The 50,786-nt window shown below is 35.6% G+C and overlaps 5 protein-coding genes and 1 non-coding gene across 6 annotated transcripts; 3 read left to right on the top strand and 3 right to left on the bottom strand.

Annotated features, from left to right (window-relative positions):
• The first annotated feature begins 5,999 nt into the window (after positions 1-5,999).
• On the top strand, positions 6,000-7,655 carry LOC133863786 (transcription factor bHLH94-like). The gene is made up of 3 exons (XM_062299880.1): positions 6,000-6,599; positions 6,855-7,238; positions 7,361-7,655. Exons 1-3 carry the CDS (start codon positions 6,153-6,155, stop codon positions 7,454-7,456), a joined length of 927 nt encoding a protein of 308 aa, XP_062155864.1. The 5' UTR covers positions 6,000-6,152; the 3' UTR covers positions 7,457-7,655.
• A 2,398-nt stretch (positions 7,656-10,053) lies between these two features.
• LOC133862325 (uncharacterized) lies at positions 10,054-19,300 on the bottom strand. The gene is made up of 2 exons (XM_062298112.1): positions 18,246-19,300; positions 10,054-10,748 (listed from the first exon to the last, which is right to left on the bottom strand). Exons 1-2 carry the CDS (start codon positions 18,529-18,531, stop codon positions 10,378-10,380), a joined length of 657 nt encoding a protein of 218 aa, XP_062154096.1. The 5' UTR covers positions 18,532-19,300; the 3' UTR covers positions 10,054-10,377.
• Positions 19,301-26,735: 7,435 nt separating this feature from the next.
• LOC133865001 (uncharacterized) lies at positions 26,736-31,371 on the bottom strand. Its single transcript, XM_062301458.1, has 7 exons — positions 31,219-31,371; positions 30,669-30,800; positions 30,530-30,556; positions 30,360-30,422; positions 27,276-27,354; positions 27,148-27,193; positions 26,736-27,059 (listed from the first exon to the last, which is right to left on the bottom strand). The coding sequence occupies exons 2-7, from the start codon at positions 30,708-30,710 to the stop codon at positions 27,050-27,052; spliced, it is 267 nt and encodes an 88-aa protein (XP_062157442.1). The 5' UTR covers positions 30,711-30,800; positions 31,219-31,371; the 3' UTR covers positions 26,736-27,049.
• LOC133865142 (small nucleolar RNA SNOR75) lies at positions 30,952-31,040 on the bottom strand. The gene has a single exon (XR_009899665.1). It is a non-coding gene; the product is annotated as a small nucleolar RNA SNOR75 (small nucleolar RNA).
• Positions 31,372-41,657: 10,286 nt separating the features above from the next.
• LOC133863602 (RPM1-interacting protein 4) lies at positions 41,658-46,058 on the top strand. Its single transcript, XM_062299626.1, has 4 exons — positions 41,658-41,817; positions 44,589-45,143; positions 45,477-45,665; positions 45,763-46,058. The coding sequence occupies exons 1-4, from the start codon at positions 41,812-41,814 to the stop codon at positions 45,790-45,792; spliced, it is 780 nt and encodes a 259-aa protein (XP_062155610.1). The 5' UTR covers positions 41,658-41,811; the 3' UTR covers positions 45,793-46,058.
• Positions 46,059-47,242: 1,184 nt separating this feature from the next.
• Positions 47,243-50,221, top strand: LOC133864140 (uncharacterized). Its single transcript, XM_062300376.1, has one exon. The coding sequence runs from the start codon at positions 48,215-48,217 to the stop codon at positions 49,994-49,996; it is 1,782 nt and encodes a 593-aa protein (XP_062156360.1). The 5' UTR covers positions 47,243-48,214; the 3' UTR covers positions 49,997-50,221.
• Positions 50,222-50,786: the final 565 nt, after the last annotated feature.

The following is a 50,786-nucleotide window of genomic DNA, read 5'->3' as shown; positions in this document are numbered from 1 at the left end:
AAATACAATATATCGATTAATAGGTACCCAGAATCTAAGGTTAAAGCTCTACTACTACTTGCTAAAACCAGCTTAATCAGCAATTATGTATTAGACAAGATCTTCGAACCACCACAGTTTTGACGTCAATATATATCCTTCGTATTATTCTCCCTCAACGATTGTCAGGATCCTACGTGGCAGGTGCCATATATACGAATTAGAAGTATAAAATCAATAGTACGTATATATACTCGTTGCACATAACCCTACTTACCCTACTTACCAGAATTTCTTTAATTTTTCTAATGCAAGCGTATGTTTAGTTTACTCGATCTATATGAATTGAGCGCGAAGGTGTGATAATTCCACAACAATAGAAAATGTATGTACGTAAATCCTTGACGACAAAATCCACATGAAATAGTACGTTGACAATGATATATTGATATCTATATATCTATGATCATGTGCATTTGTTGCATTGAAAATGGTTGGTGCATGAGGCGTGGAAGCGTGTGGCAAAACCTTAATTTCTATAATTCTATGGGCCGTGACTCATGGTTTTGTAAAGCTAGGGTTCACGCGCTCTACCAGTAAGTAATTAAGACCAGTATAATTAAATGTTTGGTTCCGATGAACTTGTCCAATGTCTATAGAGATCAGCAGTGGTACTTCTTAAGGCCGGACCCTCTCAGGGTGCAAACTATTAATAGTCGGGGAAGAGACAAAGTCCGACATAGACTTTTAGGGGTCGGGGTCAGTGTTCCAGAGTCCACGTTAACGGACGCCTAAACTAGTAGCAATCAATACAACTTTTTGGTTCCAAAGCGTATTTTTTAAGGACCCTCCCAAGGGTGAGAAACAGTCGATCGGGGAAGAGACGTCCAAGCAGGCTGACACAGACGTTAGGGGTCTGTGTTCGTGCTCCCATCAACAAGAACAATTAATGTTTAGATCGCCTAATAATAATAATAATAATATATATATATATGACAATACTCCCTCTTCAACATTCACGTTAACCATCAAGCACCACTTGAAAATTAAGGCCTTCCATGATATAGTCTAAGAAGTAGAGGCCTGGAAGATCTTATGGGTTGGTGGCCATGGCAGTGGGGCCGTCGGCCGGGCATCTCATTTTTGCAGCCTCCCTTTGTTACCCTCGATCTCCAATGAACAAGTTTTGTAATACATAGTCAAGTGCCGGCTCGATATATTTCGATATATTTTGAGGTTTTAGGAGAAAAGTTTAAGTAAAACATTTTATTTAAAATTAAATATTATTTAATTTAAAAAATAGAACGGTAAAACTTGATTTGTCAAAGATTGAATTCTCTTTAATCTTTATGATAGAATTATTTAACACTTTTAACCTGCCCAAAGAAAGGCAAATTAGTATAAAAATATTTTTTAAAATCGAATAAAAAAAAATTAATGCTATTGATTGATTGAGTTTTTAGTAACTAACTTCGATCTTCTTTTTTTCTTTTTCTTTTTTTAATCACTAATCAGATATGGAATGATTTTAAGGACTTGAATGATAAGTTCTTGGGAAATAATGAAAATGGAGAAGAAGAGAAAAATTCAAATTCGAATAAGACTTGAATAGGGAAATTGAGAAAAAAAAAAATGGAAACTTAGAGACTTTTTATCTTCTTAGTATTTTTTATTTTTTTTTCATTGGATTTTTATTCTTGGACGTTGGACTTAATGCCTTCAATTTTGAAACGTTGGTAATTAAGGCCTTCAATTTAGAGACTTTCATATCTTATTCTATTTTAAACGTTGGAAATTAACTAACTCTAACGTTCAAAAAATTGAAGGCCTTCAATTTAGAGACTTCTCATATCTCACAAGTCGTTGGTAATTAAACATTCAAAAAATTGAAGGCCTTCAATTTAGACTTTAATTTCCATATCTAACAAGTAGTTGGTAATTAATTAAGGCCTTCAATTTTTTTTTTTACCTGCAGTCTTTTGACGGGAGAGGGTCCTGTAGGCAACATATTTGTCATTTTAAGGCATTGACTGTGGGCATTGCCGGAAACAACGCTTTGATGATACGTCTTTTTGTAAGCACCTTCTTTTCTTTTCTTTTTTTTCTTTTTTTTTTTTGAAATAAATCTCCTTTAATTGGGGGCCTTATTAAATCGAGACCCTTGCATTATATTAATGTCTTTCTTAATTTTCTTTTTATCATAATTTGGGACATTATTAAAGTGTATTGATGATAATTAAGGCTTTATTTATTTATTTATTTTTTAGAAATAAATCTTTATTAATATTTTTTTAATTAGGAGCCTTATTAAATTGGAGGCCTTAGGCGGCCGCCTAATCCGCCTAAGGCTCTAGCCAGCCCTAATCGTAGTCGCATAGTCAATATTTGTTCACCAAAATTAATTAATTAGCTTCAAGTACAATACAAAAAACAATTCTTTAAACTTCATCAATTAAACATGAGTGAGAAATATAATATACATTTGATAGTCCAGCAAATCAAAATACTAAAGGAATATTCTAAATAATATTATATATATATATATATATATATATATAGGAATGCTACATATCATCCCATTGTCCTCCTTTTGTCCTCCCAAAATTGATGTGGCTCTTAAAATCACCATTGGATCAAAATCCAACAATGATCTATCATAAATTCAATGGTGATTTTAAGAGTTACATCAATTTTGGGATGACAAGAGGATGATATGTAGCATTCCTCATATATATATACTTCGTATATCATACCACAGTCGGCTGAAATTAATCGATCTAAACCTTTTACTTAATTGATCAGGTTCTTGGAAAAGTTCCCGTGACACCCAACTTGTAGATCGAGTACATTACATCGATACAAGATTTAAGATGAGAGAATATAACAATTAATTATATATACATGCACTCAAAGGCAATAGAAGAAGGTGATGATTAAAAAAAAAATGGCCAAAACATGTTCACATCGTATGCTGGCGTAGCATCTGATCTGCTACAGTAACTTTGATTAGAATCTTGTTTAGGAGATAAATTAATCACTTAAAATATAGGGAAAGATGGTATATATGAGCCGCTTCCCCAAGAAACGTCTTGGGTGGGGGTGGGGGTGGGGGCAAAAATATGAAATCTACAAAAATCAACTCGTGAGTAAAAGTTGAGAGTAGGCGGGAATTAGTAAAAAAGAACTGCTCCCCTTTTCCATTTAATCACTGACAAAACAGCCTTTACCTTTCAAGTTTCAATCTACTCAACGAAGCAAAGAGTTTTGATGATGAATTCATGTCTCATATGATAGGTACAATTAATGTTTTTTTATGAATAAACATTCTTTTGAATATATAAACATTAATAAACAATAAAGAGTAGTAGTTAATTAGGTGCAATGTTCTTATTTCCACGGTCTACCTACCGTCTCATTATTACCTTCAATTAATGTCCATATTATTTGCAAATCAATCCAAAATCAAACAAACTTTTACATGGTCCGATCCTCACACTCAGATGATCTTCCTCTTTTTATCCAAAGACTGTGTAAACGCAAGCAGACACACACACTGACACAGAGAGAGACAGCGAGAGAGAGAGAGAGAGAGAGAGAGAGGAATGTTTTATCGATCGGAATGGGAGTTGGCTTGGGAATCCAGGTTAAAGTATAATAAAAAGTGATAAAAAAGAGGAGATGTTTTTGGGGGTTGAACACAAATCAGTGAAATCACAGAAGAGTACGCATATTTATTCAGTCATCGGAGAGGGCGTTGCTTTCCATGATTGCAGAATCTGCCCCCCTTTGTTTGTGCGGTCACTCACATGGATTCCTCTACTGACTCATGTTCCTTTCTCTCTCTCTCTCTCTCTCTCTCTGCGCCACGTGCTCTCATACAAACGTAGACATTGCTCTTTGTGTCTCCCCCAGAGTCCTCCGTCATGCATTATGACCCAATGAAATAGTGATGCTCCTCGTAAACAAGAATAATCTCGTTGGTATTAAGGTTTTTTAGTTGGAATTTAGTTTTTGAACAGTAATAAGCTAGAGTGATTGATTTATATAAATCAGAAATAAATTGTATAGAAAAGTGAAAAAAAAATTATTTTGTAGTGTGTATTTTCATTTGAATAGTAATAAAAAAAATTATTGATATGATATAAAGAATGAATAAAAAAAAAAAGTTAGAATGTTTTAAAATTAATTTTTTTTAGAGAAGTGAAAATAAAGGGAGTATAGTTACCAAACAGAGCCAATAACTCAAATTAACGAGGAGCCACAAGCGGCCGGGTAGGTAAAACACTTTCAAAAGTTTTTTACGCCGGACAGAACTAAGATTGTTCTGATAAGATATGATAGCAGCAGGAACTATGAATTAAAGATAGAAAAATGAATTCAGGAAGAGAGAAAATAACAAATGGGGAAGAGATAACTCTTAATTACCCCAAATAAGCAAACAAATAAATAACCCTAAAAGATTTAAAATTTTATTGATACTTCAAAACTTATTCCAAAATAATACAAACCGACATGCCTTTATATAGACAAAGTTGGAATATTTTTCAAGCAAAATACTTGAAGAAAAAGAAATAAATAAAAATACAAAATATAACCGTAAACTTGGAGACAAACTAAAATTCTTATACAAAAAGTAAAATATATTATTTTAAAAATAATCTTCAAATATTTTATACGATTATTTCCATTCTCGAGCTGATCTTATTCAATAAATAATCTTCAAATCTTATACCAGATTTATTTTATTCATCAACATCATGATAATTAAGTTGTTTTTTGTACTAAAGACTACTGTTATCACAGTTCTTCTATATATCTTATATGTTTCTCTTCTTTTTAGCATTACTTTTAAAAAGTTAATGAATATTGTATTAGAAAAAACTTCACTTACTATTCGATGTATCACGAGTTTTGTAATATTAATTTCGAATTATCAAAGTTACAATGTAGGTACTTTTAATTTCATCTATCCGTTAAAAATCCTAATGGATGATGCCAAAATAACTAAAATATCCCCATTTTTAAAATTTAAAAAATGAAAATTATTGTGACCTACGGTTATGCCGTGGGTCTGGTTTAGGTTTTCTTTCTTTTATGTTGTTTTACTTTCTTTTTTTCGGTGTTCTAAATTTTTTTAACAAAATTATATTTTTATAAATTTGACATAAATATAAGAGACATTTCATATATATGCCGTTTGAGTTAACGCAAAATCCAAACGATAGGGGTGAAATTAAAAGAGACTAAAAAATAGGATACCTACATTATAACTTTTGATAATTCGAAATTTACATTGCAAAATCCGTAATACATTTAGGGGTAATTGAAGTTTTCCCTTAAAAACACAACTATCATATGTGACAGGGAGTCATAGGATAGTTGTGATTTTTTTTTTTTTCTTTTTTTTTAAAGAGTCTAGCTATAATTTCCTGCCACATAGGATAGTTATACGAAAAGTTGACATGAAATCATATCTTATTTTCTAATGAAGAATAACTCTTTCTAGAGAAGAATACTTAATTTCTTAATTTACACGCTAATAATTGGGCATACTCCACAATCATAGTTTTCTTATGAATTTATAATAAAAAGGAGAATCCCCGTTTCTCCCCCTCACCCACACAAGTACAATCCCCTATTTGAATTGAATGAGTTAAATCATTAGTTATCTCAAAATTTAAGCAAATAAAAAAATAATTAATTTAATCATTTAAGTTAGATTTTAATATTTTTTCTTATGTTGGGTTCAAACTCTCCCTCCCTCAACCAGTCATCTTCCTAACATGTGATATTTTTTTAACTGAATTATTGGGAGTAAATTGTGAAGTCAAAAGCGCTTTGAAAACATATTAAATTATCAGTTATCCTAAGACGACAAAAGATTGTCATTTTAATAATTTAAATTATATTCCGACAACTTAATTGTCTTTAAAATACGTGGCTACAGCAACTTGCTCTTGTTTATAAATTATTAGATTGAATGAGGCCTTTAAAATTGAAGAGAGGTTGGGAGTTTGGTTTAATATATATAGTACTACTCGAAACACTTCTAGCTAGCTAGCTCCTCCTGGCCTGTTTAAGAGATTTTAAAAAAACCCTCTTGATTTTGTATTTCAGCGGTAGTCTGCTGTACTGCTCTGAGAGAGAGAGAGAGAGAGAGAGAGAGAGAGGTAATGGCTCTCGAAGCTTTGGTGTACCAACAGGGCTCGTACAGTCATGGCTTCAGCGATACCTATGTATTAGGAGGAGGTGGACCTGGGAGCTATTGCCTTGGTCTTGAAGAAGACAAACTATGCTTTGAAACATCTGACAATAATTATTTAGAATATTCTCCTTCTTCAATGGTGCAAGCTAGTGTGAAGGAGCCGGGCACCAACACTTCCTTCCCGGAGAATGGCACCGCTAATATTGGGTTCTTGGCTCAAGGGCTTTCTTCGCTGAAAGCTCCAGCAGCGACCATGGGCAGGCTAAAAAGACGGCGCACCAGAAGCACCAAGAACAAGGAAGAAAAGGAGAATCAGAGAATGATTCACATTGCTGTGGAACGCAATAGAAGGAAGCAAATGAACGACTATCTCGCCGTGCTTAGGTCTATGATGCCTCCTTCTTATGTGCAAAAGGTACTCTTGATCTATTTCCTTCGTTAAATAATTGATTGGCTACCATTTTGATACTACTTTTTTGGTATACTTTTTTATTCAAATATCATGTTAAAGATCAAAAAAGCCTTTTGAAATTACTAATCCTAAGAGAATGCTTGTCTTAGCTTCTATTGTGTGTATATATATATATATATATATATATATATATATATTGATCTCTCTGACCTCTCTCTCTCTCTCTCACACACACACACACATCTGATCGATCACTAGGGGGACCAAGCATCAATCATAGGGGGAGCCCTTAATTATGTGAAGGAGCTTGAGCAGCTCCTCCAATCCCTGGAAGCCCAGAAGAGAATAAGCAAGCAACCACCAGACGGCAGTTTGTCCTCCGTCTTCTCGGGTTTCTTTACCTTCCCTCAGTACTCCGCCTTTTCCACTGAATCCAGTGAGTCAATGGCCGAGAAGCATTCAGCCATTGCAGACATTGAAGTGACAATGGTGGAACGCCATGCCAATATCAAAGTACAATCAAGAAAACATCCAAAACAGCTCTTGAAAATGGTTGCCGGGTTGCACTCCTTGCACCTTATTGTTCTTCACCTCAATGTCACTACCGTTGAGAATATGGTCCTTTACTCTTTCTGTGTTAAGGTAAAAAAAAGAAAAAAGAAAAAAAAAAAGAGTTAATAGAATTAAACTGCATGTCACATATTTATATTTGTCGAAAATTGAAAACCCAATATGAATATGGAATTGTTCTTGCTTTGAGACAGGTTGAAGATGAGTCTCAGCTAACCTCAGTGAATGAGATTGCAGCTGCTGTGAAGGAGATGGTTGGCAGGATCCAAGTGGAAGTTCAATTTACTTGAATGCTTTTATGTACTTGGTGAAGTGCTTTCTGCTTCATGCAAATTAATCTGAGCAAGCAACGTACGTACGTTCAAATCTGAGCAAATTTGTTGCCCCTGAGAACTAATTAAACCATATTGTGCAAGCTAGCAGTGTTCAATTGCCAATACTCTGTAAATGTAATTAATGTAGCGTATTCGAGCCTTATTATACTGTTAATTAATGACTCACTCAATTAACAATTCTTTTTCTCTTATTTTTGGTGGGTATCGAACGACGACCCACTCTCGCTAGACAACTATCCAGCCCATCAATCATCAGCGTGGGTCAGCTCTTGATTGAGAAATTAAAAGGACTATTAATTAAATAGATGAGTGAAAAGAAAAAAGATTTCCTGATTTAGAAACGTACAATTATGTTTGGAGATCGAGGCCGAGCTTATATGCTTTGAACATGGAAGTAATCGATCACATGATGATCACTCGCAATTATTATTGTAGGGAAGGAATAAAACCTATCCATTTTTGGGTTGAAGTGCTGTATTTGATGAAATTTCAGTTGTTGTTTTTAAATTCAATTAAATGATTGGCTTTATTATATTAATTTTTTGAGAATGAAAAGTGTAGGCCAGGGTGATACTAATTACTTATTGGGATTGGAATTGTGAAATAAACATGAAACTTTTCGGGACGGACTCCTACCATCCCTCAACGGTCGGTAATCTCTCCATGATTGCCTTTTAGAACTACGTAGATGACATATAGATTGAACTTTCCCGATTGCGTGTTGCGTTTGGCATTCTTGTACTGCCTTCTGCAGAAACTTCCAAGAAACTTCAATAAATTAAATCAAAATCTATTCCCTAATTTGATCTACTTTCGATCTACAAAGTACGTTCGTATTTCTTTATCTTCCTTTAACATGGATTAATGCCCAAATGCCAATGAATAAAAGAAGATCGATGAAAAAACATGATACAAAATATATATTTCAAATTAGAAGCTGCTAATTAACTTATTAAGTAAACATTTCAATTGTTTTAATAAAAATCTAGCAGCAGGATCGGATCAAGTGTACGTAACCTTCACAAGGAGGAGGGATTAATATATATATATAAGGAAGGGATTGAAAGCAAGTGACCCAAATGACCTCTAATATATATATATATATATATATGAGAAGATAAAGGGTAACATTATTAGCTTCTACCATAGTTTTTGCAGAAGGCTAGGAAGCTTTATACATAAAATATAGGACAATGGCATCGTCTTTATAAAAGTTCAGACGCACCTGAAAAAGCCAAATATCAAGGAGATTCGGTTTTCACAAGAAGTCCGAAGCACGTTGATCCAGGAAGTGACAATAATAATTAGGTCTTTAATTTATTTAAATTATGAGTTTTATTTGAATTAAATTATGGAGCTTGACCCAAAGATTTAAGTTATTTGTAATTTAATAATGGGCTAAGACCAAATTCAATCACATTAGCTTAAATTATTTGTTATTTAATAATGGGCTTAGCCTTTAGATCAAAGTGAGTCACATTAAGGTTTGGGTTTAGTCTATGAGCCTATTTAAGTATAATATTATATTGTAATAGACAAATTATGATTAAATAAAAATATATTTATTTCTTGGAGGCATGATTCTTTTTTTCTTTTGGTGGTGAGAAGTCACAAAGGCCAATGAAACGCTGTCAAAACCAATAAAACGCTAATTTGTTCTTCCATATTGTTAATTTGGTGAGGTTCCAAGTTAACAAAGATTTTATTTTTAATTTTCTTGTCAGTTTTAATTTCTGCAGAGTCACAAGTACAACGAAGAGCTATAATGTTCAAAAAAGAAAATCTATAAAGGCAGGCATAAAGCTACCCTATTGGGTGAAGTACAAGGCACGGCTGCCATGAACAGCCTTGGAAGATTTAAAAGCTTTCCAAGTTTCAGTTGACACACAGGGCATAGATATCTGCACCAAAGCACTTGGAAATTGGAATGGATATCAATAATAGATGGATATGGCGATAGCGCACACGTGTTATTTTGTCCGGACTATAACCAGCCCTTGACCATGGTCAATGACTTTCTCTGAGAATGACATCTAACTTTTATGCGAGTATTCCAGTGCAACTTCTAATTGGGATATGAATGACTTTCAGTTAAAACTATGTTAAGACTAAAGTATGGTTGATCCTTGATTAATCACAAAAAAAAAATATATGTTTAAGGGTGATAAACAAAAAAATATATAGACACAGAGATTCACCGAACTAGGGACATATTCTGGATGACAGCTTCGGACGAATAAAGCCATCAATGAGCTATATAGAGGATCCCTACTTGATACGAAATAATAGAACATGAACTTCACCCCCAACAAGCAACAGCTTTCATGCGTTGCAGCTCAATCCGTTGCTCGTTCTAATACGCAAGGACTTTCTAAAGCTCAATCCGTTTTTTCTTAGACTAGTTAAATCGATCTCTTTAAAAGATTTGTTTTCCTGATGAAGCAGAATTATCCAAAGCTAGTCAATCTAGCATATCTCAACAATGAACAGAGTGTTTAAGAGATGAGGGTGCGTGATCAATACCACATTCCGAGGCCAAAGGGGTACACAAGTTGTCTGCATATATAGCAGATGGCTGGAGATCAGATTTTCATTAATAATCTAAATTGAGTTACAATATATCTATTCCAGAAAAACAGAAATGGAAGAATAGTTGGTATCAACTAACACAGCATCGAGGTGGACTAACCAAAATTTTAAAAAAAGTTAACAAAAATTTCGATAGTATTGGCCCCCAAGAAAAAACCTATCCCATCCCCTTTTCCGCTTGGAAGGCCCAAACAAAGACGATTTCCCTGCAGTATGGAGACGTATCATCAACATCACCAACGACCATAATTAACTCCCAAAACTTGATTCCTTGGAGTCTTTCAACATTAACTTCTATATCCCATAGCTTGAGTCTGAAGATTTTGGTTGTCTTCTAATAGACGGTCATATTCAAGAAGTAGATCTGCAGCTTGTTTTTGTAGGGCAGCAACATGGCTTTCAGCAGTTTCAACCCTCTTATCTTTCTCTTCAGATTCTAGCTTCAGCTTTTTCAAATTCTCCGATAGAGTCGCAATTTCCTCTTGCAGCAGCTTTAACTCCTTGGAAGACTTCTCCTCTTTTTCTTTCAGCTGCATCTTTTCTTTCTCAAGCCTTTCAACTTCCTCTTTTGAAGCTCCCACGCTACTCCTCAACCCAATAAGCTTTTGTAGATAATGGTGCAAACGGTCAATAATGAATCCAAGAAATAGGGTAAAACCTGCAAAATCAAATGCGGGCTTTCAGAAAACAAAGGTGAGACTGATCTGAAAGGAAATTAACGCAGACTATATAATGAGAAATTAGCTGCTGGTTCAGATATCTCCATTGCCCTGCCAACAATCAAAATGCACCACATCAATATAAGACAAGCATTGCTTGATAGTTGATGAAGGAAAACCTCAACCTAAATGTTTGCTGTATTTTGGTAAACTAAGAGCAGAGTGCTCCGAAACATGATGTGCCACTCCCTAATTGGTAAGTGGACACTACCAGAGAAACTCAAATTGGAGAACAGCATTCAAAACTATGAGCAGTGACTTCTAACCAAAATTTACTACTCTTACGAAATTACATTAAAACATGTAATGAAGCTGCATTATTCGTTCACATAGTCTAGGGATAAAGTATTCTGCATCATACAACCAAGATAAGCAAAAGGTATTTAAAACTCATGTTACTTGAGGTGGCCAATCAAGTTAAAAGTAAGCAGTAGATAAAGTCACTTCACAGAAGCTGGTAGTCTCATAAAGCCAACCAATATTTAGCATGAACAGAAGCCACCAACATTCAATATGTCGTCTATATAACCATATCCTCGTATAGGTGGACACCTGATTTAAGTCCTCGCATGAGTAGTGAGACTAGTACCTCCCTATCTAGCTTACATAATATCAGAATGTCAATCAAAAAGTCCCAACAAGCTCCTACTTTTTCACTATACATATATTTGAGATCATTAAGATTGTAAATGTAGAGTACCATATTCACTACCAAATGATTTTGTACTCAATGACTTTTTTAAGTTATATACACACGGATATTTTATAGTTTCACACTATATACAAACATGCAGATAATAGAATAGCATCTAAGTGGGTGTGGGTGTGACTAGCCAATGAAAAAAATATGGTTGAATCTCTTAGTGGGTGTGGCCATCTTGCTAAGAAGTTAGGAGAACAATGGATTAACATGTATTTAGAGTTTCAACTTCAGCCATATATGATCAATGTTATGAGCCCTTTCAACCAATTAATTTAACATTCTGGCTGTCAGGCACCATGACTAGAATGCATTTTAACAGAATACATGCAACTTAAAGTTCTGCAATAAACTTATCAACAAAAATGTTTATGACTCGTTTGGGTGTGCGATTTTTTTTGGTATTATATTCTACTATTTTGTATTATATTCAAAATTGCGAATACCGAGAGAACTTGTTTTTTGAAATTATGTTTTGATGGTTTAGAAAATCTGAGATAAAATTAGAAAAAGTTGAATAAAATCTTAGTAGAATTTGAAGTATAAAAAACAACACAAACATGTTTTTGAAAAATAATAAAATATAATAAAAAAGCAATTGTTACCCAAACATTCCCTTACAAACTCATGATTTCATGTAGACAAATCCAGGCTTCACAGTAGCTTCTAACCATTACGGTTAGACTTCCTTTGACATGGTTAGACATGGGTGAAAGAAAATGTCAATGGAGGTCATATCATGTGGGATGCAATCATAACATCCAACATTCAATTCAAGATTGGGTTTGGGTTTGGGTTGGTTGCCATTCTTTCGTGCACATTAGAGCATACCCAACAAGCTCTCTATTCCAAAGTTTTCACTAAATTTTGGTGAATATCTCAAAAAAAAAAAAACTCATTTCAGCAAACTCTCTATAATTTTTCTATTTTGTCTCGTCAGAATTCCACCCCAAAGTTGGCTCACAAATTCAATGAGCTATTCAATCTTTTTTTTTTATCATTTTTTTAATTCCTCTCCCCTTTCACTTCACTTTTCACTTTTCATCTCTCCTCATCTGTTAGGAGTGGTTGCCTAAAACCAATAAAAATTTAATATTTAGTTAAAATAGAGAAATATTTGGAGAGTTCGGTGTAGAAAGTTTGTTAAAAGTAGTAGTCAAAATAACAAAAGTAGATCTTTTATCTAAAATTTTGTTAAAGTTTGGAGAACTTGTTGGGGATGCTCTTAGGTGACGAATGTACTTTGACTTTATATGTTTCGAAAACAAGGAATAAACAATAATTACTTCAAATTCACATTTCATTTTCGGCCAGTTTGGAGGTTTCCGGCAATGTTTTGGCCGGTTACCAGTGCTGGCCAGCTCTATTCTTTTTCAGCCAGTTTTAGTTATGTTTCGGCCAGTTCTGTTCCTTTTCAGCCAGTTTTAGTTGTATTTCGGCCGGTTCAAACGTTTTCGGCTAGTTCAGCTAAGTTTTTCGGCGTTCATATTGTTTTTTGTCCAGTTTGCTGATATTGGTCAGTTAAATGTTATTGCGGCCAGTTTTGACAATTTTCCGGACAGTTCAGTTTGTTTTTGACTGATTTGGTGGCTTTAAGGCCGATTTCATGGTGTTTTCGACCGGTACTTTATGTTTTTCAACCAATTTGATGGTATTTCAGCCTGCAGATGACTGTTTACAAAGTCTTTGTGTCAATAAGAGTTCATATGTTACAAGTTGGGCTTACATGATATATAAGCTCCAGCTCAAGGGCAAGTGTTAGAAAGAAAGGGAAAAGGGTCCTTATTCTAGAAAGTAGTGACGTGTCCCTATGAGGTGTCTAATACAATGCAGCTTGGCTCTGATACCAACTGATGCAGTGCGTTATGGCTCTGATACCAACCAATGCAGCGTGGCGTAGTGGGAAGCAGAAACTACAAACACAAAACCCGCAACTCTCCTATAAATCCTCGAAAATTCCAAGAATTATAGGGAGTAAGGGGAAAGCTCTCTCAAGAGTAGTTCCTACAGATAAAACTGATAATAAAAACACATTGAGTGGTCAAGTTGTCCTTATTGTGCTTAAATATAAGTTAGTGACGCAGCTCTGAAAGAAAAATTACAAACTAGCCTTAATTAAAATAATCACAAACTCCCTTGAGTTAATGTGCGGGAGTGTCGAGCAAAATTTGTCCTGTGATTAGTCACAATCTCGCTCAAGCGAGAGTCAAGCGAGATTTTTGCACCAAATTTTTGGACTTCTGTTGACAGCTCTTTTTGACCTAGTAAACATTGAAATTAGAAGTTTTTAATGAAATACAAATTTCAGCCCTCTGAATCATCTTTGCAATGCCACCAAGGTTGCATTCATCTGATATTGGAATCAAAAGATACGGCAGTTTTACTCCGACTGCTCTGCTTGGTTTCATGATTATCAATTTGCTTGACTTGATGAAGCCACGTATAAACTGGTCTGCACCAGTGTCCTAGTGCGAGGCACCCTAAATATAGAACATTGTATGTGCTCCTATAAATACTAGTGTATGAATGAAAAGTGTGAATTTTTTGCGAAATACACCAATTTTAACAATGAACTACAGACTCTATGGTATGAATTTGGTTAAAGAATTCAACTAGAAAATAACTTAGGACAAAGGAAGGCAATATACGTAATTTCAAATAAATCATGTTGCAGAGTTCCAGTCCCTTCATAAAATGAAAATTATTGCCGAAATACACTAAATTTAACAATGAACTACAGACTCTATGGTATGAATTTGGTTAAAGAATTCAACTAGAAAATAACTTGGACAAAGGAAGGCAATAGACATAATTTCAAACAAATCATGTTGCAGAGTTCCAGTCACTTCATAAAATGAAAATTATTGCGACTCACATTTTTAATTACAATAAAAGACTTTGATATCTGATGCGACAACAATTATTGCCTTACCTCATCATTTCTTCATTTCTTTTCTATTCTCAATCCTACCAAAACTGAAGATTATCTGAACATTAACTTTGTCGAGAAATTTTCAACACAGTCAACTGCATAAACAAACTGAAAACTAAATGCTTATGGTTTTACCATACCACATCAATTGAAAGAACCAGGTGAAACAGACCATTCTTTTCAGCCACTCTCAAGCCACATAATACTCTCACAACCAAACAATCTATCAATATATTTGTATAATCATCAAACCACGTATTTTCCAAAAATGCATTCAAAACCTTTGTGATATGTTCATGAGGGACAAAACTACGATGTGATAAAGGGATAACACATGAATAATTTACAGGATTTAGGTAAGGCCATTCAAAAATTACTCAGACAAACTATATTTATTCTACAAGAAAACTCAGTGGCAAAAGCATTGGACACACTAGTCACGACCAATGGGATTCTTTACTACAATTCTAGATGTGTAAATGGGACATTACTTCTCCAAACCTTTACAATTTTTTTTTTGTTTTTTTTTTGAGGGGGAGGGGGGGGGGGGGGGAGGAGGACTTCTTTCTTTTTCTTCTTAAGAAAAATAATAAGTCCAGATGCTATTGACTGATTGAGTGAACAAGAAACTGTAATTTAACACAGTATACACTATTTAAATAATTGTTCTAGATTATCATGTTTGCCTTACTATTTTTTATGCATTTTAGATATATGTGGAACTACAGACAGGCAAAATGTCCTCAATCAGAAGGTTAAGGATCATGCTTATCTCAGCTTTCTGCAAAACACCACGTCCTCCAGTTTAAAAGGGCACAAGTATCTTGGGTAAATGGCACCTATATGTTTTGCCAAGTCTATTCCATCTGGGGCCACATTTATGTTAAAATTTCATGTCATTCCTCATTATCTCTGCCCACATCAGATTTGTCACAGAGCTATGCTCTTATCATATTTCAACCATTTTCTCAAAATAGTTCAAACATTTTATATACTTTTCCAAGATCACTAATTCAGGAACAATTGGAAAGCGTAATCTGAACATAAAATGAAATTCAAATGCCTCATTTTAAAAGGGACCTGGGTGGGAGAAGGGGGGGGGGTACTTTTCTATCCATTAGTAAACCTCAGTCAACCCACTTCTCTCACTATTTCCTAGAGAGAGAAGCTTTTCAATCTCTCTTAGTAGAGATTCCTCCTCTCTCCTCCCTCCCTCCTCGTCCCGCCTCCTTCCTCCCTTCTCTTTCTCCTTTAATCCTTTTTCTTTCCCTTTTTTCTTTACCTTTTTAGAAGTTAGATCTACCCTACTCCCTCTCTCTCCACCCACTGCCACCATCATCCCCCGCACCCTCCACCAACCACATGTGAATTCTACATGTCGTCCCTTTGCGCGTGGATCTCACACGCCACTCATCAGATGGTAGTTTTTTTTTTTTTTGTCTTCTCCCTCCCCTTCTCTTTCTCCTTTTTTTCCTTTTTTTTTTTTTTTTTTTTTTTTTTTTTTTCTTTTGCTTACTTTCCATTTTTGGAAGTTAGATCTACTGCCCTCCACCCACCGCCACCATTAGTCCCTTCTCCGTACCCCGTGTGTGCATCCTACGTGAATTCCCGTCTGTAACGGGTCTAGTGGGTTAGTTGGGCCGTGTAATCAGTTTAGTAGGATTAGTGGGCTTTCTTTGTAATTGCTCAGTTTTAAAGGGCCATTTACTTTGTAATTTTGGTAGCATTTCTGTTCATGTGTTAGGCTTTGTCGCAAGTTCATTAGAGCAACTGATCCAATTGAGTAGTGTTGTATAAATACATCGAGGAAAATCAATGAAATCAGGCAGAAAGTATTATCTTGAAATTCATCTTCTCTCTCTATTCTCTTGGAGGCTGCCTACCTCAAAACAAGTCATTTTCCTCACCTAATTCATTCATCTAATCATCATATTCTCTAATTCACGTCTCATTTCATCCCAATTACATTAACAAGATTACAATTTGATATACATCTCACCATTTCTACACAATTATTCATCAAACAAATTCAATCAAAAACCCTAGAAAACAAATTCACCATTACAAATGGTATCAAAGCCCTTTGATCCTACCATGGAAGAGGATACAAGATTTTCCAAATTCTCATATTCTTTGGTGGCAAGAGTGCAGCAACAAGAAAATCAGAAAAAGAGATGCGAGGAATTAGCCTTACAGATGAGCCAAATAACAGAAAACCTAAGATCATTGGCTAACATCCTTAGGTTGGATTTTCTCAATTTTTATGGGAAAAACCCTACCAAATGGATCTCTAAAGCCAACCAATTATTTTCTTACTATCAAAATCCCTCTTATCAAAAGACTTTGAGGGCTTATTTTTTAATAAGTAAATCTAGTCTTATTGAAAGTTTAAGGCGCCCCTTTGAGAGCTTCTTACCACATGAAAGGTGATGCTTTGGTTTGGTTTCAAGAGGAAAAGGCATTAGGTTGCTTTACTAGCTGGGAGCAGGGCTGAAAATTTTTGACACGACCCACAAACTCAATACGAAATTAGCAGGCTAGGGTTAAAGGGTCTGACTTGTTTAATAAAATGAGTCTAGTTATAGTTGACTTATATAATCTTATATCCATGCATCGAAACAACCCAAATCCGACCAGCGACGTTTAGGACTGGCAATTTTTTAAACGACTCGCAAATCCAACACTAAATTAGCAGGTAATGGTTGAGGGGTCTGACCCATTTAATTAAATAGGTCGGATTATGATTTAACTATATAGTCTTATACCCATGTCTTAACACAACTCGAACCCGACACGCGAACATGAATTGCCACCCCAAGCTGGGTGGCTTTTGTCAGAGAATTGCATATCAGATTTGAACCAAGAAGGGCTTATAGAAATACTTGGTCAACACAACCTGTAATCAGCTGGAACTGGAATTCAATTGTTGATTCGGTTCAATTCAAGGGTTCAGAAGATGACCAGCAAAAAGATGAATTTATGTCTGAGCCCTATCCTAGTGGTGATGCTGAGGCAGATTAGTATGGCAATGTAGATGAGATTGATAATGATGACTCTAACATAATCGAAGATACTAATGCTCCTACCATGAAATATCCTAAAGATTCAGGGTGGGATGACTTTGGGAATGATGTGTGCGCAATTCATGAAGTTCTATCTATTCAGTCAAGTAATATAGCTGATGAGCAGAGCCAGATTAAAGCTCTTGTCGATAGAGTGGCAATGTCAAGGTCCTGATAGCTTTGACCCTAACAGAGGATTGGGAAGGGACATAGGTGGTAAAATGGACGAACATGGTTTTGACTTTTGAGTTTGAGTGGAAAACAACTCCACAAGGTTGTGTTTCACTTTATTCAGCACTGCCTTACAAATGGTGATCCAAGGTTAGACATTAAAAGGGTGAAGGCACCAACTGGTATACCAAAGTCCATGTTGATGGCTATTCCAGATGGCTCATACGCATTGTCAAGGGGTGTAGTAGTGGTTTTGAAATCAAACGATGCGGCTTTTTTGGGAAAAAAAATTAAAAAAAAAAAAAAAAATTGAAGGGTTACCACCCAATTGTAAGGGTCTCACCCCCTCCTTGCGTACTCATTTTAGTTTTGATGAATTTTTATTAACAAAAAAAACAAAAAAAAAAGACTGGAAACCTCAGTCTCCTCCGTCTAAAACCATATTACTGTGCAACAATAAAAAATTTATTAAATAAAGAAACTAAATTAAATTCTACATAGTGAAATCGAGAAATAAGAAATTAAAAAAAAAATCCAAAAAAAAGAAAAAAGAGAAAGAGAAAAAACATACCCATGAGTGAAGCCTCAAGCAAATGGGTCCTCCATAGAACCTGATCCATGGGTGACATGGTGCCAAGCTTTGCACCCTTGTTCTGGATCTTAACAATGCTCATAAGGCTTGATAGGAGAATGACCGACATGGTACCAGCTATGGTTTTCATTGTAGCAGGACCTTTACCCATTTTCAGCTGATCCAAACTTTTTATCACGAGCTCTCTCAATGGCCCAATCTTGACCAATAGAAGGAATGCCACAACACCCTCAGCAAACAAAACCAAGAACAACAATTGAATCATTTCTCTGCTTCAACGAAGTAATGCACACCTTGCTGCAATTTTGGAAAAGCCTTGAATTTCCCCTAATGCCAATTAATCTTCATACGAAAATATAAAATCCCACCCCAGAAAACCAGCCGTATATTTCAAATCCATAGACTCATCCGTAAAATAGAAGGAAAGAAGCTTCCTTGCAGAGATTGTTATTTCTATTGCAACAAGAAGAACTGAACCAAAAAGAAAAGAATTTAACCACTAATGCAAAGCCTTGGTGTGTTTAGAGTTTTCATAGAAATGAAAGGAGACCCACTCCATTAAGCCTAGCTTTATCCTCAAACAATGAGGAATTGAGGACACAGATCTGGGCATTTAGCCATACTAAGAAAGAAAGAAACTCTTTTTCTAATGGCTTTTCTTCAGGAAATTTAATGGGCTAATTTGGTTTTGGGGATAAGTGGGGGTGTAATATGCAAATGTGTTTGCTTTTTCTAGGCCAAAAAGCAATAGGGGCGAGAAAGAAAATAAAATAAATGCGTAATCTCAGCCAAAAAGCGAAGCTGAAGAGAAAAAAAATAAAGAAAAAGAAATTAGTTTAAGAGGCACAAAGGATTGAGGGGAACTGTGGAAGGCATTAGGGGCAGTCCAGAGAGGCCGGATGTTTATCATGTGTATGGCAGTGCATCATAAGCGGGTGTTTGGAGTTTGCAGGTGGGGGAGATCATTGCTGTTGTGTACTTGTGTTGACACTTGACAGTTTTAACATGGTCCATGGAGGTGGTGTTTGCTGTGCTCTTTGATGTCGACAAAAAATCTTGTTGCTATTCATACTTTGAAATCGTCTCTACCTTAGCTAGTAGCCTAGTAGCTTCACATTAAACGAAGAGTTCGAAGGGCCGTTTGGTAAACTTCTTAAAAACCCTTTTCTTTTCTTTTTTCAAATATAAGTTAACCAGGGGAATTTCTAAGTGTGGCCGGCCTTATTATTACTCACGCATATCTTGAAACAAACTTTAAAACTCTTTTCAAAAATTACAAAACAATTTTTTTAATATATATATATATATATATCATATTTTTTTCCAAAGAGAAAATTGTTCAAAAAAATCTGGCAACTCCGTGGTGGCCGCCAAAACCACCAAATCACCACCATAGTGGACCACCTTAGTGGTGGCTGGGGCACCACCTTTGTGAACAACACTTTTTTCCTTTCTTTTTTTTATTTACTTCTATTTTGTAAAAATATTTCTCAATTTTGATTTTTCAAAAGATAAATATTACATATACTCTTAAGTACTTATGCTTTTGGTGTGACAATGAAAATCACCATTAAATATTCTACAAGTTAATCTATATATGATATATCGATGGTGATTTAAACTATCACATCAAGAAATAAGCACTTGAAAGTACATATACACCATTTTTCTTTTAAAAAACACTTCTTAAAATTTTACCAAACTAATTTTGATTTGTTGATCCCTAGGGTTGCAAATGAATTGAGTCGAGCCGAGTTCGAGCTTTTTTTGACCTGCTCGAATTTTTTTTAGTCTATTCAAACTCGGCTTGTGAGCTCGAAAAATTTTGAAAATTCTGTTCGAGGCTCGGCTCATTAAGGGTTTTTGAGTTTCAAACTTAGCTCGAACTCGTTATGTATTTTTGAAATGAACGAGCTCGAGCTTGGTTTTTTTTTTTTTGGCACTTTCAAGCCATTATAACAAGATTTAACATTCAATTCAAAGCAATTTAAAATATATAAATTTAAACTGAAATATTGAAAGTTAAAACATTGATTCTCAACATTCATAATGTTAACAAGCTATCAAACTTATAACTTAATATTTAAACTTAAAAATTACAATTTACAACTTACAACTTAAAACTTAAAACTTACAAGTTACAAAATTACAACAACTTTCAAATAACAAATTACATTAATTTACATATTACAACTTACAAAATACAAATTAAAAATTACAAACTACAAACAACAAATTACAAGTTACAACTCACTTCATAAAGCCAACATTCAACAACAAATTCCATATTACATTCTCAAGAATTCCAAGTATTTCAATTTTCTAACACATCCAAGTATCCATCAATGGTCTATCCAAGCTTCAAGCTAACAAGATTCTCAAGAATTTCAAATTTCCAAAACATCCAAATATACAAACATAGAAAACATGAACTACAAATCTAAGTTATCGAAGTTCTAACATTCACAAAAACAAGTCCAGTAGCATATCCATGTGGATAGATAGTCCCCATCTCACAAATTCCAACAAAAACTAGTCAATAGTTAACCTGCCAAGGCTGCCAGCTTGCAAAGCTTCAAGCTAACAATATAACATCTTAACATATACAAAATAACATAAACTAGTAAACTACAAAGTCTACACTACACAAGCATTCAAAAAAATTAAGTTTAATTGTCAAGCTTACAAAATAAACAAGTTTAAATACAAGGCACTATGGCAATGCAGCAAATCCCCCAGGAGGTAGGGATTAGCTTCTTCGCCTGTTTATTACACATTTACAATAGAAAATTAAAAAATTAGTAAGAAATTAATAATCATAATAAAAAAAAAGTAAGCATGTAAACAGAACATAATCAATGTATAACCAGTGTATAAATGAGTCCAAAATGACCATTAAATAAAACAGAATCAACTTACCATGAGCCTACAAAATACTAACAAAAACTTCACCCAAATACAACACTTCCAGAATAGTTCAAGTCCACTTCCATACCAAGTATCTACTTAAAATAACCAAACAAAAAAGTAGATGAGTTATTTTTTTTAAGGCAAAGTACAGAATAGCAAAATAAATATATATTAGAATTTCATATCATTAACTATAACAAAAAAAATACTCCACAATCCAGCACTAAGGCAACTCCATCTCCACCAAAGAAGGTTCATCCAACTACCAAAAAAAAAATTGGTTACTATTTATTTAAGGGAAAAGCTAAAACTCATTTAACAACACACCTACAAATTATAATACTCACATTAGAAGATTTACTAAGTCTATGTAGTGCTCGAACCCAATCAGCTCCACACAGCAGAATCTCAACATTTTTAGTAGATAAAGATGCACAATAGAGATCAATGACCCTTCCACCAGTACTAAATGTAGATTTCGAACTTACTGTAGTGATAGGAATTGCAATGATGTCCCGTGCCATCTTAGATAAAATGCGGTACTTATGTTGATTGGATTTCCACCACTCAAAAGCATCAAACTTCAAATTAGCACCCTCATCACAGATATAAACATCTTCTTCCAAATATATTTTCAGATTTGACTTCACAAGTTGAAACGGTATCAACACTTCTTACAAAAGAGTTAAACATAGCCATTCCACTATTAGTGCTCCTTTGAACACCACCAGGTGAACCATCAATTGAAGATAAAGTAGAATTATAATTACTTTAATGCCCACGGGTTGGGGCAGCAGTTAAGTTGTGGGCATCAACATACTCACCTTACAACTCATTTAAAACACTACGTACCTTTTCAACATTTCTAGTGGCTTTAGGCTCTTCATAAATTTCTAAGAAATAAAATTGTACAAGTTTCAACTTAAACCTTTGATCCAAAACAGCACAAACAGCCATGGGCAGATTGCATTCCCCCCAATACTTCTCAAATTTCAAATACATTTTTTCTGCCATTGTTCTTACATAAACATTGGCATCCTTATATTTTTTTACCCAACACATCTCTTATTCTTCAAATCACAGGAATAAATAAATTAGAAGTTGGATAATTACTCCATGATACTATCTTTGTCACCTCATTAAAAACTTCTCAAACATGACAAACATTCTTAACTTTAATCCAATCATCAACATTTGGCACCCAACGAAAACTTTGATCCCTATCTTCATACCTTGGGAACACCTCCCTTAACTCTAATGCAGCAAACATCATATAAGTGTTATTCCACCTAGTAGGAACATCTAAAATCAGTTTTTTATAAGACAATTGTAACTGCTTTGCAATTTCAACAAATTGTTTCAACCTACCTTCCGATGCAACTATATACTTTCTACCATCCCTAACACAATTCACAATATCTCCAATTTGACTAATACCATCTTGCACTAACAGATTAGTGGTATGAGCACAACAACATATATGAAAGAGTTGTCCCTTAACAAATAATGTATTTTTCAAAGCAAAATCATATTTTAAAATTCGAATGGCCACATCATTGTTTCTTACATTGTCTTCTGTTATTGTAGACACCTTATTCTCAATTCCCCACTTAATGAAACTCTTTTGAAGCGCATCAGCAATTATAACACCACTATGAAGGGATAGGACATTAAAAAAGTTCAAAACACGTTTTTGTAAATGCCACAAAAAATCAACAAAATGACATGTAATTACCATATGAGACACTCTCTGACTTGAGGTCCACATGTTAGTAGTTATGTTTACTTTGTTAAGATTTCTCAACAAAATTTTCAGATTCTTTTTCTCTATTTCATAGGTAGACATACAATCATTTTTAGCAGTTGTATGAGATATCTTTTGCCAATAAGGAGTGTTAACCCTCATAAACTTGTTAAACAAAACATGTTCCACTACCATAAAATGATACTCATGGTAAAGTATCATATGAGAAGCAAGCTCTCGTACCTTCTTTTGATTATAAGTAAAACATGATCCGAAGCCCACACTGCCACAATCATAGTCAAATGTAATCACATTCTGCTTCTTACTAGCTCCTATGTGTGGAATATAACTATTCAAGTGTCTGTGAAACTGAGTTGTGGCACCCGAGGCAGGAATGCCAATGACGGATTTACAGTGAATGCACTGAGCTTTCTTCACACCATAATGCAGTACTTCCTTAAAGTCCCTCTAAATTGGAGAGGTCTTATTTCTCGGCTTCATTTCATAAGCATGCTTTTGAGAATCATCACCCTCCTAAACCTCCTCAGCCGCACAAGCACTTTCCCCACTGGGGATAGGCTGAACAGCATCTCCATTCGGTGATTCAAGACTTACAAGTCCATCATCATCATCTGATGCAATATTCATTAGATCTAGGTTCACATCAAGTGAACCTTCGTCTACATTGACTATCAACTCGTCCAAGGACAGAGAGTGGTAGCTGACTACATTACAATAATAAACACAAACTACAGTTACACAAAGATATACAGAGCATTAAATAAAACAAAATGAATAATAAATAAAACTTAAAAATTTAAATAGCAACATGTTCATACTACAAATTAAAACCTAAATGATAATCATGAAACATCAAAATGTATCATTTTTTTTGAAATTTCTCAAAACCCAAACAGAGACAGAAAGCTGAAAAAAATCATAGTATATTATACAGAGGATTAAATAAAATAGAATGAATAATAAATTAAACCTAAAAGTTTAAATAGTATCATGTTCATACTACAGATTAAAACCTAAATGATAATCATGAAACATAAAAATGTATCATTTTTCCCAAATTTCTCAGAACCCAAACAGAGACAAAGAGCTGGAAAAATCATAGCATATTATACAGATCATTAAATAAAACAGAATGAATAATAAATCAAACCTAAAAATTTATATAGCATCATGTTCATACTACAAATTAAAACCTAAATGATAAACATGAAACATCATAATGTATCATTTTTCTATAATTTCTTAGAACCCAAACAGAGACAGAGCTGAAAAAAAAAAAAAAAAAAAAAAAAAAAAAAAAAAAAAACAAAGTATATTATACAGAGCATTAAATAAAACAGAATGAATAATAAATCAAACCTAGATTGTCATAAAACCCTAAAATCAATTTATCATTGAACATCAAACAACTGAAACAAATCAATTAATCAAACAAGGAAAAAGCTCAATGTTTTCTAAAAAATGGATAAATGAGAAAAAATGATTTTTTTTTTTTTTTTTTTTTTTTTTTTTTTGCCTTTGTTGGTTATCTTCGACCCAAGACTTAGAGTAAGAGATATGGCGAGAAAGAGTGAGAGAAGATGAACAAAATCATAAGATAGGCTAAGAGGATGAAGGAGAAAAAGAGATTCACCAAAAAAATCGGAAGGCCTTTGAGATTTTTAGAAAAAAACTCAAATCTTAGAGTTCTTTCTACAAGAGAGAAACCGAACTGACTAAACAAAGAACAAAGAGTAAATAACCAAAAATAAATAAAAAATAAAATTATACAACCCATAAGCCAATGAAGCTGAAGCGTGCGAATCGTGGTGTGAGTTGTCGTCCTCATGCTCAAGATTTGACTGAAAATCGTAGATGTGAAGCCTCGAGATCTATTGGTACAGAGAGAGGATGAGAGAGGCTGAGAGAGGGGTTGAGAGATTTTGGAGGAAAAGCTGCTGGCGGTGAGAGTTAGAGACATTTGTGAGAGAGATGAGATCAAATCTCATTGAATGCAACAGGTGGGTGGTTGAGAGCATTTACTCTCCTTTAGTCTGTTGAGGTGAGAAACGAAGAGTGTGAGTGGCGGAAATGAGAGAAAATAAAGAAACCCTAAACCTAAAACAACATAAGTCTCCCTCCATCTCTTTTTGGCCATTGGATCTTCATCAATGATGAAGATCCAACGGCCAAAACAAAGGCAACGAAATTGATAAAAAAGAAAAAGGAAGAGGCTGCTTGCCTACTTGGCAATTTCCAAAATTCAAACGGAATCAAACCTAAATTATTATATTTTAATATTTAACTCTTACATATATATATATATATATATATATATATATATATGAACAAGCCTATCGAACCGAGTCGAGTTTCTACGAGTTTTGTTCACGATCATACCCCGAGCCGAGCCAAGTATTGGCATGTTCAGCTCATTTATTAAACGAGTTTAAAAAAATGTTCAGGCTCTGTTCGTTTAATAAATGAACCGATCCTGAGCCGAGCTTTGTCGAGCCGAGTCCGAGTATGCTCACGAGTAGCTCTGCTCGCTTACAACCATATTGACCCCACATTTAACACTTTTTTCAAATGTCCGCTCTACCAAATCAATTCTCAATCTTTTTAACTTTTTCAAAACTCAAAACCTAAAATATTTTTCAAAACTTTTTCAAAATTCATATTTATTTATAAAAAAAAAAAAAAGAAAAAAAGAAAAAAAGAAAAAAGAAAAAAAAGAGAGTTGATCAGGACGATATGGCTTTTTGATCTCTGTTTTGAAAGAATATCAAAATGATATATTTTATTTATTATTTTTATTTTCATGCTTATAAGTTTTTTAACATTTTTTTTTTTTTGGTAACAAATATCTTAACGAATAAGTTTCCAACCATTTTTTTTTATTACTATTATTATTCTATTTGGTGGGTGGTGAACTTTAGCAGACATTATTGCAGGATCCACCGGCGGAAAGCACTTTTTTTTTCTAATCGAGCGGAAAAGCGTTTGTTAATTACTCAAATGCACTTAAAATTGAAGAGAGCAATTTTAGGCACAATTTTGTTTGTATTGTGTTCAAGAATATGAGCACCAATCAAGGAATTTGCACCAACCCGTTAAGGAAAACAATTGGGAATATGGAAGACAAAATCATATGATTTCTGAGAAAGCCCAAAATAGGGATGAAGATTTTTAATAATTTGTTATCCAAATTATTAGCAATTTGAACAGTACAAATAAGAGAACCTCCATGCTCAAGTAGGTGATATAAGTACAACCTCAAATTTACTTGGAACAAATAAATCTCATATGAGCTCTCACACTATATTACCCTAATTGCTGGAGCTAGATTTCAATCTCAAATAAACAGGCCCTCCATAATAACCTTACTCAGGAAATAATAATTAATTAGATTATATATTAATTTTATATTTGGACCTAAAAGGGAATAGAAAGAACAAAAATGGCAGTCATACGTACGGCAAGTCGACTTACACACTAACATAGCTGTGCAAGTTAACATTGCCACGCCGCACGCACCACAAAAAAAAAAAAAAAAAAAAAAAATCCACAAACTAAATCTCATCGTTATTGAGGAGATGCCAAACAGGAAAAATATCCAATGATATCTGTGAGTCATACAAACCTACTTGTTGATTTAACATTATGGGAGATATAAAAAATGTACAATATAATATAACATGTCTCGGCCAAACAGCCGCCTCTTTAGATGAAAGGAGATAGTCGGTCATCTCAACCAAAACTCCGGGGTCAATTATTTTGCTTCCATTTTAAACATTTTGAATAAGCCTCGTACATCAATCAAACACAACTGTTATTGGTTCTTGGCCATTTGACAGCATAAATGGTCTTCAAAATTGATATTTCTTGGCACGTCATTTGTCAGTGCATCACAACCAAAAGGTTTTCGTGCCAAAGCCAACACCAAATACATAGTCTCACTGAGTAAAAGCATACTCATCGTGGGTCTGCCATCTAAAATTTTCATAAGTTTACTAACCATACATGATGTCCATATCTATCTGACATAACAGTAAAATAAAAGATGATAGGCCTCCATAGAATTCAAAAGGCAACACAAAGCCAATTTACATAATTGCTGGAATCATCGTCATTTTCCCCTGTAATTTGAAAGAAAAAGCATTAAGGAAGAGAGAGAGAGAGAGAGAGAGCGAGAGAGAGATGGGGGCAGTTCAAGTTTTAACTTACGTGCTCATCATCAGAGTTATGTTGTCTCCCTTAAGAAGAATCCGCCCTGAACAACACAGATGAAACATTTCAAACCATGCACATTTAGGAGAACGTGAACAAAAAAAAATATGAGGTAGTGAACCCACCTAAAGTTTTTCTGCTCTTCTTCTTGATGTGGACTTCTTCAGCTTCATCCAGAACCAAATTCATGTACTCATCAAAGCCCTGTAGGACACAACAATAAACACAAGAACAAATTTACATTTATTTCCTTACAATTAAGAAAGGTGCTATAAATGCTGACACTTCTATATATTACAAATATCATCCCTAGAAAGTATGGGAGACAGAGAAATGTGAGTACAAGTATTAGCTTACATCTATAGCAGAGTCATCATGCTACAGAGTGAAAATGTTTTTTTAAAAGAAGCCATAAGTGAAAATAATGTTAAATATTTCATTCTTATTTGTATTTCTTTAATTTTATTTTTTATTTTTTTATGAGTCAATTCTGAAACTATTTGTGTTTTCTCAAAACAAGCTAATATTACCTACAGGAAACATTTTCTCAATTCTGAACCCCCACAAAAAGATGCTTCTAAAAGCCCTTTTTTAAATCAAAAACAAAACACACTTACCTGAATACACTAACAAACATAGCCTTCACTAAAGAGAGAGATACACAATGGCGTACAAGTTAATAGCCTAGCTCACAACAAAGGGAAAAAAGCACACTACAGAGACTTGCAAAATATGAAGAACATAACAAAATGAAGTCAAAATATTTATTTTCTTTTCAGCCGTTAGTGACAAGTTTGGAAACAAGGTGGTAGTTTGGAAGAGGAAGAGGGGGGATTGATTGTTTCTTTATTTGTAAGTAAGCTTGTTTTATATCATATCAATAAAGGCGAAAGGTTGCTTTTATAATTGTATAACATAAGGCAGGTTAGTGCTTTACTTTTCAGTAAGGAAAGGACATTTAAGCTTTACTAAGAAAAAATAGAAAGGGCTTTTTAATCAATCAGCCGGAATTGTGGGGAAGGAGGCCCTCCCTACAATATGAAGTTTGACAATATCACCTCTCAGGCAAGTATTTTTTTATGATGAGGAACCCTTCCAAGGCAATCACTTTGTGTACCCACCCCTAGGTAAACCTCGGACCCGTTGACGTATATATATAAAATACATTGTGATATATTAATAATTACAAACACATGCATATCAAAAATGTGTCCTAACCTAAACGTTTTCTTTACCTTCAAAACATTGTAACATACAATGCTGCAAAAAATTGGGATGGTTCCAGTGTAGGAATCTGTAAATGAGCGCATCACTCAAAAGTTCTACCCTGTTGATGCTCACTACTACAAATAATCTTTAATGATGGGAGGAGATTTCTTAAGTCTACAAAAGTTCTCTAGGCAGCAGTATCAATTAAACATACAATAAGTTCAAGAGCTCAAACAGTCCTCTAAGAAATGAGACGACTGAATAATGACAAATTCATGGTAGAACATCATAAATGAGATGATGAACAAGATCAAGAGTCCCAAGTGTCTGGCAAATATACCATTCCTTCAATATCAAAGCTAACTAGGTTTCCTAATGACTTGCTTTAATCATGAAAAATATACAGCAAAATTATCCTTTGCAGCCAGAGAAAAAAAAAATTATTTAATGGTTTACCAAGATTTTATTTAAAATGTAAGGAAGGTGATTTTGATATTATTTAGCTATGGATTATGTAGTTCAAATGAGCTTCAGAATTATGAAACCAAAAAGAGAGACCAAGATATCTCCATCTATTAAAAATAAAGTGGATCAAGAGAAAACCGGAATATTAGAGATTTTAGGTTTGTTTGGTTCCTGTTTCTAAAAGCAGATTTTCGTTTTCAAATTATAAAAAATGAAACAGCGGGAAAATGTGCAAAAAGACATGGTTTCAAAAACTACTATCAAAGAATTATTCTAAAAACCAGCATTTTTTAAGGAACTTCAAAACGATATCTCCTTCAATTTTTTTTTTTTTTTTTTTTTTTTTTTTTTTTTTATTTTAGGAAAAACAAAACCATTTGAAACATTGGCTATGATTGTCAACGTTTTTATTTTCTATTTTCTGTTCTCAAAACAAAAACATTAACAAACAACTCAAAACACAAAACCCTTCTCAAATAAAAACAGTTTTCACCTTCATGTCAGGTCAAAACACATTTTCAAACCAGAAACACAAAATGCTCCCAAAACACATTTACAAAGAATTAAGTTTTTTCCTTTCTTTTGTTATCTGGAAACATTTTTGAAAACTGCTTCCTGAAAACACAGCCTCCCCCTCCCCTCCCTTGGGGCCAAATAATTACTTATTAAAAAAAACACACACACACACACAGCAAGAGAGTCCCTAGTAATACCAGATCAGCAGCTTTTAATTTTTCTTCTTCAAGTTCAATTCTTGGAGGAAATGCTCATCTGGGTAAACAAGGTTAGACTCCTTAAAAAAAATTGTGTGAAAATAGTAGACCCTACCTATGTCCCAAAGAATTCAAAAAATTATGAGCTAACCCTTGTAAAATAAGACATAATCAATTACTCTCGTTCTAGTAAATCACTAAATCAACCAAACTGGTGCTACCCAACCGTAAACCTGACAAAAGTGATGTTCATAGTAATGCCATAAATCCTATAAGACATTCCAACTAATCCAGCTATCATCATAACAATTCTTGAACAATTTCTAGGTATTGCCTACGATTCCCACCTCCATTGAATGTATAAATCATGGAACTTCTTTTTTGATAAGTATAAATCAGGGAACTTAAACATTCTATTATAGCAAAACATTCTAGAAGTTAACATATTGTTCCTGTTATTAATATATATATATATATATATATATTTCATATTCCACTAAATTCCAGCTACTCCAAACTCAAGCGCGGTATTTTCCCACCAGAAGAAAAACAGGCAGCAGATACTTGTTCTCCAATCTACTCCCAAACTTAATTTTCCTAAAGATTTTATATTAGCATATCATTCTGACGCCCAAAGAATCCTAAATCTCAACTGCCACAATATAAAATGCAACAGAAATCATCATCCACATCTTGAATGTATAACCCCTGGATGCCGAGAAAACCTTACACCTAATCCTAATCACAGAACAATCCCAAGCCAACATAATCTCAAACATTAAGCTTTCAAGACAAACACGTATGCTTAAACATAACACTTACAATGATTCGGCCCTCAATCCGCAAGTCTCGCTGCTCAAAAAGCCATATCTGAATGCGAGCTTTCTGTACCAATTCCAAACCAAAAACCTCAGTCACCCAATAAGGAATAACCAAATCGACGCAAGCCCAGAAGGCAAAATCAATCAAAATGAACAAAATTTAGGACTTACACTCTGAAGGAACCTGAAAATCAGGTTCTGGCGCCGCATGAAACCCCAAGAAACCAAAAAAAAAAAAAAGTCAGTGAACACAGAAGTGCAAGCAAACCCTAGAAAATTATTGAAAAGAAAAGCGAGTGAGTGAGCGTACGATGGGTTGGGTCATTATCCTTTGAACTTTGGTGCTTGCCATGGCTGCAGAATTCGTTGGTTTTACTCGTTACGCAGAGTTGGAGTCAAAGAAGTGCAGAACCCTAAACAAAAGAGCTTTTTCCCACCGAACCTGAAATCAAACGGCGCGCATTTTTAATCTCTCGTAATTATGCCTGACAATCTCACAAATTAATCAAACCCTAAACCATATTTGCTGAGAAACTAAAGCCCAACATTAAAAAAACACAAAAATAGTACGAGATTGAAAAGGGTTCGGAGTTCTCTCTCAGACAAATGCCTCGATTTGTCGTCACAGAAGAATGGAATAAGAGAGATCGGACTCGTCATCGTTTTTTGTTCATCACCGAGAGAAACAGCCTCAGCCCACAAATCATTATTTATAGAAAATATTTATTTAAAAAAAAAAAATCAATTACAATCACATGATCTAAGAAAAAAGTAAAAGTATGTAAAGAAATCAAAGCCTTCGTTAGAATAAGGAAGCAATCATCAATAGAAAATAGAAAGGCGAGAGTGTGGAGACTGACAGATCCAATTGGAGTTCAGAGACCAGCCGTGGGAGACGAGAGGCCTTCAGCCAGTTCCTCCTCTATGTGTGTGTGAATTTCCGGGGCACTGGCTGAAAGAGTGAAGATAAAAGGGTTTCAGACTTTCAGTCCACTTGGGACTTGGGAGGGTATCTTAATAGAGCTGGAAGATCGACGGCTGCTGTTGGCGCACGTGTAAGTGCATACATAATGAATTATCTAAAATTTAGGGTTAAATTCAATTTTGCTCATGCGGGTCAAGACTTCATATTTTCCCCCATATACTTTATTTGAAGTATAGTAAATTATTTATAGCTACCACATAGATGACACGTTTGTCAAACTTTCGCTCAAAATTTGATGAAAATTCACGTAACTGGCCTTAAAAAATCAAATATGTCCATATGCCTAATTAAAAATTAAAAAATTAAAAAAGAAATACATTTGTTTAAAAAAAAAAAAAAAAAAAGGTGGCTCGAGCCACCCAAAAATTCAAAATGGGGATTGTTCATGTTAGTGAAGTTCCTGCCCTTGGACACCTCAGCATTGCTAAGACACAAGCCAAGGCAGGAGATGCTGCCACAAGAACTCAACGTGTCAGTGGAGTAGAGTCCAAGCCAAGAGAGACAGCCACGTGTGTGCAAGCCAATATGGTAATCCAGCAGCATCTCAACAAATATGCAATTTGTCTAGCTGACTTACAAACAGGAAAGGAAAAGTCCAGCTGCAGAGTGCATGGCGCGACATTCAAATCAGACTCCACGATTGCAGATCAACGAATGTGTAGCTGCTGCCCTTATGCAGAAAAGGAAACAGAAAGTTGCAGCAAGCCATATTTATCACAATGCAGAAAAGGAAAGGTCCAGCGCCATGAAGCCGAGCCTATCACGATTTGATCTCTAAGGAAATATACATTTAATGTGTATATTAAACATAATTGACAATCCAATATTCTCTGTAATTACCTAATTGCTTGCCTTATTTACTAGGCAGCAAGTCTGTATATAACAACTAATGTACAATGTAAAAATCATCAAGAAAGAAACAATTTTCACACTTGTCCTTAATCTCTTTCATGGTATCAGAGCACTACTAGGCCCTCGCCTTTCTCGATCCTAATCTCTTTTGTTTATCTCCAAATGGCTTCTAGCAGTGCTGCTCCAGTTCCTATGCTGCAACTGCCTAACTTGAGCCAAAATAATGGCTTCAAGCTTGATGATAACAACTACTTGTTATGGTTATCACAAGTTGTTCCTATTCTGAAAAGCCATGAGCTGATGGGCATTGTGGATGGTTCAGAACCATGCCCACCAGCTACCCTCACTGATGCAGAGGGAAAAGAAGTCCCTAATCCTGACTTCTCTGCCTGGAACCTAAAAGATCAGCTACTGCTCAGCTGGATCAATATGTCACTTACTGAATCAGTGCTCTCTACTGTTTTTGGATTGCACACATCCAGGCAAGTCTGGACTGCCTTAGCCAACAGGTTTGCTTCTCAATCAAGATCCCGTATTTCACATCTGAAACGCCAGCTCCAAGGCCTTCAGCAGGGATCCAAATCATGTACTGAATATTTAAGGCTTGCTAAATCCTTCTCCGATCAGCTTGCAGCAATCGGTAAGCCCACTGATGATGAGGATCTCATCTCCTTCATCATCAGTGGCCTCAATTCCTCTTTCAATTCGTTTGTCCTCTCCTACACAATTGCTACTCGTGATCACCCTCCTTCATTCTCTGATTTCCAAGATGAATTGTTGAGCCATGAGATGCTGTTGACTCAACAGCAAGTTGTCCTTACTGCTGACACTAGCAGCAACTTTGCTTTGCACATGCAACACCGTAAAACAGGAAGCTCCAACCTTCCTCACACCTTCAACCGCAAGTTTAAGCCTGCTCAATTTCAGAAGCCTCGGCCTGGCCCCTCATTCCAGAAAAATTCTGCAGGTGGTCCACCATTTCAAAGAAATTCTGCAATCGGCTCCAATGGTTTCAGGGCTGCCAATCCTCCTAACAACATGGCACCATGTCAGATCTGTGGAAAAACCAGCCACAATGCACTTGACTGCTTCCATAGGATAGACTACTCCTACCAAGGTAGACATCCTCCTTCACAACTCTCAGCAATGGTGGCTCACATGAATCCAACCCTTGAAGAACAGGAATGGCTAGCTGACAGTGGTGCCAACACTCATGTGACAAATGAACTGGACAACCTAGCTATTCAACAACCTTTCCAGGGACGAGAATCAGTTGCTGTTGGGAATGGAGCAGGCCTTGCCATTGAAACTACTGGTTCATCCATACTTCAACCCTCTGATTCCAAATATAACTCTGATTTGTACTTAGGTAATATACTACATTGTCCTAAGGCTTCTGCCAATCTCCTATCCATTCAAAAATTCTGTCATGATAATCATTGCTATTTTAAACTTACATCTACTCATTTCTTTGTGAAGGACATCCAGACTCGATGCATTCTTCTTGCAGGAAGGAGTGAGAATGGGCTGTAACCCTTGCGGTTTCTAAGAGCTTCTCTTGCCAAAAATAAATGCAGTTTCACTGCTGGCTTAGGAATAAGGACTACACCGTCCATTTGGCACTTTCGACTAGGCCATACCTCTCATGTAACCGTGTCCTATGTACTCAAAAATAATCACTTACTAGTATCAAGTGATGATTCTAATAAAAGTTTGTTTTGTGATTCATGTCAATTGGGTAAAAGTAAGAGGTTACCATTTCAACCATCAAATCAAATAAGTAATCAGCCCCTAGAACTGATTCACACTGATGTATGGACATCTCCTGTACCTTCTATAAGTGGCTGCAAATATTATGTCATCTTTGTTGATGATTTCTCCCGATATACCTGGCTCTATCCTCTTCCTTTCAAATCTGTTGTGTTCACTACGTTTGTTAAATTCAAAACCTTAGTTGAAAACTAATTATCTTCTACCATTAAGAAACTACAATCTGATGGGGGAGGGGAATATAATTCTCTCCAGTTCCAAGCCTTTCTCTCTGAACATGGCATACTCCATAGAAAAAGTTGTCCCCATACATCTCAGCAAAATGGAGTGGCTGAGCGGAAACTTCGACATATACTAGAAACTGGCCTCACCATGCTTGCTCATTCTGGCCTTTCCAACCAATACTGGGTTGAGTCCTTCCTTACTGCAGTCTATATCATTAATAGACTCCCCACTGTTGTACTCAATCACTCCTCACCATTTGAAAAAATCTTCCACAAAGCTCCTGAGTACGCTCTCCTCAGGGTGTTTGGCTGCAAATGTTTTCCTCTCCTTCGTCCATACACTACCAATAAACTTGAATATAGGTCTAAGCCTTGTGGTTTCTTGGGTTACAGTAATGCAGGATATCGATGTTTGGAACCTATTACTAATCGGGTTTTCTTGTCTCGACATGTTGTGTTTGATGAAAATTCATTTCCAGCCAAGGAAGCAACCATCTCACACCTACCTACCAATATCAATGCCTCGGTGGATGCTCCATTCCTAATCCCTGTAAGTGCTTCTCTCTCTCCATCTCCCTCCCATCCCATTGTCTCCAATGATATTTCATCTATGTCTATATCTGCACCAGAGGCTCATATCCCTACCCTCTTGTCCCCACCTTCTATTATTTCTGTTTCTGACCCAGAACCCAGTACTGCACCCACATCACATCCTATTGCACCTGAGCACCATCCTGTCCCTTCTGCTGCCACATCATCCTCTCCCATTCCGCCTATCCCTGCACCCGACCCCCTCTCTGTTCCCTTACCAACCCCTGCATTCGACATCCCTTCTCCTGCACTACCCCATCCTCCACCTGCCTCAACCCCTTCTGCCCCCTTACTAGCCCCCCCAACTGAGCCTCCCTCCCCACCCTTATCTCTAATCCAGCAAACATTCACTCCTTCAGACACTACTGCCTCCCTGCCATATCCCCCTTCACCTTTACCTCCCCCTCATCCCATGTTAACCAGGTCCTGGACTGGATCCCAACGTCCTAAACACTATCCTGACTTTCACCTATACTACACCTTTAAACACCCCCATCCCAACTTTCCACACCACTTCACTTGCAGGAACCCTCCTCCTTCACTAAGGCAGCAACTGATCCTAGGTGGCAAGAAGCTATGAACCAAGAATACTCAGCACTCATTTCCAATGGCACATGGACGCTATGCCCTCGACCATTGCACCATAACATCATCCGAAATAAGTGGATTTATAAGCTCAAACGCAAGGCTGATGGCACTCTTGATAGATTCAATGCTCAGCTTGTTGCTAAGGGATTTGAGCAAAAAAAATGGTGTTGATTACACTGATACCTTCAGTCCGGTCATCAAACCCTCTACCATTTGGATTATTCTTGCCCTTGCTGTGCACTACAATTGGCCTCTCAAACAGTTGGATGTGTCAAATGCTTTTCTCCATGACCAATTGTAGGAAGAGGTTTACATGGAGCAACCTCAGGGATTCAAGGATCCTCTTCACCCTATATATGTTTGCAAGTTGAACAAGGCACTCTATGGCCTTAAACAAGCCCCTAGAGCTTGGTTTCAATGTTTATCATCCTCCCTACTGGAACTTGGTTTCATAGCCTCTTTAGTGGATACTTCCCTCTTTATCTATCACCATGGACATGTTTGAATCTTTCTTCTTGTTTATGTCGACGACATCATCCTCACTGGGTCTGACCTCACTGTCATGAATTCCATGGTTTCAAGGCTGCAGCAACAGTTCCCTTTCAAGGATCTCGGGTCCCTTAGCTTTTTCTTGGGTATTCAAGTTCATCGCACTTCTGCAGGGCTCCATCTCAGCCAAACCAAGTATATCACCGATCTTCTCCATCGTGTGATGATGCTAGGAGCCAAACCAGCTTCTTCACCATGCTCGTCTGGCTCCAAGCTCTCAAGTCTTGTTGGAGACCCCCTTCCTGATCCGCATGAGTACCGCAGTGTGGTAGGTGCCCTCTTATATTGTACCTTAACCAGACCTGAACTCTCTTTTGCAGTCAATCAACTTTGTCAATACATGCATTCCCCCACAACTACACATTGGACTGCGGCCAAGCGGGTTCTTCGCTATCTTAAAGGTTCCCTCACACATGGCTTAACCTATACTACCAATACTGCCAGCCCCTTACATCTACAAGCATTTTGTGATTTAGATTGGGCTGGCAGCCCGGACGACCGCCGCTCCACCTCCGGCTTTGGTATTTACCTTGGTCCTTGCTTGGTTTCCTGGAGTGCCAAAAAGCAAGCTGTGGTGTCTCGCTCATCCACTGAATCTGAGTATCGTGCTATGGCCATCACCACAGCTGAACTCTATTGGTTACGGATGCTATTCAAGGAATTGGGAGTTGCACTCATGCATGCACCCGTGCTCTGGTGTGACAATGTCTCCGCCCTTGCCCTTGCCCTTGCTTCTAATCCTGTGTACCATGCTTGCACTAAGCATATTGAGGTGGATTATCACTTTGTGCTGGAAAAGGTGGTTAATGGTGATATCCACATCAAGTTCATCTCTACCCATGATCAAATAGCACATATTTACCAAGGGACTCTCTACTGCCCGCTTCCACCTTCTCACGTCCAAGCTAATGGTTGAGCCCTCCCCCATTAGCTTGCGGGGGGATGTTAGTGAAGTTCCTGCCCTTGGACACCTCAGCATTGCTAAGACACAAGCCAAGGCAGGAGATGCTGCCACAAGAACTCAACGTGTCAGTGAAGCAGAGTCCAAGCCAAGAGAGACAGCCACGTGTGTGCAAGCCAATATGGTAATCCAGCAGCATCCCAACAAATATGCAATTTGTCTAGCTGACTTACAAACAGGAAAGGAAAAGTCCAGCTGCAGAGTGCATGGCGCGACATTCAAATCAGACTCCACGATTGCAGATCAACGAATGTGTAGCTGCTGCCCTTATGCAGAAAAGGAAACGGAAAGCTGCAGCAAGCCATATTTATCACAATGCAGAAAAGGAAAGGTCCAGCGCCATGAAGCCGTGCCTATCACGATTTGATCTCTAAGGAAATATACATTCAATGTGTATATTAGACATAATTAACAATCCAATATTCTCTATAATTACCTAATTGCTTGCCTTATTTACTAGGCAACAAGTCTGTATATAACGACTAATGTACAATGTAAAAATCATCAAGAAAGAAACAATTTTCACACTTGTCCTTAATCTCTTTCAGTTTGGCCACCCCAAGAGTCATACATGACATATGACAAACCATTTTGACGAAAAAAATAATAAAATGACCTATTTCAAATATGAAAAACTTAAATGCCATATTCTTAAAATTAAAAATTCAATAACTATATTTAAATAAAGTATAGACGAAATATGATTTTTTTCCCCCAAATTTTTAACCAAAGCTACGCAATAGTAGCTTTTATAAAAACATGACATAATTAAAATATTTTGTGCTTTGTAATAAGAAATAAACATATCAATTTATCACATCAAAAGATAAGACGAAAACACACGATTTAACAAATGAATCAATTTTTTTTTTTTTTAGCTCAGAACATAATTTTATCTTGATCAAATCACTAAAAGTGACATTTCTCTTAATATGTAAAATCACATGTTTTTTAATAAAATTAGTTTTAAAAAAATTACGTGATACTCGCATATTTACATGACACAAAGATTGTATAAAATATATGTGCTTCAGCTAATGACTTTTTAAATACATTCTCCATCCTATTATTCATTATTCCTCTATACTATTTAAATCTTCTTTTTCTATTATTTTCTTTGTTTTTTTAACCCAAACAGCAGCCAATCAACACAACCGTATTGAACATGCTAAGAAAATTTAGATAAATAATGGGATTGAATTTGAATTGCAGATATGAAATCATTAATTACCTGAAAGTTTGAAACATCTATTGATCTTGAAGAACATCATGCAATGTGGCGAAATAGAGAACCTTGGTCTTTCGGTTCAATTCGACCCTCGAACTCTTAACTTAAAATTTAGTTGACGGTGTGGTTTTGCTGGAGTAATTTGTAGGTCCGTTTAAATTTGTGATTTGAAAAAATAATTTCTAAAATATAGTTAATTATTTGACAAAATTACAATTTGACCTTTAGAATATTGTATTAACCTTTGAAATTATGCGGTTTTAAAAAAACACACACTCGCGTGCGATTTGAAAAATCAGATTTTATACATTTTCAAATTGCAAATTTTTAAAAACACAATTCTCAAAAGATTAATTTTTTGCAATTTAATTTATTTATTTTTTTATCTATGCAATCTCAAAAAAAAAAAAAAACCCGTAGATATAGCGTAAAAAGACTAGAGAGAAAGTTTGTTTGCAAGCTCATTCGAATCAGGTAATTAAACATGATATGATGCATCACGTCCCAATACTAAAGCCCGGGGTTCTCGTCATAGTTTCATTCGAAAGAATATTGTTAGAATATATGTTTTCTATATTATGGACATAATGTTAGAATTTTGACTTTTGACTTTTGACTTTTGACTTTAGAGTTAATAACTTAGTTAATCTAAATTCTGAAATAAGGTTGAGGAAATATGTGATATGTTAATCTTGGGGTTAAAAATGAATTTTCATCATATACTAAATAAATAAGTTAAAATTTATTTTGAATGCTCTTTGTTTTGTATCTTGATGTCTCCATGTGGCGTCTGCCCGTAGCATCACGTATATGTTTTACCAAATGCTTATCTGGGATTATGTCATCGTAGAGGCATCATTTTGTTTGGTTAGGTTTTATTATTTGTAGCATTTTTGTTTGTAATGGTCTGAGTCTTTTGGCTCAGGTGGGATATTCACCTGGTTTGAGGTGTCCTGTGTACACCTTTATGGTAGGATTATTCTGTACCATTTTTTGATTAATAAAAGATTTTATTTTCCCTTCCAAAAAAAAAAATAAAAATAAAAATGCTTATCCGGGGTAACGTGTCAACTGTCAAAGTCAAGTTGTTCTGCCTGAAATATCATCGTTGATTTTGGTGCATCTTAATTTGCATTTTCAGATGCTAATTTTATACGTATTAAATTAAGCCTTAAAATGTACTATTAATATATTGGCCCAGTTGTTGAACAACTTGAAACCTTAATTGCCAAACAAATTAATTGAGTTTCAAACATAAAAAAACAGAAGCTACATTAAACTCGATCCTGTTTTATATAAATTGGACACCTCACACCCGGTCCCCAAGTGGTAGAAATGGCACGTTTTCTCGCCAAAAGACAGCTGCCGCAGAAGCGCTGCATTGACTTTCCGAGGGAGAGGGTGTGTATGAAATACGAAGAAGTAGCTGTTGCCTGTGGCAATATTGCATACCACGTAGGTTTAAAGAAAGGCAAGTGGTAGTGTCAAATGTCGGTGGTCAGTTTTGGCCGACAAGGAACACAAGATTATTTTTCTTATTCTTCTTAATTTTTTTTTTTTTTTTTTTTTTTTTTTTTTTTTTTTTCTGTTAAAGTTGTTTCAAATGGCTCGAAGGATTGTTTGAAGAAGACGTCAATCTCTTGACCCATTGAGAAATATCTTTTTGGCGTGAAATAAAAGGCTAACCCCATCAAAAATAATATAAAGTATTAAAATAAAATGGCATTTAATTGAAAAGTTATTAGTAACAGTTGGATTTCAAGTTCATAATATGGGGATGCTTGTTTGGCAACACGCATTAGGGTAGTTTTTTTTTTTTTTTTTTTTTAACTAAAAAAGTAAAAATATTAACAAACAACTCAAAACACAAAATATTTTATAAACACTCAAAATTATTATAACCTTATATTGCATTACAATCAAAAACACAAAATATATTATTTAAAAAGCGTTTTCAAACTAGCTTATCTAGATAAATGCTTTATTGCATTTTAACGTTTATTTCGCGTGTATCTTTATTGATTTGGCATGCTCTATCCACTATAGATGTGTCTTTTTTTTTTTGTAATTAAGGATAAATGTATCATGCAAATTCAACAAAAACTTACAAATAAACATTTTTATGTAATTTATGAGAAACATAACGGATGTCATTTAGACTTTATATTCAAATAAAATGATGGTGTAAAACAGAATGACTTTTCTCTTTGAATTTAAGAAAGTATAACCTTACCAGTTTTTACTTCTCAATTAGTTTTAGAAATCGCTTATGCTGTGTACGTAGCTAAACTTGTAGCTTGTTAATTAGTTTTTAGTTATTTAAGATATGTAGCACATTTTTTATTATTAATGATATTAAAAAAGCATGTAAGAAGTACACGCTATTTAAATAATATGTGCTTCTCACATACCAAGGAATACATGTCAATTTCATATATGGGTTGTAGGAAATTTTTGTTTTTTTGTTTTTTTGTTTTTTTTTCAAATTTACAAGGTGTATTTGTGTCTTATTAAAAAAAAAAAAATTAGAATCATTTTTTTTCTAGCCTTGGAAAACATTTACAATTTTTCAATAGTTTGGAATAAAAGAAATTGTCGCAATCTAAAATTTGAGAGAAAGATTATCAATTGAATTAAAGAAATGTTAGAGGAACTTAATCTTTTGCCAAGAAATGATTACCAACAGCAAGCCCCAAGGTTCTTTTCAAAAAAAATTATAAAAATTATAAAAAATTAAAATTTTACTCTAATTTTTGTTATTTTTTTTTAATTTTGGCCCCCTAAAACCCTTTTTTTTTTTTTTTTTTTTTTCAATTTGCCCCCTCAACTTGGGGGTCGGCTCCGCCTCCGCCCCTAATTACCAAGATAATATAAAACTTATATATATATATATATATATATATATATATGAATACCCGTAGCTACATAACATTTATTTTTTTAATAATTATTTTAATCATCTCTAATAAATTAACTTTCGCATCATCTTTTTAAAAAATTTGATAGCTTTTAACATTTCTCAAATCGAAAGATAGCGGCCAAGCTCTTCTTGCTTTTGGTTTGCCGAGAAAAAGAAAAGAAAACCCTAAATTTATTATAATGAAAGGCCAGCAGAAGTATTCTGAACAGAGATGTTTGCACAGAAGGAGACAACGAGAGGCCTCACTTAAATAGAAGAAGACAAACACAGCTTTACAAGTCAGCCACCATTAACAGTGACGGCGTTAACTCGGACTTCCCTCTATATCCCCACTTTGCCAACCCCAAACGGCCACTTACCTCAAATTGCTGATTGCCACATTAGCTTCGTTCGTCCACGCCAGTCTCTAGCATTTTATTACATGGTCAACGATGGAGTGCTCTGGAAGCAGTAAAATGTCCTCTGGCAAATTAGCAATAACAATTCACGTAACAAGTTGGAACGGTGTTGATTGGGTTGGGAGTGTGAGAGAGACGTTTGAAACCGAGAAGAAAGAGAAGCGGAAGAGAATGGTCAAACATTACCGGTGGCGCCGGTCAATGGTTGATAAACTTCTCTTTAAATCCCTCTCTCTCCCCCATCTCTCTCTCTCTCTCTCTCTCTCTTTTGCTGGGTCTCTCTGTGTTGGAGCTTGGGTTACCTGAATATTTGTGGTGGGTTTGGTCCTAACAGTTGAAGTTCTTGGAGAATTCTGCTGTTCAGTTCCAAATTTGGCGGATAGGACGATGGCAGTAAGCTTTTTTGTTTTTGTTTTTGTTTTGTTCTTAATGTCAATTCTCTTGTTGCTTCGAATGTATGGCATTCTGCTTGGTTGCTGGGAGAACTGGAAGAAAAGAAAAGAACTTGAGAGTTTGGATCTTTTGCATTATGTCCTACGGGGCTTAATTGAATGGTGTTTTTTTATGTTCTCTTCTGGCGTTAATAATACGAGGTTTACGATTGTAATTTGTTATCTGTTCCCACCTTTCCCTAATTAGCAACCCAATAGAGCATATATAATTCCTTTCTGTTTTCGGATATTGATATTGTGAAGAAATGGAACCTGTGATTGTTTACTTAGATTTCAAAGATACTCCTTCCGGGTTTGTGTTATTTTGTTTTATTTTGATTAGAGATTCTGGGATTCGTATGATTTTGTTAATGATGTAGTAGTATTAACAGAATTGGGGATTCTGTTGATCTGGGTTTGTCATGCTTGTGGTTTTGTTGGTTTCTAATTGTTTGGAAAGAACGGATCAAAAATATAATGAATCATCGCTGCTTTGTCAAATGTCATAATAACAATTCAGCTATAGATATGGTACTGAAAGGTTAAAATTTTGAATTCTTTCACCTTTTGTCATTTTTTTTTTTAAAGGTTTGAGCTCTTGGTTGAATTATGATTGTGTTTGAATTAAGATTAGAAAAACACAAAAGAAAGATACAACTGGCTGCTTGGTTGTCTTGAATTTTGTTGTTTTGCTTGATGGGCTTGCTGAGTTGTTTTCTTATAGGTTGCTTTTGTTCATTCTTCCTGTATATCAGTGCAAGCAGCCTAGTTGATTTATTTGGATGTGATATCAAATTACATTTGTAGTTGTTGCTGTTTGATACTTGGAAATTGAAGCTTAGGTTGAATTATTATGCAAGTCCTTGTTCAACAGTTAAAGCAAATGCGGTATATGTTGCAAGGATCTTGATGTACAACTACAACAAGTTCAAGGATCTATGTCACTTTTGTTCATGATCATTCTCATTTTGCCCCCATGGGGTTCTTTTAACATGACACTTAAAAACTTGTAACACTCTCCTAGTATGCAGGTGGTAATATTTTATTTATTACGTGAAGCTCATTGTTTGAGGGTCAATCTGCATACTATCCTGCATGTGTGTGTGTTTGTATTCCTTTATATCTTTTCTATTTTGCCCATGTATGATTCAAGGATGTGGAACACTTCTATTTTGACCTTTTTTCTGGGGGCCAGAATCAAGTGATTGTAAGTTGTATAGATAGGTATTTCACATACTTATGTATTAAAGTATTGATTAAGTGATTAAATTTACTTATTCCTATCAACTTAAGTTTTTGGGATAAGTGATAATTTAACATGATATCAAAGTTAAAGGTCTTGAGTTCGAATCTTAACTCAGTTATTTACCCCAATTTCAATTAAATATTCTACGTGTTGGGCCTCATTTATTAAAAAGTTAGTTTGAGGGGGAGTATTAAAGTATTGATTAAGTGATTAAAGTTACCTCTTTCTATCAGTTTAAGCTTTTGAGATAAGGTGGTAATTTAACACTATGGATGTAGTACATGTGTAAAACTTGTCAACAACTATACGGCATCAGGCAATTGGTTTCATTTTCTCATCAAGTTAACAGGTAATTTGCAGGTCTAATGCACATTCAGTCTATCATAAGCATCGAATGTCCATCAAAGCATAAACTATGATTTAAAATAGTCCCTTCTCAATGTCGAATGAGACAATATAATATTTATTGCTATGCAAGTAGACTGGCTGTTGTTTGTGATTGAGGTTGAGGTTTGTTTCTAAAAAAAATGTTATTTAGCTACTAAGCGGTCAACAAGAGGCCTCTTTTCTACAGGCACAATATGATAATGCATGAAAGATCTTTGATTGCTTATAAGCAATTGTGCTATTTGTGATAATGCCGTTGCCAATGTTGTCATAAATAATGTTAGAAACATCATTTGGGTGTGGGATTTTAGACGTGTATGGACACTTCATGGATGTGGCTTGTCCTGTTTCCAAAATGTATTGTGTTTGACACATGCCAAACTTCTTAGACACAAGTAAGATATAAAAAGAATTTTGAAGTTGAAAATGAGTTGCACACAATAAGCAAGCCTTAAACATGGTTGTAACAAAATTAATTAAGCAACTTAAGTAATGGTTCTTAACTGAACTTTGGTTTTATATTTTTGATTCATCATATCTTTGTTTGAATATTAACTAGTCTACATAAGTTATGAATGGAGAAATGATTAACCGAGTTGCATACATATTGCATAGCCTGATATCATATGTATAAAAAAATAAAATGTATTTATATTCTCCCATGTCCCCACCATTTTATTTCCTAGTTTTTAGGATTTTGATGTCGTGGTGACCACGTTGTCTTGTGTTTGTTATGTGTCCGTGTCATGCTTCACACCTTACATACATACCCACACACACACAAATAAACCTATGTATGTGCATTGTTGCTGTCATGGCATGATATAGGTTTTGCGTGCCCATCCATTTTACTGTTTTGCTGAGGCGTTTTGGAATATTTGTGCTTGTCATGGTTCTTGTTTCTGTTGCTTGCTTGGCAGCTATGACTTGCGCAATCCACAGCCCTTCTTATAAAAGAGGGTTCAAAGAGACATCATATTTGGCTTCTTTATGAATGTGCTACTCGTAGATGAAAATAAAATGTGTTGACAGATGAGATAATGGGATAGGCTTATGGATGATGTGCTGGTAAATATAATAAAATATTTTCAATGTGGCAGCAACGTTCACACGTACCACAGTTCGGCAATTGGGAAAGTGGAGATAATGTTCCTTACACAGTTTACTTTGATAAGGCTCGCAAAGGTCGAGGTGGGGCCAAGATGATAAATCCAAATGACCCTGAGGAGAATCGTGATCTATTTTCTGATGATTCATCTTCAGCTCAAGGTCCTACTTCCAGAGCTGTTGCCGAACCAGAGGAACCAATAAGACAAAAACCAGGAAGATCAACACATGAACGGCAAAGGAGCAGGGAAAATGGTGACCTCAAGCAGTTTACTGACAATTTGGGTGGCAGAGATAACAGTGAAGCAGCAAATCAACGTCATGGAGGCCGTGGGGTAAGTTCTGGTGAAACCTATAAAAGACCTTCAAGGCATAGTGCTGGATCTGAGCAGAGTGTTGAGCGTTCACCCCTCCATCGCCAGGCAAAGGTCCCTGCAAGAGATGGTGGGGTCAACCCACACTCTTTTGAAGGAAAGGCTTCATATGACAGTGCCCATGGAACTCCTGGAAGAGCCCGAATGAAACCAGAGACTCGAGGCGATGAAACGGTAATCCTCTCCTATCATTACTGCCATAAATAGCATAAACTTGGAAATGTGAGTTTGAGCATTTGTGTGGTAGCTGAAAGAAAAGAAAGAAAGCAGTGGTAGATCAGCAATTACATTCCTATAGCAGTTTAATGTCATGAGTAGTCATTTTCTTGCAAAATAAGCTGTGTTTAAACTTAGCTAGATACAAGCAGGCAACCCATCATACCCAATTCTGATAGGGGCTGGAGATTTAGTTTCATGCAATCTTTTGTTACTTTAGTCTTCCTTTGATTACTGGATTCAGTATTTGGTTAAAACTTGTTCCTTACTATTTGGGTTCTTACCTGGCAGCCTGAGAAAGGTGCTGCTGTTCCAAAATTTGGCGCGTGGGACGAGAACAACCCTGCATCAGCTGAAGGTTTTACTCACATTTTTGATAAAGTGCGGGAGGAGCGGCAGACGGGGGCGGGAAGGATACCAGGGCCTAATGAGACACCTTACAATAACATTCGGAGGCAAAATCCTGATGACAGTGCTAAGGTTTGTTATCGCTCATCAATTTCTGTTATTCGTAAACAGTGCAACGTTCCCATCCTTTGATTTTCAGGGAACTGATATTTTGCTTTTCTATTCTCAGAGCTGCTGCTTTCCATGGGGCAGAAAATGAAGTGTTTGAATTTGCTGTAAATACCTATGAATGCTCTTTCCAAGCCTAGTTTCTTCTTTGCAGTGCGGTCACTTTGTCTGTGTGCGCTACTTTGTAGTAATAAACACATAATTCTGTGGCAAGCTTTCCTTTTGTTGTTCTTCTTGCCTTTAGCTGCTTTAAGGAGACGGAATATTTATGTTCAGTTTTGCTATTGTATTTGCATGGAAAATACCAGATTCAGATTCTTTAATTCTATTCCCAATATATTGCGGTGGCTTTAAACTTGTCCTTGATTCTATGTTTTTTGTGTAAACAAATTTCTTAATTATGTCAACATCTCATATGACCTGCTTTTGAATTTCAGTTTTTGCTAAGCAGGCGAGTTCCCGATTTCCAAATTTGACATAGACAAATTTAGACAATAGTGGTCATGTTACTGGCTCGGAATTAGTTTAAGCTTTTAAAATAATTAGTAATTTAACTCGGTATGTTTGAGTTTACCTTTTACTTTAGTTAAATATTTCACGTATTGAATATTACTTTTTACTAATGATATAAGGTCACAAGGAGGACTCCTCGTTATAGCATTACTTCTCACTAATTGAAGAAAAGTTTGAGCCTACACATAATAAGAGTGTTGAAATATTAATTCAATGATTAAATTTACTCTTTATCTATCGACTTAAACTTTTTAGAATTTCATTTTGCTAGTTGGCTTGTGGTAGGTTTGCTGGAGATGGGGTTTAATGCTGGTAGAAATTTGTCTAGCTAGATACAAGCAGACAATCCATCATGCATCTAACCACTTTAATGCCTACATTGATGACAGTCGCATTCTCTTTACATAAAGTAACGTTATATTATATTTTTATTCTACAATTATCTCATAATGTTAATGTTTTCGTTCTATTAAACTCTTAGATTTTATTTTTTCTTATAATGATTGATCCAGTTATTGGTTAGGTCTGCCGCATTTCGCATTTCTTTTTCTCGATTCCTCATGCCAATATAATAAGAGAATGCTATTTAGTAAACTATTATATGACTACCATACAGCTTGAATGACGTGACAGATTCAATCAGTTATTATTATTATTATTATTATTTTAAATTTTTTTAACAAGTGTTGATTTAATTATTGATTTTCACAATCACATCATCAAGTTGTACGATAGTTGTATAACATTCTACTAAATAATATTACTCTTACTCATGTTTTTTATATATATATATATATATATATATATATATATATATATATATATATATATATATATATATATATATATATATATATATTTTTATAACAAGAGTTGATTGACACTGTCACATTAATATAGTGAGATAGTGGTAAAATAAAAGTGTGATTTTTAACATTTCTTTATAGAGAATGCAAGCATAAAATACAAGCATCAGGACAAATTGAGTTATTCTTCATGTAAAACTTAGATAAGGAATTCAAATCTCAATCAACAATGTAATAATATACTCACTTAGCAATTGAGACGATCAATTGAAATTAGTACGTAGAGTTCTCAAAATCTGTTAATTTTTGTTTTCAAATTAAAAGAATAAAGTGTTACCCACCGGCATTCATAATTTTAAATATCATTGATTGATAATAAATATTGAGTTGATGAATGGGAAGCAATCATTTAGGTTGGTAAATGTAAAACCTTGTAAATTTAAATTTAAAATAATGACTAAAGTACACCTGAAAGAGGAAGTTAATCCCAAAAGCCTGATAAGAGAAGGAGGAAGAATCCTGACCGTTGAGATATAATACACCGTAGCATATCATTCCGCAAGAGAGAGCTCACGCAGAGGGAGTCCATAGTTTATTACTTCTCCTGAAACCACGCGATCCCAAATCTAGCGCGAACAATTTGGCGCTCGTTCAAAAAATTCAAAATTTTTCACACGAAGCATTACAATTTACGAACTTTTATACAGAATTCAAACTGAAATCTTCAAAACGTAAAAGTCCCTCTCTCTTTCTCTCTCTCTCTCTCTCACTCAGATCTGGTTGTCTGGAGCTGAAAACCGAGAGGAACTCCAAACTTTTCCTTCGGTTTCGTACAAATCTCAGGTACTTCAAATTCAAATTTCCTTTTTCATTGTCCGCCACTTGTAATTCTTTTCCTTTCGTTGTAATTCTTTTCCTCTCTGTCTAGAATTCTCTTTCTCTTTGTTTCTGGCACATAATTGGGATCAACCAATTGCTAACCTAGCTTATCACTGGTCGAAATCGTATAAAATCTCGTAATTTCATTAAAATATTCGTTTGTTTCGTAGATTTCCGGTGGTTCTTTACGCAAATCTTCTATTTACCTTTAAATTCGTGGGCTGATTTTGGGTTTCGTTTCATTCATAAAAAGAAAAAATAAAAAAATAAAAATTCCATTTTGGTTGAAATCCGCATGCCCCAGTGAGTGATATTATGGTGAGGGAGCAAAGGGTTGAGTCGTTTTATGCGAAGCTCCGTGAATCGGCGATCGCTTCGTCTTGCTCTCCTCTGCTCGTATTCCCGTCCACCTCTGATGTGGACTCACTCTGTGCCCTCAAGATCATTTTCCATGTCCTCGAATCTGATTCCGTTCGATACGCGTGCTATCCGGTCTCGTCGTTTCAGGAAATTCACAACTACGCCGGGCCCAGTTTGTGCTCGTCCGATGAGCCCCTTTCCATTCTTTTGATAAATTGGGGGTGCCATAGGGACTTAAGGAAGGTCCTGAATTTAGGTCCGGCGGCTCGTGTTTTTGTGGTTGATAGTCATCGGCCCATTCATTTGCACAATTTGAGTGAGCAGAACGAAAGGGTAGTTGTGCTTTACACGCTGGATGACGAACAACAGACTGATTTGGCTTACGATTTTGATGTTTCGGCTTTGGCGAATGTGAGTGATTTGAATAGTGATGATGAGGTTGATGAGGAGTCTGACAGTGAAGATGAGAATGACAGTGAGAGTGAGGAAGAGGAGGATGGGGGCGGGTCGAGAAAGCGGAGGAGGGTTTCAGAAGACAATAAGGATGACCCAGTTCAAGTTTTCAGGAAATTGAAGAGGGAATATTATCATATGGGTACTTTCCATGGAAAGCCGTCCGGGTGTTTGATGTATGATTTGTCGCATTCTTTGAGGAAGAACACAAATGAGCTGCTTTGGTTGGCTTGCGTTTCATTGACGGATCAGTTTGTTCATGAGAGGCTAACTGATGAGAGGTACCAAGCTGGGGTTATGGAGCTTGAACAGCACATCAACAGCTCGGGGAATTTGGAAGCAGTAACTTCGGTGACTCTCAAAGACGGGACAAAGATTCGAGCACCCAATGCATCTAGAATTGCATACGAAGATGAACCGAGGCTAATGCTCTTACAGGAGTGGAATTTATTTGATTCAATGTTGTGTTCTTCGTATATTGCGACTAAATTGAAAACATGGAATGACAATGGGATGAAAAAACTCAAGCTTCTTCTAGCCCGGATGGGATTTGCACTTGTGGATTGCCAGCAGAAGTTTCAGTACATGAACCTTGAAGTAAAACGGAAGATGAAAGATGAGTTTGAACGGTTTTTACCTGAGTATGGGCTTACTGATTTCTACTACAGGAGTTTCTTGCGGTTACATGGTTATCGCTCAAGGGTGTCAGCAGCGGATGTGGTGTATGGGGTTACTGCGCTGCTTGAATCATTTGTGACATCGAATGGCTCTTGTGCTTCCAAGCAGTTTGGCTTAGCTTATGATGCACTGTCCTTGAGCAATCTTGATACGCTGAAAGCTGGAATGCATAATGCAATCAAGGTACAAAGGTCAATTCTTAGACAAGGAAGCACAGCAATAACTAAGAGCGGTTGTATAAGAAGTGGAAGGAAATTCCGGTGGGTAAAGCTTGAAGACTCGGTGGACACAAAGCTTCTGGGTTACCCCCAGGCGTTGACTAAATTTTGTTATTTTCTGATGGATGCCTTGCGAGAGAAGGGAGCAAGAATGAAGCCTTTGCTCTGTGCTTGCTTATCTCAAGAGCCAAACAAGGTATTGATCGTAGGAGTTTGTGGAAAGCCTCGACTTGGGGCAGTTCAAGGAAATGCATTTGGAATTGCATTTAGAAATGCAGCCGAGGAGACTGGAGCAGAATTTTTCCATGAGTTGTTCGAATCTTCTTGGATAGTCTTGGATGCAGCTGCAGTTAATTCCTTTATGGTCAGGTTGACTGAAAAACTCTGATGTACAAGTCTAAGGCATGTATGGCTGATACAACCCTCCAGCTTCTTTGAGCAGTTTTTTCTTTTATCATTATAGCGTTTCTGAGATGATTAATAAATTGTATGCTATAATTGATTTGCGTGACTTGATGTAATTGTCCTTTTTCCTTTCTTAACAATTGACTTCTGTTGTATTATGATGTTCTTTTACACAATGACTAATTGAATTTCTTCGTTTTGTGCTCTACTTCTTTGGGATCCTTTTTGTGAATCTCTTCCATGTAGACATGCAAGCACTTGTTAAATATGGGTGTTCAGCTTGGAACCAATAGTTCCTCCTGGGCATAATTCTTTGATTAATTGTAGAGAAATAACTCTCAAGTATCGAAGTGCAAAGCTGAATACTTGATGTTTGTGCATTTTTCACAAGCTCCCTGCTTGAACTGTTGCAAAAACGTTCCACCTAAAGCTAGAAATGGCATTAGTAAAAGATTTTCTGTGGGAAAGTGGGTGAGATGGACATGCAGTGCACTCAGAATCCCTGCTCAGAAGGACATGATTGAAGGTGTTTCTCCAAGCAGCATACAGGTTAGAGTAGCATTAGTATTTATGCATTCATCAGTGTAAAGATCACTGAGTAGCATTAGTACCTGTTTTATTGGTGAAGCTAATACGATTTGGATGTTCAAAGGGTAATGGTAACCACACGCAGGCAAACACACATATTGCCTCTAGAAAAATGTCCAATTGTGTTAGGGCTTTGGTTATAGGGTCATTCTAATAGCTGTGGTAGCTGCAGTTAGAAACAATAG

Source organism: Alnus glutinosa, chromosome 3 (genome assembly GCF_958979055.1).
Source record: "Alnus glutinosa chromosome 3, dhAlnGlut1.1, whole genome shotgun sequence".
Lineage (NCBI taxonomy): Eukaryota > Viridiplantae > Streptophyta > Magnoliopsida > Fagales > Betulaceae > Alnus > Alnus glutinosa.
This window is presented reverse-complemented; position numbering and strand designations above follow the sequence as displayed.

What these genes read in the sequence shown, in the direction of transcription:
- LOC133864140 (XM_062300376.1), top strand. Translation starts at nt 48,215, where the DNA reads ATGGTGAGGGAGCAAAGGGTTGAGTCGTTTTATGCGAAGCTCCGTGAA.
- LOC133863602 (XM_062299626.1), top strand. An exon ending in AGACTCGAGGCGATGAAACG is followed by an intron (nt 45,144 to 45,476) that starts GTAATCCTCTCC and finishes CTTACCTGGCAG; the next exon opens with CCTGAGAAAGGTGCTGCTGT. An exon ending in ATCCTGATGACAGTGCTAAG is followed by an intron (nt 45,666 to 45,762) that starts GTTTGTTATCGC and finishes TTCTATTCTCAG; the next exon opens with AGCTGCTGCTTTCCATGGGG.
- LOC133862325 (XM_062298112.1), bottom strand. Translation starts at nt 18,531, where the DNA reads ATGATTCAATTGTTGTTCTTGGTTTTGTTTGCTGAGGGTGTTGTGGCA. An exon ending in GCTTGAGGCTTCACTCATGG is followed by an intron (nt 10,749 to 18,245) that starts GTATGTTTTTTC and finishes TTGATTTTGCAG; the next exon opens with GTTTTACCCTATTTCTTGGA.
- LOC133865001 (XM_062301458.1), bottom strand. Translation starts at nt 30,710, where the DNA reads ATGGCAAGCACCAAAGTTCAAAGGATAATGACCCAACCCATC. An exon ending in GGATAATGACCCAACCCATC is followed by an intron (nt 30,557 to 30,668) that starts GTACGCTCACTC and finishes ATGCGGCGCCAG; the next exon opens with AACCTGATTTTCAGGTTCCT. An exon ending in GGATTGAGGGCCGAATCATT is followed by an intron (nt 27,355 to 30,359) that starts GTAAGTGTTATG and finishes TGTGTCCTACAG; the next exon opens with GGCTTTGATGAGTACATGAA.
- LOC133863786 (XM_062299880.1), top strand. Translation starts at nt 6,153, where the DNA reads ATGGCTCTCGAAGCTTTGGTGTACCAACAGGGCTCGTACAGTCATGGC. An exon ending in CTCCTTCTTATGTGCAAAAG is followed by an intron (nt 6,600 to 6,854) that starts GTACTCTTGATC and finishes ATCGATCACTAG; the next exon opens with GGGGACCAAGCATCAATCAT. An exon ending in TTTACTCTTTCTGTGTTAAG is followed by an intron (nt 7,239 to 7,360) that starts GTAAAAAAAAGA and finishes GCTTTGAGACAG; the next exon opens with GTTGAAGATGAGTCTCAGCT.